The 71272-nt window shown below is 47.0% G+C and overlaps 2 protein-coding genes across 2 annotated transcripts; both read left to right on the top strand.

Moving 5' to 3' along the window:
- The first annotated feature begins 35390 nt into the window (after window positions 1-35390).
- On the top strand, window positions 35391-41694 carry LOC136658978 (apoptosis-enhancing nuclease-like). The gene is made up of 4 exons (XM_066635972.1): window positions 35391-35454; window positions 37169-37898; window positions 39253-39453; window positions 40846-41694. The coding sequence occupies exons 2-4, from the start codon at window positions 37170-37172 to the stop codon at window positions 41029-41031; spliced, it is 1116 nt and encodes a 371-aa protein (XP_066492069.1). The 5' UTR covers window positions 35391-35454; window position 37169; the 3' UTR covers window positions 41032-41694.
- Window positions 41695-50732: 9038 nt separating this feature from the next.
- Window positions 50733-64154, top strand: LOC136659010 (interferon-stimulated gene 20 kDa protein-like). Its single transcript, XM_066636015.1, has 4 exons — window positions 50733-50818; window positions 53778-54029; window positions 54881-55081; window positions 62733-64154. Exons 2-4 carry the CDS (start codon window positions 53799-53801, stop codon window positions 62823-62825), a joined length of 525 nt encoding a protein of 174 aa, XP_066492112.1. The 5' UTR covers window positions 50733-50818; window positions 53778-53798; the 3' UTR covers window positions 62826-64154.
- Window positions 64155-71272: the final 7118 nt, after the last annotated feature.

Below are 71272 nucleotides of genomic sequence, written 5' to 3'. Positions count from 1 at the left end.
CAGAGACCTGCAAAGACTAGTTGCAAAGACCCGTGTGCACATGCTTCTAGTTTGCAAAGACCTGTGGGTAAGATGTGGTAGAACAACTAGGCTTCTCAAATATAGGTTCAGTCAATATATAATCGTGTGTAACTTCAGGAAGTTATCCTTGATATGAGAATTTGGGTGTTATAAGTAGTGCTGCTATGAGATGCCCCCACCCCCATTTTAGCTAGGCCACAAAAATGAAGGTAGTATTTTGGTGGTTTTGGGTGGTGGGGGCAAAGCTCGCTACGAGTGGAACCCCTTCCAGTGAGCAGGTGGACACTGTTATTTTCCTTCCCGAAACCCTGAGTAACTGTGGATAGGATTTCAGCTCTAGTGAACTGAAAGTTGACTGCTCTGGAAGAGAGGCACTCTGAGGGATTCTTGCAAATGGTTGCAGAAATTCAGTGAACATGACATCTGATGCCTGCTGGGAGAGCTGGAAAACAGACCCACTTGGCTGGCTGCTTTGGGAGCTGGTGCGTGCGGAAGCAGCTGACTGCAGGACTGATGGGAAGACGGAGAAACGGCTGGGAGATTATATCACGAGGTGGTTTCTGACGGTTGCACCCCATGCCTTCCCAAATGACTTGAAAACTGGCTTTGCCTGCAGTGTTAAGGCCTCGTTCTTGCGGAAGTAGCAAAACTATGTCAGGGCTGTAGAACTGCAGGCCCAAACCGTAAGCAGTGTTAGTTACATCACTCCAAGCCAGGTCTATTTTCTTTTGCAAATAGGGTCTCCGTTTTGGACCGTGGTGGAAAATGTATCCTTCTTTGAATGCCAGATGCAAGGAAGTGGCAACAAGATAGGGGTATCCTGTTGTCTTGTGTGCTAAAAGAACAACCCCACTGGATCAGGCCATAATCCCATCTAGTCCAGCTTCCTGTATCTCACAGCGGCCCACCAAGTGCCCCAGTGAGCACACCAGACAATAAGAAGACCTGCAAGGCCTCCTGGGAATTGTAGTTAAGAACATAAGAACAGCCCCACTGGATCAGGCCATAATCCCATCTAGTCCAGCTTCCTGTATCTCACAGCAGCCCACCAAATGCCCCAGGGAGCACCAAACGCCTCTCTGGGGCATCAGATGAGTTACTGTGAGATACAGGATGCTGGACTAGGTGGAATTGGAGCACTGTGGGTCCAATTCAGTTTGGGGATCTCTATGTGGGTGCAATTTACCAAAGAAATAAAATTTCCATTCGGGCTTGGGAGGGAGTTCACAGGACCAAACGCTCTACCTCCAAATGGGCAAAAAAAAAAATAATCCTGAATATAAAAAAACTAGAGTAAAGGGGTATGAGCTTAACCTTCTCCCTGACTTGCTAGTCTTCTCTGTGCAAGCAACTTTGTTTTTTTGTGGACAAGCAATCCACCTTCAGCCCCCACTTGTAGACTGAAGTGTTATGATCCAGACATGGCTTTAGCATCCCAGTGCAATTTTTGGTTGAAAAATGACGTGAAGGGAAAGGGTTAACCTTCCTTTCCCCATGCATTGTGGTCCCATCATCAGTTTGGTTCTTAGTCACTGACAGAACACCTTCTCTTCCATCTCCTTTTGCTTCCTTAGCCTCCTTCTGAGTGCGTTTGTTTCTTCTGTACCCAGCTATTTCTCTCTTACATACTGTAACTCAGTGGTAGAGCATATGCTTCACCTGTAGAAGGTCCTCAGGTCAGTCCCCTGCATCTCTAGGTAGTGATGAGAAAAGACCCCTGTCTGAAAACCTGGAGGGATGCTGCTGTTCAGTGAAGTAGACAGTACTGAGTTCTAAATCAGACCCCTGGTCCGTTGTATAAGACACATTATATATTCCCCATTTCGCTCCTTTGGGCTAACAGCCCTGGCTCCAGGCTAATCGATTCATCAGCCGTGCATCTAATTAACCTGCAGGATAAGTGCTAATTTGTGCAAAGTTGTTGTGGTTATTCAACTATAGCCAGACAAACTGTGAGCAAATGGCACCAGTGTGACAACTGTGAATACTCTGGCCATGCCCAGGCATCTGTTGCATGCTCTGAAGTGCTCCCAATTTTGTACAGCTGGTTCCAGTGGCTGCCTCCATCTGGCACCTTCATGGGCAGTGCAAAGCAAGCACTAGCCTTTGGTATGCAGGTTATCTCTTCTGCTTAATTACTGTTTTATTGTTATGTCCCAGTACTAGCAGCAAGCCTTTATTATCTAATAATCTGAATTCTGTTGCTGGCTGCACCATTTTTTTTCTGTGTTAGGATGTATTTTTCCACCCTAAAGTGATCCCAACCAATCAGGGATCATGAAATGAATGGGATGACATTATAACTAGAGATGCCAGCAAATCTCCATAGATTTAGATCTAAATACAAGGTCTGAGGGCTCATACTGCTTGTCTCCAAGAAAAGGCACCCCCAAGGCAAGCATCATGAAACCTCCACCCCCGAGTCTTCTCTACTTGGAATTAAAATCTGAACTGGATAAAAATGTTTAGCTCTTGCCCCATCCATTCCCTTCCCTCCTTCCATTTAAACCATATTGAACAGCAGCCAGAACACCAGGGGAGATGCTAGGGGGTAGATGCATTTCCTCTCTGGTACCCTGATGTACTCATTCAGCATTCCAAAACACTAAAGAGCAAGGGAGATAGACCTCACTCATTTCCTCTCCTGCTGCTGACCTGTGTAGTTGGGATGTGGGAATGGGTCAGATTGGCTCAGAAAATAAGCTGAACTTTTTTCAAACTTTAGATGCTGGTTTTCAGAGCAAGCACAAGCTCATGGGAGATCTCACATTTCCAGTCACAAAGCTGCACAGCTAATCAGATTTGGTTGTGTAACTGATAGCAAACAAAGTCAATTCAGAGTTAGGGCAGGGCTTCCTGAGGCAGTCCTTATCCTCTCAAAACAAATTGTTGAAAAAATCTCTGTGTTCCCATCCTTTTTTATATATCTTTTTTGGTAGGTTGTCTGTTAGTATGGTAGGTTTCCATCTATTCTACTTTTTGAACAATATTTAGCTATATTTTAACTAGTGGCATCACTGGGGGGGGTACGGGCCACACCGGGTGACACGCATGAGGGGGTGACACAAAAAAAATTAAAAAAATTTTTAAGTCTTGGTATTTTCAAATAACACCATCATGTTATGTAACATTCGATGCGTAATTTCATGCAGAATGCAGTGATACAAACCATGTTGAAATATCTCTATTCTATCAAACATTATAGCCAAGACACTGGTGGGGGTGGCAAAATGATGCTTCACCTTGCGCCACCTGTGGCATTGCGCGGCCCACTGCTTGGGAGGAGGTCCATCATGAGGGTGTCACGCTGGGCTCCCACACCGTGACACAAGCCCTAGTGACACCACTAGGTGTCCCACACCGTGACACAAGCCCTAGTGACACCACTAGGTGTCCCACACCGTGACACAAGCCCTAGTGACACCACTGATTTTAACTACGTGTGAGCCAAGATGTTGTCCTCCCCCCCCCCCCACCACCTTTCGCTTTCCGTTTCACATGGAGCAAATGGATATCATTTTGGGTCCCCACGTGCCAAGACCACGTCAATGTGTAGTACCACGGTGAGAGAAATTCTGGGTAAATAAAATGGGAGCTGTCAGCAGGGGTGTCGTTGGGAGCTGAACCTCTGTGAATAAGGTGGTGGCAAAGAAGGTGAATTTGGGAGTAAGCCGGCAGGACATTTTGTGCATACCCTCCTTTATCCATAAACGTTGAGCCAAAAGTTCTTTTGAGAACACATTTGGCTCCCAGCCCCCGATTTTTCAGCTCTTAATAAGTCATAAATGAATAAAGTGGGAGTGCTTTTCAGCACTGATGAAAATGGTTGCAAACATCACCCCCTCACCCAGTCTCTTTTTTGGCTGAGTTCTCTCTGTTGCATTTTTGGCATGTGGTTTTTTTTTCAATTTGGAACCAATTTTTTCTCCCCGCTCCTCATTCCTCGCACAGCTCTTTCCACCATTTCAGGACCCCCATGCCTTTTGTTTTCTGGCAGCACCTACCCCGCTTGCTAGGTAAACTCCCTCCAATGCCAGCCCCTTGTAAATTTGTATTGCCACGCATGTCATCGACTGATGTGTAATTAGAACTCCTGAAGCCTGTCTCTGCTTTAATTGCCCTGACAGGGGCCACAGCATATCCGCTTGTTAATTAGTAAACCACAATCTCCCAGGGGCTCATTGAGAGCTGCCTTAATTGTATTTCAGCTGGAACTGAGGGATAATTACCCTTCACGACGGCAACTGCTTTTTAATCCTTTTTAAAAAGAGAGAGAGATGGCTTGCCTCGCTTTAAAAAAAAATTGGCTTCTCTTCCTCTTGTCACCTCCTCTATTCTTTCTTCAGCCAACAAAGCAACAAGCTGCTGATTTTTATTTTATTTTATTTTTTAGTAACGGGAAACAGAAATCCGGGGGAAGACTGTTTGTGGAAACAGCTTAAGCATGCCCTGGAAGAAGATCCAAAATATGTGTTGAAAGGTCCAGGGGATGCCAAATGTGGTCCAATCGGATTTGGCTCCTTGGTGGTGTCAATAAGTGCAGATGAAGCTTATGCAGAGTGAAGGCTTTAAGGGAAGTTTGTGTGTGTGTGGGGGGGGGGGGGGTTGCCACTGAAAATAACAGCCACAGGGAAGGGTGATCAGAATTGGGATCATAGCCGGTGGGTTTTAATTTTTTTTTATCACTGAGTCATACTCCTGAACTAACTCACTCACTCACTCACTCACTCACTCACTCACTCACAAGTCAAACAATATCATTTAACATAACATAATGTAAAGAATGAACAAATCCTGCTCTACAGAGAGGGAGCATTTAGGATCCCTCTCACATGATGTACTTCAGGTCTGGCTTTGATCCTCTCCAAGAACAGAGCAATTCTGCTTTACTGAAAAAGGGGGGAACCCCAAAACTAATTACAGGCATGCCCCCTTTTCTGCGGGGGGTTCCATTCCAGAAGCCCCCCCCCCCCGCAAATAGCTAAAACCATGGATATTGACAAATATGCTCCCCACGGTCCAGGGAACACCCCCAGAGGCTAGGGGAGCTTAGAAGGCAAAAGGAACCCTTCCTGGGCTTCCCCAGGCCTCCCAATACTTTATAAGGCATTGAAAATGTCACTTCCGGTTTCTCTGTGATCTGAGGATGTTGACTTGACACCCAAGCCAACCCTTCCAAAATGCAATAATTTCTTTAGCTGCATTGTGTGTTCTGTTGTCTGACAGGCCCCATGAAACTGTGGGAACGATCATTCTTGTGATGGGGCTAGAGATCCCTAGCGAAGTTCCTCTCACCAAACAACAGTCCTCAGGGTTCTTGCTTGAAAGTCATTATTTCTCAACCAGTTTCAAGCTGATTTTTAGGAAACATGAGATGCATCTGCTGGGAATCAGCAATCGCAGAATGATAACTGAGAGAGATTCATTGCCGAGAACAATTGCCTGTGACTGGGCCTTTGTTGGTTTAGTTTAGCATTCAGGATGGTCTAAAACACAGTTGTGCATGTGTGTTTTTTCTGAGGTATGTAAGAAGAGAGATTATTTTTGCTGCTGTTCCTGCTTCACTGAGACTTTAGATAAGTGGCAGAAGAACCGTTTCATTTAATTGAAACCATGGCACAATGTCGAGGCCGTCCCTTTGCTCCAGCTGAGCTCCAGCAAATGCAATTTGCAAAGAGCTCGCAGAAGAGCAGCTGTGTGGCTCGCAAAGCATCTGGCGTCTCAGGCAAGGAAGGGATCCAGCATGCAGCACTCTCCTCTGTGTCGCCAGGCTCTTTTAAGCACCATTTACGTGGCTAATTTATTCAGCATTGCACAGAAACCCCATTAGTAGGACCGGGTGCACCTGCAGGATAAACAAAACAAAATCCCCCACATTCTGTGGACGGTTGCCCAGGTGTGAGCAGGTCGGCAGGGATGGCTGTCTGCTCAGCAACTGTCCATTGGCCTCGTGCCTCCTCTGCCCTGTGCCTCCTCGGCCACCACTAGCACCCAGGGATGGGCACTCGACTTGGGTTGACTTGGCTCAAGTCTCACTGAGCGGCTGTTTTTGATGACTCGAGTTGTGGACGTCACTGAGCCCGACTTGACTCACAACTCAGGGCCAGTGACTCAAAAAAAAGAGCCTGGACTCAAAATGACTTTAGTCCCTATCTCTTTACCGTGTGTGTGTTCTTGCTTATTTACACACCCCACCACCACCTTCCTTTTTTCTGTGCGCATTTGCTCGAAGACCTGTGACTCGTGACTCAAAATGACTCAGGCTCGCAACTTGAGGGACTTGAAATTTTTTCAAGTCAAGTTGCAGTGGGTGCACTCTATGACTCACGAGTCAAGTTGCGGGGTGGGTGACTCGTGACTCGACTCACGACTTGAGCTTTAGTGACTTGGGTACATCCCTGCTAGTGCCTGAAAGTCAGAATTTTTGGGAATTCTCTGGTCACCTTGGTAACTGTGCAATAACCAGCAGAAGTTTTGTCCACCAGCCACCACTGAGGTGCATTATGGCAGGCTGGAAAGGATGTGGCCCAGAGGGCCAGGAAGGCAATGGGTCAGGAGGAACTGTGTCTGCCTTTTGTACTGCTGCAGCAGGCAATTTAAAAGCATGTGCTTGTCCAAAAACACGCAGTTAAATAGAATTTTTTTTGGGGGGGTGGGGGAGGCGGGTGTGGGTTTCCCCAGCATTGGACTTGGTAATTCTTAAAGAAAGTCCGACTGCACATGCTCAGAGGCACTTTCATACTACTTCTCTCAATAGTTCCCTGGTCTGTTCTGCCAACGGCTGGAGGATTGGTGTGGTTGCTATATGACTTGTGGAGCAGGCCGTTGTTTTTGCTGTGTGAGTGCACTCAACACCTTTGCACAAATAGGCAGACCTGCCCTCTTCAACTGCCTTCTTTAGCACTGTTTGTATACTGTATGGAATTGTGGAACTCAATACCACAAGATGCATGGGTGGCCGAAGACAAAGGGCCTAATCCCACCCAATTTTCCTGTGCCAATGTGCAGTGCAGTCACAGAGGCCTCCTCAAGGTATGGGAACATTTGTTCCCTTACTTTGAGGCTGTATTGCAGCTGCACCAGTGCTGGAAATTTGGATAGGATTGGGCCCCAAGTCATGAAGAAGTTAAAGAGTCTTTCATTGTGCCACCTATACGAGTTGCATTGCAAGGCAGGTCCTGTCCCTGCGGTGCACAATCTATTTACAGCTATTAGCCTCTTTCTTCAGAGGTGAACAATACTGGAAGGCTGTTGCCTTCATGCCCTGCCTGTGGGATGCAAGGAAGCATCTGACTGACCACTGTTGGAAGCAGAACTTGTGATCTGGCAAGAACTTATGCTCACTTCAGTGCCTCTCCACCCCACCTATTTAGAATCTCAAACCAAGTTTCTTACATGTGTAAGAAAGGATTCAATTCCAGATCGACAGTTCTGCCTCTTGCTTAGCCTAAGCAGTTCTTCAGTGTGCAGGCAGACTTCAAACTTGCAGGTTCTGCTTTCTTTTCTTGCAAGAACCCCAAAGCCTGCCAACCAAGACAGGTGCAGAATCAGAGTTTAGAGGAGGAGCCAAGTGCAAAATCTCAGCTCAAGGGCGGAGCAAATTACTTTCTGCCCCTTATGTGAGCCATACATTGAGATGACCTGTGCGTACAAGTTCAGGTCTGCCTCTGAGTTGCGACTGATCAGGGATTCAAACGCAACATTCCAGAAGCTGGCCAGCGCAAAGACCTAGTCAAAGGCAGCCAAGGAATAATTTTATTTTACAGGCAGGAAGCACTGAGGCTGAGAGAAAAGTGATTACTACAAGGCCAGCCACAACAGAGACGTTTCTTGGAACTTTTATTATTATTATTATTATTATTATTATTATTATTATTATTATTATTATTATTATTATTAAACAATTGGAAGTCAGAAACCTTTGCTGATCTACTGCACATCCCCCAGAGCAGATCCCAATCTCTCTTCTGCCTAACGCTGCCTTAGAGTGCTCTGGTCCAACAGAAAGTGACAGGGAAGGAAAAGGGAAGGGTGATTCTGCTAAATGTCACCTTTAATAGCCATCTGGAGCAGGCACCTCCACCCCACTATGGCACAGACATCCAGTTAGGAATAGAAAGCCCCTGCTGCTGCTGGAGGAACATAGTGCTTTTATTTTATATTTCTTTTCTTCCCGCTAACCTGCATGACTCATTCTTCTAATGGATGTGCAGGTGAAAAACAGCTTTCACGGGCAGGCTGTTACGTTCTCGAACAGAAATGGATTGGCCCCATAAACACATCTCCAAACCCGCTGCTGCAGGTTTTGATGTTGAATATCTGCTAAGTATTTAGTATCCAATACCTGCCGTCAGTACGTGACAATGTTTTAGGTTTGGCAGCCAATGACATTTAGTATGTTCCTTTCCGTATTAGCCATTTCTGCCCAACGTTGCATACACGCAACAAATGTGTACACCTGTGGACTGGGTAGAAATGGGTTAATAGTCTGTGTTTTATAACCACTGATATTCTAGTTCAAAAAATCTGTTTGCAAAAGCTATCTTTCAGTGATATGGAATTATAAAAAGAAATTGCCCAGGTCCTCTGGCTTTGGAGGTACGTAATTGGGACCACACGTATGGCACATGAGGGCATGTACCCTCCAGTAGATGAAAATAGGGAGATACAGAATCAGCTCATTGATTATGTGGGTGATTTTCAACCAGTGTGCTGCCGTACACTGGTGCACCACGAAAAGGTCCACAGGTGTGCCACCGAAGTTTGGAGCATAGCAGTTGACAGTTGTTGAGAAACCCTTGCAGGTTCTGCAGCTCAGTTTGTTGGGCAACTGTCTCTGGTGATGAACGGTTCCTCTTTGGAAGAGGGACAAACAGTTCATTGCTATGGACAGTTGCCCTAGAATCAGCCACAGAACCTGGAAGAGTCTCCCAGAAGCTGGAAGTGACCTCACAAGAGGCGAAGAATGTAGAGAAGACCACAGAGGTCAGTGTACTGTGAGAAGCAAAATGTTGAAAATCACCAGATTATGGCAACTGAGGCAGCAGATTTGGCAGCACCTGCCTCTGCCCACCCACTCCCTCCTGCTCCCTGGATTCAGAAAGGAAGAAGGGGACAGGATGGAGCGAGTGTGGAGGAGAGAAGTGGTGGACGAGAGTAGCATTCATGCTTGTAATGCCTTGATGCTCACACTAAGGATTACCCTTAAACGCTGTTCCAGGCTTTTTGGCTACCAGCTGAATGTTGAATTTACTGACTCTGCAGCAGCCTGTCTTCTCCTGATTTCAAAGCCAAGAGGATGTCTGTTCTTTGGGTTAAAAGATATACAAGAGAAAACATAAATGTTCTGCAATCTGTTGTTAGCAGTTCAAAATAAACCTCACCGGCTGTAGCGCACAAATGGCAAGCTGTGGATTGCACTCCCATTAGTGCTCATGCACAGAGATTGATGTGCATGGACACCAGAGAAAAGGTGTAACCATTGCTCACTCCCATTGCGCTAGATACCTGGAGAAGGAGGCTGAAGCCTAAGGAATGGCAACACCAGCCATTCATGCCAACAAGAATTTAATAAGGCAACCTCTAAAGGAAAGGAAGGGACAACACAGGGACAGTGATCTGTTAGGGGCAGATTCCAGAAAAACAGGGAACTTCTCTGATAAATAGCGACACTTGAGAGCATATGCTGGAGACCAGAACTGGCTATTGGAAGAGACTTCAAGTTGCCTCGAAGTACAGTGGGTTATAAACTCAGTAGTTGTAGCAATGCCTGTATGTTTTTTGTCCTGTGGGCCAGGACACAAACTTTTGGGGAGGAATTTAGATTTAGAAAATAGCAGAGGGGGGCACTGGCATTCCTGGAGGGGGGGCTTTGCTTTTGCAGTCGCAGCTGACTCTGAAGGCGAGGGGGGGCCACTTTACACCAGAGGTCAGGCACCTAAAGAAATTCAGTGTTTTGCGCCCCCTCCAGGAACACCAGTGCGGGGCGAAGGGAAGGGTTAAAGTGTCAGTCCACCAGATCCACTTTCAGCAATGGGTGTGCAGAATCCCTTGGGAAAGAATTTTGACTGCTGTTGAAAATTCTTTGCCTTAGAAGGAGTCCTGAAATTTGCTGTGAATGTCACAATGGGTCACCCAGCATCTCATCTAGTTTGGCCCAAAGTGTGTCTTGTGGCAGAACACACATGCACACCAGTCATGCAAACTTTTGCATTCCAAAAGAGTTATTTTCTAGAGTGTAAGAACTGCTCACTAGATGTGTATAAAAAACAGCTTTGCATCCACTTCGCTCCACAACAACATTGCATTGTAGGCCATGTGGGGAGGGGGAGGAAAATGTCTACCACAAGGAGGTGGTCAGATGGGGGCACTCCAGCTGGCAGCTCTTGGCTCCCAGGAAACAGGAAAGAGCCAAAGCTCAGTATTAGAATACCTGCTTTGTGTGCTGCTGTTCCCAGATTCGCCCCCTGGTGGCATTCCCAGGTAGGGCCAGGAACGGTCCCTGAGCTTGAAAGCTGGGAAGACGTTGCCAGAAAATATTGACCTTACTCAGGAGTTGGCAACTTCCAAGGTTCGTAACATGACCTATTTTTTCATAATGGCATGGAATGAATGGGGATCCTGAAAATGGACCTCCCTTCACTGTCATTCACTCCATGGGGCATTCACTACCAAACCAATGGGAAATGGAGTCCGTTGGATCCATCCGTTCATTTCAGAATGAAGGCAGGTGCTTGTTGCTTGCTCTCAGGTGAGCTCACCGCAGTGGTTCAGTATTGTTGCTAGGAACTTGCCTCTTAATTGGAAGGAGGCAACCCCAGACCCATGATGCATGAGTCAGCAGGCAGCCCCTTATGGGGACAGGTAATTCTGCTGTGTGTCAATCAAGGGATTGATTGACATCAAAGGATTCATTCCCGCCCATTGCAGAGTTGGGGTCTGACTGCTTGTCTGTGGTGGAAGGGGCGATCTAGAGGAGGGAATGCAAGAGCTGGCAGTTATTCAGAGACACTCTGCGGGCAAACTCCTTCTTTAGGCTTCTGTTATTTAATTATTTCATTTCTTAGGGCACATTAGTAGGTCTCTCACCCCTCCAGTGTGCAATTGGGGGGTTATCAGCTTAGAGAGGGTGAGAGTTGAATTTTCTTGCCACGAGCTGAAGAAGGACAAGTGACCCAGACTCTGTCCTTTGACCACTTCTGATGCAAACGCTCACCACGGGATCCTGGTGGGCAGCCCCCTCCCCTTCCTTCTTCATTTAGGCATATCAGAATAAATCTCATTAGCCAATGCAATTAACATGAGCTTGGCCTTCCTCTCCCCCTCTTCTCCTACCCTAGACAGAGACATACATAAAAAATATTTATTGAACAGCGGGTGCACCCCGGCTTATCACCACAGACAGGAAATTACAGCTCGGAGTTGCATGTTTTGCTTATAATAACTTTGGCAATAAAAGGGTCTCGTCAAAAGCGTCCAAGCTGGAGCGATAATGAAGCTCCTGAAAGGCCCGTAATTGCAATTCACTCTTCCAAGGTTGAGCCGGTTAAAGGTGTGAGTGGAGGATAGTCATGTGGCCGTTGGTCTTTCAAAGGAAGGGGCAGAAGGGCCACTTTTGGCCATTCCTGGATTCTCCTATTTCCAAATCACTGCAGACAAATCTATGTTGTATTGGGCTTGTAACAGTAAATCCTTTAACACTGAACCAGCTAACCAGCTGGGGGGAGATGGAGGGGAGAGCTGCCTCAAAACATTTGCAGTCCAATTTCTGTAAGGGATAGAACAATTGTCAGCCCGGCTGAGATGGAAATGTCGCATTGGCCCCTGGGACCATAGATTTGTGGGAGGCTGATGGCTGGGATCTTCTCAAAAAGGAAATAGTTGAATTTGAAAAGGACAACCCAAATGATTAGGGGACTAAAAGTGCATTCTCTACAAGGAAGGGCTGCAACATTTAGGCTTTCTAGTTTAGAAGCAAAGAGATAAGGGGCATGATAGAGGTTTATAAAATGGTGCATGGTGGGGAGAACTTTTTCTGCCTCTCTCATACTACTAGAACTTGGGTCAGCAGCGAATTTAGGACAGTCAAAAAAAAGCTGTTGTCCACACAGTGCAGGAGTAATTTGTGGATTTCACTACCACAAGGCGTTGTGAGTGATGGTTTGGAGCTCAAATGGCTTTAAAGGGGGATTTAACAAGTTTGTGAAGAATATATCTACCAATGGCTACTGGACTTGGTGGCTAAATGGAACCTCCAGGTTCAGGGGCAGACCTACCACTGAGTACCGCTGTCTGTGTGGGAAGGCTGTGAGTTCACCTTGCCAGGCTGGTGGTGTTCCCAGAGGCTCACTATGAGAAACAGGGTGCTAAGCATCCTGAGCCCTTAATCGACATAGAGGGACCTTTCTTGTGTCAAGGACATAAAGAGAGAAGAGAATCTGCAAGACTGGGAGTCCCAGGTCAGGCCTGGGAGAGCGGGGTGAAGGGGATAATTTGCACCCAGGCCCAGGGTCGGAAAGGGGGCCCAGGAGCCAGAGGAGGGGGCCCTGAAAGCTCCTGGGACTTGACATTTTCTTATCTCACCTGAGCTCACTACCAGTGCATAATGCTGGGGCACAACCATGTGCATGCAGTGTTGACTGCTGCTGCAAGCCATGCACACTAGGGCCAGGAAATAATAATAATAATACAGGTATTTATATACCACCTTTCTTGGTCCTTGTTCAAGACTTTATTCAAGGCGGTTTACATAGGCAGGCTATTTAAATCCCCATAGGGATTTTTACAATTGAAAGAAGGTTCCATCTTTCAAGAACCACTACATTCAAGGTGTTTCGTTCCGATCTGGCTTCACATGCTGGCCTCCATCCTCCCGCGCTCAGAGCAGATGGAATAACTTGGCTCAGCTTGTCAGTCGCACGGTGGCCTCGAACCGGCGACCTGCGGATGTTATCTTCAGGCAAAAGGAGGCTCAACCCTCTAGACCAGACCTCCCCCTTTCATGAAGGAAAGCATCCATGACCCTTCTTTACACAGTGTCAAAACTGGGGGGAAACTCGCCTGCTGCAGTAGCTCTTTGGCTTGTGGATCCCATAACCATGAAAGCGTGTATAGAAGCTCAGGGACCCAGCTGTGGGGCTTCAGCTGCGGTGGAAGTTCATTTTGATCCATTCTAGTGTGAGCCTAAATATGATGACGCTAATTTTCTGCAATCAATTTTCTATATTTCAAAAATTTCAGAGAGACTTAGGAGTGTGTTTGGTTTTCCGTATGACTTTATCTAGCTGCCAGTGTTGCATGGTTGGGTAGACCTGGGCTCTGCATCAAGAAGCCTAGTAGACCTGATCTCCAAAGACTATTGTGGCTGTCAGCACCCTCCGCCACCCTATTTTGTCCCCTGTTTTGCCTGCCCCCATTGCCCCCCTTCCCCTTTGGGAAGGGGCCCAGAAGAAACTTTGTTCCCCTTGCTAAAATTCCTCTCATAGGCCCTGTCCCAGATGACTAGTGTAAGGGTACAGACTAGATCAGGGGTGTCAAATTCGTTTCAGATCGTGGACCACATAGCATCCATGGCACCTCCTGAGAGCCAGAAGTGATGTTAAGCAGGAAGTGATGTTATTAGGCAGAGGATGGCCAGAAATCAGCACTTTCTTCTCACATAGAAACTCATTAGCTACAAATGAGAAAATATGCAAATCTTGTTTGTAATTTCAAGATATGGGAGAGTCCAACTATCATGCTGGGAGAGCACAGGTATAATGAGGGGTCAGATAAATTGCTTCTGGGGGCCACATCCGGCCTGTTTGACTCCTCTGGACTGGATAATGAAGAGTCCTAAGGAAAAAGGCAAAGGAGATGGAGCATTAAGCCAAAGTGTAGGAAGACCATTAGACTGAGATTCTCTGGACAATGGCAGGTACACCACAATCACAAGAACAAGTAACAGAGACATTTTGCTGCGGCTGATGAAGACCACAGTAGCGGGAGAGGGACAGCTATCTAATACACTAAGGAGCACCATCTCCGGTGGACTCTGCAGGCTAACACGACTGGCTTCCAGATAATCACTTCTCAAGGAGAGGAAACGAGATGGAGATGCATCCAGGCTGGGGCTGAGAAATGAGGCATTTTGGAGTCACGTCAGGAAGATGCTGGCATCGCCGGAGACCTCTGCCGGCCACGTAACTCCCCAGGCAGGCAGGCAGCATTGTTATTCTGCATTAGAACTCCTGGGGCCTCTACCTGGAATGACTGATCCACATTCATAAACATGATTCTGCTAATTGTCTTCCAGAGCCTCAACCTCCACCATCCCCCCTCCCAGCCTTGGGGTGTTGCCCACATTCATCTCCCCACTCCAAATGTGGAGAGGTCTTTATGGTGCATCTGGCTTTGATTAAACAGGAGAGGAGAACGCTGGGAATCCAAGAGAGCGATCGATCGCAGGAGAGGCTGCAGGGGGTTGGACTAGAGGGACCAGAAATAAGGTTTTGCACAACACAAGGCTCATGGGTCACTTACAACCCCCTTTCCGTCTATTTGTAGTCTTCTGGGAGAATCCAAAGTATCCATTGCTGGTGAGCCATTCCGAGTCCGACACCTCTCCGAAAATATCTAACAGCCCAATCCTATGCCAGACTGGATTGCCAGCCGTAGCGCTTTGCAACAGCAGAACTGAGTCTGGTGGGGAGGGTGCAGGAGGGGGTGGATCCAGAAGCGACGTCACATGCCAGATCCTATCCTCCCTTTCGGCAGCCTCCCTGCCCCCTTTCTATCCTCAAACTTGCACTATCACCAAGCTGGCACAGATCTGAAGAGACCCATTGCAAAACTGGAGGTTTATGGGGGGGGGGGGTAAGGGAATTTAAATTCCTTTTGCTTCTGAAACATCCCAATTTGCACACCCCAACTGCACCTTTTTGGCACAGCTGAACCAGTGTGTGTGTGGGGGGGGGGGATAGGACTGAGCTCTAACGCTTGCTGCAAGATGGGATCAGAACATATGGCCTTGTGAGGCTGCCTTCTGCTGAGCCAGACCACTGTTCTGTCTAGCTCAATACTGTATATATACACAGACTGACAGCATCCCTCCCAGGTTTCAGATGGTGATCTTTTCCCAGCACTACCTGCAGATGCTGCCAGGGATTGAAGCTGCCAGAGGTGCTTTTGAGAGTGAGCACAGTTTTTCCCCCCAGTCTCTTCTGGCCAGCCAGCCGTGAGCTACCTGCATCCAGGAGTCTTTGACTGGTCTCAAGTTGCTTGGAGACAGAAAACTTCTGTGCACTGTTGTCATTGAAATGGGCAAGGTGTGTGGGTGGGTCAGAAATGTATCAAAAATAGAGGCTGAAGGAATAAAGTTGCGGAGAGCCCTGTGGAGCTGGGAAAGAGACAAAGAGAGTGTGGGGACACAGGTGAGGTGTGGAGAGACATTTAGTGGTGGAAGGGAGAGCACTGTGGCAAAGGGGAAAATAGGGGAGTGTCTGGGAGTAACTGAGCAGTGAAACCTGGTGTAGCTAGAGGAGGTGCAAAGCACTAAGTTTTGCAGGGAGCTTCATCATGGCGTGCAAGCGGCCCCTTCCCCTTCCCTTTGTAGCCATTCTGGTTGGTGGGAGCAAAATGGGGGCATTTGCCTCCAGGGGGAGGGGCTGCTTGCACGCTGTGGTGAGGCTCCCTGCAAAACTCAGTGCTTTGCAGCTCCTCTGGCTACACCACTGCCGTGAAGTGTCAGTGATGCCTCTAGAGTGGGGAGAAAGAAGAGGGGATAGCTGAGAGATGGGATGCAGATCTCTATGTGGGGTGGGAATGCAGGAAAGGGCGGTAACAGAGATGACCTGTGATGGTGCAGAGGGAGGGGTGCGCTGGGGAGTACAATGAGGACAGTAGCTGGAAAATGTAGTTGCCGCGCCTTGATGGTACAGAGAGTGTGAGAGCATTCAGGTTGCAGCCAGGGGAGAACAGCACCGAGTTGAGAGGTAGGTGGCAGAAAGGTGAACAGAGAAGGGGGTCAGGGAGACCTGCCGCGTGCAGAAGGCAAAGACGGAGCACATAATGGAGCGCAGAGAAAAACGGGGAGCGGTTACAGGACAATGGATGAGAAAAGGAACTCAGAATTAACCTTGCAACTGAAACGCTTTGCAGGCAATGGAGCCTCTCCAGTTACTGCAATGATAAAAGTGGCTATCAAAGTAATTTTAGGTGCGTATCGCTGAACAAAGCTCTTATTGTTCATTGATGTATTTTTGTCTTCTACTTCCCGCTCTTCCTTGGAAAGTTCAGAGTGAGTTAGCAGAGAGTCCCACTGATCTTCCTACCAGATGGTGCTGGTAAGGTTTACGCCCGCTTGGCTTCAGCTAGGATTCTCCCTCAACCCTAGCCATTTGTACCATTAGTTTAATGACAGAGCGTGTTGGGAATACGATTGGGGGCACTTTTCAAACGATCAAAGCCCTTCACGTTTATCTTCTTGTAACCCTTTAACAAGGATGGGTGACTCGACTTGTAAGACTCAGACTTGAGTCACCAAACGTGCTTTCTCAGACTCGTGAAGACTCAAGTCGTGTGTGTTTTGAAATCGGAAGTGACTCGGGGCCTGGGAGCTTTTCTCGGGAACAAGTGGAGACTCAGAAACTCGACTGCTGCTTCTGTCCCCTCGCTCGTGCTGCCCGTCCCCTCCCACCTTGCCAAGCTAGGATGCCTCCTCCTTCCCTGTACGTCCGTTCGTGGCGCTCTTGAGGACAGAATTGGAGGTTGTGATGTGAATGGGGGTGGGTGGGAGTCCATCCAAAATCTACTATCCTCGTAGCTCCAGGTGCAAAGGATCGAACCCAAGATTTTTTGAATGCAAGACGTGTGTTCTGCCACTGAATTGTAGTCCCTTCCCTCTTGCAAGTGAAATAGCTTTAATGGACTTGAAAAGCAGTGTTTCTAGGATTGGAGGCTTTCCTGCATTCCACGCAGCGTGTGTGTCTGTGTGCCCATTTCTGCATGTGTGGGTATTGCTTACACACCAATAACTGAGCCTGAAAAGAGCCACAAGCAAAGCATGTTACTGAACTACATTCTTGCCCAGTTGCTCTATCTTGTTCTCCTCCACTCCTGACATCTTGAACATGCCAGGGTACCAGGTGCTGAGGACCCTGGAAAATGCAGGGTTTTTCTGGTGCATGTTGCTTTATGGGTACCAGGTGCCTCCCTCCAATCTGGTTCCTAGGGAACCTCCATCGCTCCCAAGTTTTGTTTTTGAGTTGTTTTTTTTTAATCCACACCTCCCTGAAAACCTTTGAGCACTTGTGCTCTAATCCAACCCTTAGAAAGTCGGGCCTCAAGTGAAACTGGTACTTAATGGGAAGTCTTGATATGAACAGAGCTGCAGGATCAGGACCACAAATGGATGGAGCATGTGTGACTACATTTTGCATTATTCAAGTTCTGATTTAGCTACAGACAGATGGCCAGGCAGCTGCTAGAGCTTCCTGCTTTGAAGTGGGTGGGGGATTTCAGGGCCCTTATAAAACTGGGCATGAATTGATCATCAATACCATGTGGTTGAAAAATTGTTTGGAGCAATTCTTTATATGAAAATACTATCAGAAATCCAGAATGACAGGAGAGGCTGGTTTTTTTTGTTTTTTAAAGGGGGGGGGGGAAACCCACCAGAACTGGCTGCATTAAAATGTTCACATTTAAAGCAATTTGGAACAATTTATAATTTTGCTTTGCTTTTGAAGTGGTGAGTGGGAAGGTAAGCCGGTAGAGGTGGGAAAATGTGTCTCCAGGGCTCTGTTTCATTTGAAGCAACAGATACAGACTCAGGAAATCAGAATTCCACACCCAGTATGACTGCAAGCAGGTGACTGTCAGCCCAATCTTGTGCGCATCCCCTGCTGGTGGTCTGCCTCCTGTACTGGCACTGCCTGCCATAAAGCAGTCAGCACCAGTCGTAAAAGGTGCTCCAACAGTGCGTCACTTGGTGCGCTGCTGGGAGCACCAGCAGGAAGGCCTGCCCATGTCAAAACTTTCCCCTGCCTCTCATCAGAGCAGGTTAGGGCTGCAATCCTATCCACACTTACCTGGGAGTAAGCCCCATTGACTCTAATGTGACTTGCTTCTGAGTAGACATGCATGGGATTGGGCTCTAAGTCAGCATGGGGGTGGAAGGGGGAGGGCAGAACAGGGGTGATGAAGGGGCAAACGGGGTGAGGAGGCGGTGGGGATGGGCAGATCACGCCCAGGGAGGGGAATGGGATTGGCACTGCCGATATATTATCCCCTTTCCTGGAATTAATCCTTCAGCAGGTCCACGCGAATCTGCACCAGCTATGTAGCTAGCACAGGTGTGAGTGGTGTCCCTGAGCCACATAGGCTTACTCCCAGGTAAGGGAACAATTGTTTCTCTTACCCAGAGGAGGCCTCCACAACTCCCCCCCCCCCCACTGCTGAATTGGAGGGGGACGCAGGGAAATGGACAGGTTGGGACTGAGTGTCAGTAATCTGACCACAGGGGTAGTGAGGCTGTCCATAAAGGTGCTGGGTCGAACCTGGACTTCCCAGTCCTTACGATGCTGCTTTGCATGAGTCAGCCGTTGTTCCACCTAGCGCAGTATTGACTGGCAACAGCTCAGAGAGGCTCACCTGGAAATGCCAGGACTGACTCTGAGAACCGCTGCACGCAAAGGAGGTGCGCTATCATGGAAGTGCGCTATAGGAGTCACATCCTGTCCCCACACTCTACTTTTGTACACCTGCAATGTTTACATCTGCATAATTATTTTGCATTTTGATATGGGGAAGAGCAAGGTGCATACAGGGTGCACCTCCTTAAGCACTGGAAATATGGCTCTAACCATCTGGCTGGCTTTTAGAGTCCAGCAAGTATCAACCGGACACTTTCAAGCATTTGGCTACATCCATAAGGACTAGAAACTTATTTTTTAAAGAAAACTGAAAAGTTGCATTCAGCTCCCAATTCTGCAGCATTTTGTGCGATGTCCCACATAATCCCAGCATAAGCTCAGAAGAACCTCCCTGTGGCGCACATTGTGGCACTTGCATTGCTGTGTTAATACCACCCTTTTTTAAAAAAGGTCCATTTGACACCATCAACAGCAGCTGGTCTTCCAAAGACTGATCTCTGAAAGAAGAGACTCATCTTTCTTGCCCGAGGAACTCTCTCAGGTACATTAGTTATGCTTTCCAGGTCACTGCGGAGGCTCCAGCCGCACAATGAAAAGGTCAGAAAATGCTACCAATCTGATGGCTGCGTGCAGACGGGAACCAAAAGCAGGAAGGAGGGCAGGGAACACAAGTGAGGGAGAGGAACCAGCTCTTGAAATCTTTTAACCCTTAAAGAGCTTGTTAATGCAGCAGAACTTCCACCTCCTGCAAAAAAACAATAACACATCACTATGTCGCATTCCTGTTCCCCTTGATGTGCCGCATGTCTCCACTGCAATGCAGCTGTATATCTGTGGGACCTGTGGCATCGGTTGTGGCCCTGGGGCACAGCTCAAGGTGGTGGGAGAGTGGGCAAGCTTCTTACTGGCTCAGGTGTGATCCAGAGTCACACTGTGTTGCCCATATGGCCTCAGTGGATGGAGGGGAGGAGAACTGGGTGATATGTTCTCCTCCAAACTGGTTGGGGGTCCTGGAGCTTGCCCTCTGCACCCTTGCCAGTGCTACTTGTCAAGGGCTACTAGGCTCATTCTCTCTGCTTCCAGTCCTGCCACCTAACCCGTATGGGTTTTTCATATTCTAGCACAGCAACTTTCAGCCAGTGTGCTGTGGCACATTGGTGTGCTGCAAAAGGTCCAAAGGTGTGCCACTCAGATTTGAAATAGCTGAAAAACTCTTCCAGGTTCTGCAGCTCCGCTTCTAGGGCACTTTCCTATAGTAACACATTGCCTCTGCCAGCTGAGGAAGAGGGACAGACAATTTGTTACTATGGACAGTTACCCTAGAAACAGAGCCATGGAACTTGGAAGAGTATCCTGGAAGCCAGAAGTGACATCACAAGAGGCAACGACCATAGAGAAGGCCATAGAGCTCTGTGCTACAAAAAGAAAAGTACTGAAAATGGGTGTTCTACCTCTAGCAACACGAGCAAGTTGCTCCATCTCTCTTTATCCCCAGTTGTTGGCATCCTTCAGTCTTGGAAGACTCTGGTATCACGCTCTGAATAGTGGTTCTGGAACAGTGTCCTCTCCAGTGCACAAAGCCTGGGTAAGGTAGATAGACTGTTACCCTTGCAGCAAATCCCGCCTCTCCACGTCGCTGAAATGGTCCAATGGAAAGGCAGAGGCCAATACAGTTGGTTCCAGCGGCGTCGCAGGAGTTGCCAGAACGTGACTGTGTTCAGCCATGAACTGCCTCAGGGACTCCGGCTCCGGATTTTGCCTCGAGGTTGACTCCTGAAGCCTTTTCCATAACTGGATGTAGCCACAAGGCAGTGGAGGTTTGGGATCAGAGTTTTCCTTCTCTCAGATGAGCTGCCTTCCCAGGCTAAGGAGTCCCATCTACCCGGTGGCTGTTTAGTCGCCTCTTATGACAAGCCACCCACCCCCCACATATTTGGATGTGGTATCGCAGCTATTATGGTGACAGACATGCCTCCCTTGTTATCCCATGCTATTTCTGACTCTAGGCTGCTGTTAAAAATGCAATAAGAGCAGGCAGCAAATCTACGATGTTAGACGCATGCTATATCTGTTCATCAAATAACCACAGTTCATTACAAAAATGCCCCTCCGCAAGCTCACCTCCAGCTGCCCCCCCCATCTTGCACCACACCAGTGATTTTTGAACTATGTTCCAGGGAGCCCTTGGGAGCTTATTGGGGGACCTCACAAATCAGTGAATAATGAATGTGCTCCCTTCACACCACTATCAATCTCTTCCTGCCATACCAAACCATTATTTCTTAGAAACTGAGCAAGTCCACCATAAATAATAGTAGTTTCCTATCTTTTTTAAAAACTTCCAACAGGAGGGCTAATAGGTGCCCATTATTTGGGGTTGCGCTTGAGGTGTAATATACCACCATGTCATTACCTTCAAACACTTTTCCCTTAAATTGGTGCATAGCAAAGGACTGGTTCTGTATTTTCGTTCATTTTCCCCACTGGTGAACACCCTGGGTCTTAGCAACCTACTGATCCTGCTTTTTCATGCATGCTCAGTTTTACAATGATATTATAAGAACGTTTTAAAGATTATTGATGCAAAGGTTGCAGTCTGTTCTAAACTTAGCACCTAAATTAATCCCCTTGGTTTCAGCATGGGCTTAAACTCTCCGGCTTGGAAATTAAAAGTGCTCACCTCTGGCTGGACAGGGCCTGGGTTATTCTTATGGCCAGATATTGTTGTCTTTTCAAAGAACCGTTTCAGCCAAGAATGTCGTTCTTGCAATCCCCTTACAGGCCATGTGATCAAAGAAGTGCAGTCATTGATCGTCCACCTTCTCTTTAGCCTTCCTCAAGGATATTTGGTGAATCATTTAGTTATCCTAGAGCCATTTATCTGTCTGGATAGTATTATTATTGTACTTTCCATAAATTTATTGCTTCTAAGTGTCTGCTAGACTTGGAACCCGGATCATCAGTTACTGTCACCATTGGTGACTTGTTGCTCCTTATGGCTGAACTAGATGTGACAGGGAGACGCTCTACCCGTCTTCTCGTATCAAGCAAGCGGAAGGAGTCTGTTCTTTACCTGCAAAGAAGTGTGAAGGAGAGGCAGCTACAGCTGCTCTTCATGCACATTACCTGGCTACATTCTGCTACTTTCTCAGCCAAGCTCTAATAGTGGAACTGAACTGGAAGGAAATTCATGGAAACCACGAAACAGTGAAGCAAAGCACGGAAGGGCTGTTTTATGGTCCCCTCCCTAGGCACTGCCTACATGAGACACCTGAGATCTTCTGATAAGGCTCTGCTCCAGACTTCATCTTATAGGAAGGCTATTAGCGGGAGGGCCTTTTCTATAGCAACCCCTAAAGAGAACCAGGATGGTGTAGTGGTTAGGGAACCGGGAGCCCAATCCTGATGTCTGCTGCATGGCTCCGTGCCACAGACCTCAGTCGCAAATGTGCCATAAGGCACGTTTGCAGGGCTCACCGCCGGGCTCCCATAGAGCTCAGGATTGGACTCAGGATTGGGCTGCCCGCTTAGACCTGGAAGATCTAGGTTCAAATCCTGGTTCAGCCATGGAGTTTCCTGGGTGACCTTAAGCCAATCTCTCTCCCTCTCTCTCTCTCTTCCTGCCTCACCTACCTTACAGGGTTGTTGTGAGGACAAAAGGAGGGGAGAAACCATGTGCACTACCCTGAGCTTCTTGGAAGACGGACAGTATAAAAATGTCAAAAATAAATAAATAGAACCCTCTCCTAAAAGAAGCCCGTATTGGCTCTTCCCTGCTAGCTTTCTAAAGGCAGGGAAAAAATAGTTTTGTTTCATTTGACCTTCAAAAATTGGTGGTAGCATTCCTCAATTTACTTTTTTTTAATTTTTATTTTTTTGCTGGGCTGTTGTGGCTTGTTTTGTTGAATTATCAGGTATTGTATATGTTGTTTGATAGTTAATGTCTGGACTTATGCAAACCACTGTGGTCTATTCACAAAAAGTGAATTTATCTGACGTATTCTCGGCATCACCTGGCAGGACAAAGTTCCAAACAACACAGTCCTGGAACGAGCTGGAATCCCTAACATGTATGCACTGCTGAAACAGAGACGCCTGCATTGGCTCGGTCATGTCGTGAGAATGGATGATGGCCGGATATCAAAGGATCTCCTCTATGGAGAACTCGTGCAAGGAAAGCGCCCTACAGGTAGACCACAGCTGCGATACAAGGACATCTGCAAGAGGGATCTGAAGGCCTTAGGAGTGGTAGGAAACCCTGGCCTCTGAGCGGCCCGCTTGGAGGCAGGCTGTGCAGCATGGCCTTTCCCAGTTTGAAGAGACACTTGGCCAACAGTCTGAGGCTAAGAAGCAAAGAAGGAAGGCCCATAGTCAGGGAGACAGGCCAGGGACAGACTGCACTTGCTCCTGGAATGGAAGGGATTGTCACTCCCGAATTGGCCTTTTCAGCCACACTAGACGCTGTTCCAGAACCACCTTTCAGAGCGCGATACCACAGTCTTTCGAGACTGAAGGTTGCCAACACATATCTGTGAACATGTTCTGGTTCAAAAATTGGTTGGGTTGTGTGGGCTCAGTGCAGGCCAAAACCACTTTCAAAGCTTACTATTTGTCTTGCTGTTGATAGTGAGGCTTTCCCAGGAGTAAGCTCCATTGGACGCAATGGGTCTTACTTCTGAGAAGACATGCATAGGATGTCAGTCTTCCAGTTGCCACTTTTTCCCCAGGGAGCCCTAGAACAAAACTGCATCATGACATAGCAAAGGACCAAGACAGTGTCTAAGGCAAAATCACAGCTAAAAGTGAGGATTCCCATTTTTTCCCCCAGAACTACCCTTGAACAGTGCGACATTATGATGCAGCATTGTTCAGAAAGGGATGGGGGGGCAATGGAGGCTGCTGGCCACTGGAAGGAGCCTTGCTGTCACTGCTACAATTGTTTTGTGCCCCCTCAATTTTACATACACCCCTAAAAATTGCTAAATGCTCCCCTTCCCCATTTCTCTGCCTGCAAATTTGCCCTGCTTCACAGCATCTGTTGTTCTCAGGGCGGGAAATATCACCCACATCTATAAAGTGATTTCATGCATTGTTCAGTGAATTTTAATGTTAATGTTATGAACAGTTAAGACTGACAAAGGACATCCATGCCAAGTTCCTTTACCTAAATGGAGTAGATTAGAGGTCTGATGATTAACTACAATTTTTGCTTCAGGAATTTTGTATTTGACATTTATCCAAGCTTAAAAAAAAATCTCTTCTTTGAAAGCTTTCCATTTTTTTTTTTTTAAGTGGGATACAAGCCATTTGCAAAAACTTCTGAAGCAAAAATTGAAGCTAATGGTCAAACCTTTAATCTACCTCACTTAGGAATAGATTAGGAAAGCCATTCATTGTAATCAAAAGTCTTTTTGGGCCTCTGGAAAGATTAATAGGAGTTCTGAATTAGCATTTTTTGCATGACTCATAGAACTGCTTTTTCACATATATTCTCTTTCAATTGTCTGTAGCACAAGATCCTTGCTTGGACAAAATACAAATACTTGTGAAGCTATTTTGTTACCTGGGAGTTGCTTAGACGAGGGGTGTCCAAAGTTTTTGGCAGGAGGGCCACATCGTCTCTCTGACACTGTGTCGGGGGCCGGGGGGGGGGGAGAAAGAATTAATTTACATTTCAAATTTGAATAAATTTACATAAGTTTACATAAATGAATATATTAAAGATGAACTTATATGAATGAATGAAGGTCTTGCAATAGCTCAAGGCCTATAAAAAGGCCTTGCACAAAGCAAGGCTGGCCTTTCCTTTACTGCCGCTACTGCATCACAGACGTGAAACAGCAAGCAGTGGAGCGAGCCCTCATCCCACAGCACACTCGAGAGGTCAAACAGTCGCCCTCACGCTGAGAGCAGTTGCGTCGGGCCAGTGCGGGCTCCAACAAATCTCCAGAGGGCCAGAGGTTCATTGGAGACTGGGGTCTCCCTGAGAGCCACATTGAGAGGCCTCGAGGGCTGCAAGTGGCCCCAGGGCTGGGGTTTGGGCACCCCTGGCTTAGAATGTATGAGGTCCCTAAAATGAGAATTAGATTTGCAAAGCATTGTATGGTAGTAACCAGACCAACAAGATCGTAATAGCTTGAGAATTGGCAAAATGTACCACCTACAAAAAATGAGGTAATAGTTTTATGAAAACTTGCAAAACCTGAGACCTGGATACAGCGTTTCAGGTGTTTTGAATAGTATATCAGCAGTAACAGCAATGATGAGTCTTGGTTTTCTTTGGAACCTTCAGGGTTGCGTCACAGACAAGGTGGAGCCCAGAGCCAGGAGACAGTGGTCTGACAGTGGTCAGAGCCTGGCAAAGTCTGAGCCCACTCATTGCAACAGGGTCACTAGGGGGTGCGGGGTGCACCAGGTGACACGCATGGGGGGGTGACACCACTAATGGGCAAAAATTTTTAAATCTTGGTATTTTCGAATAATATCATCATGTTATATATCAATCAATGTGTGATGTCATGCAGAATGCAATGAAACAAACTATGTTTAAATATCTCCATTCTATCAAAAGTTATAGCAAAACAAAACACCAAAAAACAGCATTCTGCCTGCAAGGGAGGGACTCCACCATTGAGCAATGACCCTTCAGCAGCCTGGCATGGCAGCCTCCTGAGGCACGGAAATGATGTCATACATCATCCAGAGTTCCAGGAACCCAGAGCTATGCAGAGTTCAGACTTACAGGGCTTCGAGCTGTATGGCCCCCTAGCTGCATAGCTTTAAGGGAACAGTGCTAGCAGCAAGTGCCTGGCATAGACTGTTGAGGAAAGAAGGAATGGGTGGGCAGATTGGCAACATAAAAGGACAAAGACTGATGCCCTCTGCAAAGATTTGCTCTTACTGAGGAACTGTAGCAGTTTTGGGAGCTTTATAGAAGAGAGTTGCATGGGATTGGCTGCATGGGATTCTTGGGGCCATGAGGATTCTGGGTTATGATGCCAGTGCCCTGACATAGGCTGCATTCTTTATTTAGATAGGGGCATTGGTGGAAGTGATGTTTCAAGCATGCTACTAGCATGCTTCCAGTGCAGTCAATTTAAAAACAACCAAATGGTGTCCCCTCATTGAAATCTATTGTACGGAGGTTACCATGTTGGAACCCTACTGGGCATACACTATGGAGGCTGCCATGTTCCTGACAGGTTCCTCCATTTGTTTTAATAGAAAATAGGCAGAAGTGCTGTAAGCACGGTGGTGGCCATCTTTTCTACTCCGAGCGTGATCAGAGAAATTCTAGAGTGCCCAGCACCCCAAAAATACTGCTGTCTAATGCTCCTAGAGAAGCTTGAGACTTCTAGCAGAGCCTCAAACTGCCTGCAGTTCTCTCTTCCAACCAGCAGTTTTTGCTGTGCAGAGATCAGGAAACTTGTACCTGGCCTGTAGAACTCCTGGTGATACCTAATCTGTTTTACAGCCCAATCCTAAACTTCCCTAGTGCCCAGGGATGCATCAGCTCCGAAGTGGTGACTGCTGCATCCAATGGGGCCAGGGAAGCACTGCCAGATCTCCTTGAGGCAAGGGAACTGACATTCCCTTATCCTGTGTGGCGGCCAGGCAGCCCCAGTGGGTCTCCTTGGATCTGCACCCGTTTTTGAGCAGGCACAGAATTGAGGACACCTGTGTTGGGTTTCCCAGCCCAGGAGGGGGGTTATGGCAGCAGAGCCTGCTGCCATTTCCAGCCCCCTCCCACTCCTCCCCCCGCCCAGTTCTGCCCCCTTCCTGCCCTCCCCTGCCCTGAAATGCCCTACCAATGGCCAGTGGTACAACTTACCACCAGGGGCCCTCACCACACGTCCTTTGGCGCTGTGGCCCCATCCCAACAGCCACAGGGCCAGGCGCTGGAGCTACACCTTACGGCACTTTTTTACAACAGTCGGGCCAGCAGTGCCAGCAGACCACAGGCGCCAGGCCTGATGGGATCAGGCCCTTAGTGCACTCAACGCATGTCTCCCATCGATTATCCTTTCATTTCCCTTGTGTCCAAATCCACTGTTTCTTAGCCGGCATGGTCCTTGCCAGATTTCTCCTTCCAAGTAACAATTTGGCAGAACAAGCCTAGGCTTAAGATCCCCAAAGAACAGAAGAAGGATAATTACCTCCTGCCATACCGTACCCCATGGTTTCCCCATGCACAATAAACAAGATTAGAGATTGCCTCCAAAACCAAATGACCTTTGGTGACCTCCTAGGATGTTATTGTAAAACGTTTTAAAGGCTTGGTCATTAGAGGAATATTAATTAGCTTAGCAGCTGGGGGTGAAAGAAAAGAAAAAAGTGTAGATTGGAGAGAATGAAAGAGAAAGAGATTGAGGGAAGAGGTTCTATAGCCATGAAGGAGTTGAAAAGGGGAGAGAAAGTAAAATTATGGCTTGAGAACAATTGCAACCTTTCTCGTTTCTTACAGAAAAAAAGATCATGCCCTCAGGTGGCTGAAAAGGAAAAGCAACAACGCTTAGAACTGGTCGGCCTACGTGTTTCCGAAAAGGCGGACATAAATGGCTACTGGAATGTGGAGAAGGCTGCATTAAACTGGGGAAAAGCAGAGAAGGTACATGAAAAATGTCAGTCTATAAAATGGGCTGGGAGGGTGAGGGGAGAGAAGAGAGACCCAGGTTTGCTGGTGGATCTCTGGGTGGTTTGCAGGAGGCATGAAACGTCCTCTGTCCTTAGTGGAAGAGGTTATGTAGATGGTGACTTGCAAGAGGGATGGGGCCATATATTGCAATAAATCCTGTTTCAAATACTGGACAGCTGCTGCAGATGTAGACTCAATTCCAGTGGCAATGCTAGGGGGGTGCAGGTCGCACCAGGTGACACACACAGGGCACTACTACTTGCCAAAATTTTTAAAATCTTGGTATTTTTGAATGATACCATCATGTTACATATCAATCAGTGCGTAATTCCATGTAGAATGCAAGGAAAGAAACGGCATTGAAATATCTCCATTGTCTGAAACATTATAGCCAAAAAGCCAGTGGGGCAGGGCAATGGTACATCACCACACCCAAAGCCCGGCGCATTGCCCCGCCGATCGCATGGAAGGAGGTTCGTCATGGGGGTGATGTGCTGGCCTCCTTCACCAGGCGATGCAAACCCTAGTAATGCCACTGCTCAGTTCACACCTTCTATTTGAACTCAGATACTGAGAGCAGGAACAACGAAGGTGGTCCTTATTTCTTGCCAGCATGCAATTGCTGAATAAGTGAAAAGGTCTTAGATCTCTTGGGATGTTTGAAATGTATGGAGAAACAGGGACAAGGGTTTTGCTAGGTCCAAAAATTGTAGGACCAATTTTCCTTTCAGAAGAATGACGGTAAAGTTGTCTCTGGTCTGCAACAGCTTAGGCGGCAGGCAAATCTGTGAATGTTCTCTGCAAAAGTAAAAAAAATCACATCAGGGACAAGGTTAGACTGAAAATCTCTCTCCATCTTTCTACTTTTAAACCTGCATGGAGTTTTAAGTATTCAAACATACCATTCCTTTTGCACATCTGCAGCCTGAAGTGATATAATTCAAGCACATCTTTACCACTTGATTTTTCCAGATGTATAAAGTGACTATAGGTATTTGAAAAATCTCCCAGTCATGATCAATTTTAGTATTGGCCTTCCGGAGAGTCAGCATTCAACATTTTGCTATTCTAAGTCAAATAGTGAAATTGTATCATCTCTCTCTCTCTCTCTCTCTCTCTCTCTCTCCCCCCCCCCCCCCACTTCCCACTTTCTGTATTGCTGGATCCTTGTTCCTCTCACCCATCACGCTGCTTACAGGCCAAGAAGGAAGACAGTATTCATGATATTCCAGGTGGGTGCAGTTCAAGCTCAGTCCTTCATGGGATGAATCAAGCATTTGATTGCCCACCTTCATCTCTGTTGACCAGTTTGTCCCAAGAACCTGAAGAAACCAACACTGAGCAGAACACACTCCCCATTCTGCCCTGCTCTTTATGGAAGACTAGTGATTTTGTTGTTCTGTAGCTCATCTCATGACAACAAGTCACAGTCTGCCTTATGGAGCCTGGCCTTTGCATCAGTGATGTCTTGGAAGGCTTGCGTGTCCCTTTACAGTCACAGTCGTTTGTCTGTTGCTGTCGGCTCACAGGCACTTCACACTTCACATCTGGGTGCTGGACAGCACCCTCCATCCTGCCGCTGTTTCTGATCACCTCAATTGTTGCTTTTGTGAACGTTGCCGAGGAAAGCAATGAGAGGTCAGGTCTGAAATGTATGATCCCATCGGTCAAAAGAAGACATGGTCACATCTACCTGCAGTCCAGGATGGTTCCTTGAGATTAAGTGAGTTAGAGCAGTGTTTCTCAAACTGTGGGTTGGGACCACTAGGTGGGTTGCAAGTCAATTTCAGGTGGGTCCTCATTCGTTTCAATATTTTATTTTTAATATATTAGGCTTGATGCTACCATGGTACGTGACTGCATTTGGGAAAATGTTATAGAACTGTACTTTTGACAAACTACTAGGTATATGCTTTAAACAGTCGATGGACTTACTCCTGGGTAAGTGTGGGTAGGATTGCAGCCTAGGATTGTGAAACATTTTCCTGCTTGATGATGTCACTTCCAGTCATCATCACTTCTGGTGGGTTGCACCAAGATTCTGACAAATTCTGACAGAAGAACCCTGACAGATTCTCATTCTAAAAAAGTGGGTCCCAGTGTTAACTGTGTGAGAACCACTGAGTTAGAGGCTAAACAGTAGCCTGTTAACAAATATCAAGGTGGGGGGGATGTATGTTTACCCTCATGCCCCTACCCCCAAAATAAAATTAGAGCAGCATCACAGAGGTTCTATGCGGTATTCCTGACTCAAAAGATGGTTATTTATGCATTCAAATCTCATCCCAGTCATAAACTCAATGGCTTGTCTTAGACACATCACCATAGTGTTCTCTCCAGTCCCCCTCCCCATTTATACAAACAATATCAGCCTACCTCACAGGGTTGTTGTAACACCTGTGCACTGCTTGGAACACTAAGGAAAAGTAGTAATTAATACTAAAGGCTCTTCTTAACCTGGTGTATGTTGTATAAGAGGCTGAATGAAGGTAAACAGGTCGCAGAATGAGGTGATAGAATGAACTGCATTGCTGGAGATTGGGGAAATCATATTTTTGAGTGCTCCTCTATGGGGAAAAAAAAAGATTTCTTGGAAATAAAAAATTAGCAGAGAGGGAGATTGCCAAGAAATTTTTTTCCCTGGTGTGCTAGGTCTCTTTCTACATGCAAACATTAAAAAAGAATGACTTCAGAAGGGCATTTTCCCCCTGGAATCTGAAGTGCCACAGTCCATTTGACTACCTGAAGATTCCTCAGTCTCAGTCTGCTACCAGCGTAGATGTAGCCTTTGAGAGACAGGATGATAATTGTGCCGTGCTGGGGAAGTGTCCAGGTGCCTCTTTCCCAGACGCGTCTCCAAACACTTGGAGCTGCTGTCACATCTGTGTGTGAGTGTCTCTTGCCAGACTGGCAGGTGAATCCCCTGCACACCTGCTGTTTCATCTGCTCTTCCATCTCCTTCTCCTTCATGCCTTTACCTTCCTTTTCGAGCCTGGATCGGCTGGTGAAGAAGAGCCAACGGGAACTGCTCCTGTGGCGACAAGGCTTTGATTCATTTCAATGCATTCACATCACTGCGTTTCTGAAACAGACGTCCCCTGCAAATGGCCAAGAGGCCCACCAGGCAGCACGCAAGAACAGAAGATCTTAAAACAACACAAGAACTAAGTGTCATTAAACACCGGCATGAAAGTGGCAGCTTTAATAACCGCTTTTGTGCTCGTTCTGATGTTTAACAAGGAAGGGGGTTAACAAGGAATATTTAACAAGGAAGGATGGTGTAGTGGTTGGGCAGTTAGACCTGGAAGATCCTGGTTGAAATCCCTGCTCAGTCATGAAGCTTCCTGGGTGACACTGGGCCAGTTTCTCTCTCTCAGCCTCACCTACCTCACGGGGTTGCTGTGAGGACAAAAAGAGAGGAGGAACTGTAAACCACCCTTGGAGGAAGGGCGGTATAAAAATGGAATAAATAATATCTGAAGAACCTCAGCCTGCAGGTATGCCCACCCACCAGATTTTTTTAAAAAGACATTTCCAGCCAGTAAAATGGGGACAGTGATTTGCCAAAAGCAGGGTGCCACCGAAAGGGACTTGCTTCTTGTAAACAAGGATATTCGGCACAAGTAGAGATTTTGCTGGAATTGCCATCCTGTTGGCACCATTGCAGCGGTGAATCTGAGGGCCAAACTATGACATTAGTAATGTTATTAGCTAGGCCATGCTTGCTTTTCCTTGTACAAGTAGTGTGGAGGGGCTATGATCCAAATCGGGACAGCGGCAGAAGGTTGGGGGGGGGGCTTTAATGCTTCCCCAGCCATGATCCCAATCCAAATCGCACATTCCCTGCAAGTGCTATTTACATAAAACAAAAGTTTTCATGAGTGACTCCAGAGAGAGTTTTTGAGCTGGGGCCTCCTCTCCCTCCTCTGTACTTCCCCCCCACTTCATTTGCGTGGAGGGAAGAGGCCAATCTGCTATTGTTTCATGCAGTCTCTCGCAACCGCCCTGCCTCCTGTGGTCCAATTGCCAATGAAAGCAGCAGGTGTCTGTCCCTATTAGAAATCTTATTTGCACAAAAGGAGAGTGCAAATTACCATCTCTCTCCTCCATGCTGGACTTCCAGTGGGGTTGGAGGCTGGAGGGAGGATACAACTTGAGAATTTGGGCATGCTGGGAAGCAACCAAAATTAATGAGTGACAAGGTGGGAGGGGAAGAAATCATTGACAGCACAAAGATGCACAAATGGTCAGGCTAAGAGCTCTTTTGTACATCACCTTTGCCAGCTTTCTTGGGTAACAACAGTGATCAGCAACAATAATAGTGGCAATGGTGACATTGTGCCAGCAATATGGTGGTACTTTTGTATATTGGCAACCTTCAGTCTCGAAAGACTATGGTACTTTATGAATATCTTTTCATGAACAAAAAGACAGACACTCACCCAAGGTGCTTACAATACACATGGAAAAGACTGGGGAGGTTGCAAGATCATCTCTATGTTCATCTGTATAATAGTGACTGCCCCCCTCCCAGTCACCAGGCTTTCTGCTTTGGACATGCAGATCTAAGACATAAGTCCTTTTCATGGTCTGCAGCAGTGGCGTAGCTAGAGGGGGTGCAAAGCCACCAAGTTTTATAGGGAACCTCAGCGTGGTGTGCAAGAGACCCTTCCCCTTTGCCTTCGGAGCCATTCCAGGTGGTAGGCACAGAACGGAGGTGTATGCCTCCATTTTGTACCCACTGCCCACAATGACTCTGAAGGGAGGGAGAGGGTTCACTTGAATGCCACAATGAGGCTTCCTGCAAAATTTGGTGCTCTGCACCCCGTCTAGCTATGCCGCTGGTTTGCAGTAGTGACTCAGTATACAGTAACACCAAGGTGTCTGAAAATTTGGGCACACCTGAAGAACAATCAAACATGGTCTGAAAATATAGTGGGAACAATGCCCACTCACCCAGCTTCCCCAAATGCCCCTCCCGCCTTAGCCTGGAGCTACAAGTGACTACCCTAAATGGTGCTATCAAGATAGACGGGATGATCCCATTTTCTGCTATATAGCAAGATTCCAGCACATGGAAAGAGAGCTGTTCCAATGCTATTTCAATCACAAGTCCCTTTTCAAATGTATCTCCCAGGACTAGGGTTGCCACTTATTTTTATTGCCCCTGTTTGTGTGTATTTAAGTGCCAGCTTGGCATGCGGAAGTGAACCAGGGAAAGGTGTCCTCCGCATGGAGACGAAGTGATGGGAAGAGCAGAACATGCATGCTTGCTTGCTGCCTGTCAGGTGCATAGGGCCAGGGTCAGTACAAAAAGATGGCAACCATACCTAGGATTTCACACACCCAAAGAACCTCGGCTGCGGTTAGTCATCAAGATGGTGGCTCGAACCTTTAACAGGATCTGTGTTTTGCTCAAACTCCAGAAGACACGAACTCGGCTCTCGCAGCACGCTGTCCTGCGCTGGAAGGACTTTTCATTAGCAGCTCTGCCTGTGTCGGCTGGGTTGGAAATTGGCTGTGGCTGCGTGCAAGGCCTTCCTTCCTGCCTTCTTCTCGTCCCTCCACAGAGGGCTGCTTTGTGTCTATTGGCCATGCGCAGTGGCTTTTGCATTGAGGCCGGCCTGCCTGCCCTTCACTGGAATAGCAGGCAACTGAGACAGAGCATGCTGGTGTCTGCCAGAGGCACTGGCAGGACAGTCTGATGGAAGCTCCCTGGCCGTGTTTCAAAAGGAAAAACCCCAACAAATTAGTCTGATGGCCTGCTGTCATCGCCTACCAAGCCCTGCAGAGGAGCTGTCTGTCTCCGTGCAAAGAGGATCCATCTTTCTAGTTAGACAGTGGCTTCCTGCATGGTTGTTTCTCCAGCAACAGCCCCTGAGCCAACCACCACTGAATACATTCAATCGGGGGCAAGGGGAGTATTTAATTTGTGATACATCCATTCCTGCACCTGAGGGGACCTTGGAAAACTCATTTCATCATACAGATTTCTTGCCCAGTATCTTAGGGAGAATGGATTCTGACATCCTCTTCTCTTAATCATTTTTTAAAACATTTTCTCCTATGTGAATTAGGGCACACCATGCACATATCTTTGTATGTTCTGCAGTGCCAAAAAGTTCCTTCCTACTCCCAGAATGAACTGAGGTAGATTCAGGCATTAGCCACGCAATCCCATGCGTGATTACTCAGAAGTAAGCACCGCTACGTTCAGTGGGGCTCAGTCCCAGGAAAGTGCTCATCAGATTGCAGCCTAACTCTCTCATCCAAGCAACTTTCACATATGCTCTTCAACACACATTTGTGCCTGAGTTGCACGCTGCCAGCGGCGCCACTAGGTTTTGCGTCACCCAGTGCAGGAGGCCAGTGATCCCCCCAGGATGGACCTCCTCTCATGCAGTGGGTGGGGCAATGCCCTGGGCGGTGGGTGAGGTGATGGACCATCGCCCTGCCCCCGCTGGTTTTTCGGCTATAATTTTTGATACAATAGAGATATTTCAACACGGTTTCTTTCATTGCATTCTGCATGAAATTACACATCGTTTGATATATTACATGATGGTATTATTTGAAAATAGCAAGATTTCAAAAACTTTTGGCCGGTAGTGGTGTTATTCCCTTGTGTGCATCACCCCCTTGCGGTCCGCACCCCCCTAGCAATGCTACTGCACCGTGTCTGTATGCACATTGTTCTGCACCAAAACATACCACCAGAAATGGACCCTGTCTGTGTTTGCCTGTTAATGGTACCCAATGATATGTAATGCCTAGAGGTGCGATTTTTCAGTGATAACAGAATAACTCTGGCTGAATCTGCTGTCCCTATACCACCAAGATCACCTACCTAGTACACTTTTGAAGCTATTATAATTTACAGTTTTAATTTATAAAAATGCACCCTTGGAATAAAAACACAAAGTGCCACTTTTTGCACTTTTCCTTCTTGGGGGAAAAAGTGAAATCTGCAAAAAAGATAAAAATGTTTCACACCTCTAGCACTGCAGTAGTAGTGCACCTCTAGCAACACATCAGTGCTCAGTGTGGATGAAAGCAGCCTGGTCAGGATAAGTCATTATACTCTCTGCATCTCTCCTTCCAGCATGTAATCGGCGTGTTCCTCTGCAAGGCTGGGACTTGTTGCAAAAAGGGATGAGATTCAGGTCTATTTGCCCAGCAAAATCTTGGCCACAGAAGCCAGTTAAACCAGGAGCCCAGGTCTAACTGCCCGGAAGAGGCAGTTCCAGAGGGCAGTCCGAATGGGAGCCTATGTCTTCTCAGGTTGATCTGGGCTCCAAGTCTGAGTGATACCCCAGGTCTAGGGTAGGTAGGTCCCCTGTGCATGCACCGAGTCATTACTGAGCCTTGGCGTGATGCTGCTTCTGTGACGTTTTCACGGCAGACTATAGAATGGGGTGGTTCGCCACTGCCTTCCCCAGTCATACCCAGTCACAAGCTGGGTATTCATTTTACCAACCTTGGAAGGGTGGAAGGCTGAGTCGACCTTGAGCCAGCTACCTGAGATCCCAGCTTCTGCTGGGAACAAACTCAGGTCGTGGGGAGAATTCTTGGTTGCAATACTGCAACCTACCATTCTACCCCACACAAGGCTCAGGTCTACCCACGCAGTAAATCTCAGCCACTCAGCCCAGAAGTTCAACAGGGGATCCAGGTCTACCCGCCTGGAAGAGGCGGCTCCAGAGGGTACAGTCAGAATGGGAAGACCTGGGCTCCAAGTCTGGGTGGGACCCCCAGATCTACCTGCCTGGTCGACCTGGGCTCTGGAGTTAAAGCAGTGCTCGTGCCCCCCGCCCCCCCCCCCCACAGAGGATCTGCCCCTGGGTCAGCAGAAGATGCTCCTCTATCCGCTTGGGAGAGGAAGACGAGCCCATCCTGGTTCTATCCCTCCGCAGACCCAGACAGGGTTGCAAGCCCATTGCACTCAATGGGGGTCCCTGCATAGCCAGCAGCAACCCAACTCCAGCAACACGAAACGCAACAATGAGTCAGCCACGAAGCCACGCCCATTTGTGCAAATCTACCCGCAAAGGGAGCCAATGAGCGCCAGCGGGAGGGGCTGGAAAGCCGAACTTGCCCGGGCATGTGGGCTTTAGTGCAGGAGCTTTTGCTTCCGGGAGTGCCACGTGGGGAGACCGGTTTGCTTAGGTAAGGAGGCAGTGGGGAGCTGGTGAAAAGGGGGGGGGGGTGATCTGGGGGCCTGGGGCTGAATGCAAGTAGGGGGTGAAGTGGGCTGCTAGAAAATCTTGGGACTGCTGAGCAAAGCCCGGAGAGAGCAGTGGGGTGGGAAAATCAAAGGGAGAGAGATGGGGGGTGGCAGTCACAGCCTCACATTGGCCCCATGTTCAAGGTGAAGCCTGACTTCTGGGGAGGTCTGTAATGGGGAAGGGAGAGGGGGGGTTAGAGATCACTTTCTTAGTCCTCATGGGGTGGTTGGTTCCACCTCCCCCCTGCTCTAACCTGTTTTATTTAAGTAGGGTGGCCAGCTGTACAGATGGACAAGGCTCCTCTGCTCTGGATAGTTGCACAGAAGGTGTGTGCCAGGGCAGGTGAAAGTATGCCGGGGGTGGGAGGAAATACTTTGCCTGTGATCAGTCCAAACTCCCCCTCGGGTGCATGGAGCCTTGTTCAGGCCTTCAACCCCGGATATGAAAGCAGACAGACCACACTGATAAATGGCACTGTCACAAAAACTTGGTGGTAGACTAGATTTTCACTTGGAACAACCCATATCGGCAAGTACAAGACCTTTGGGAAATGGCTAGCCTTGCCACCTGTTGCTCAATGGCAGCTAAGATGAGAGCCTCCTGGCAAGGAGTTCCAGAAGGGGGCTAGGAAGGGAAGGACTCGCTGGAAAGGACTAGCCTTGGTTGTTGCCTGTCTGGAGCTTCACTGCTGGGAGTGGCAGAACAGCCTTGGATGATTGTGGGTCATGGGGGGGTGGGCGGCACAGCATGGTTGAAGTTGTGGGAAAGTTCCTTTTGCTGCATGATAAGGAAACATGCCCTTGTGGGATGTCAATAAAAATATGTAGATAATAAACTCCTGAATTTACCCACACACCCACCAAATAAGACGCCAGACTGGAGCTTCTGGAGTTAACTGGACCACTTTACTGATTTTAATCTGCAGCAGGGAAAATGGGGTACAGCATATAATTAACCCAACCTCCAAATGTGCAGGGAACTATGAAGGGGGGAAATCCTGGTCGCCTCCCTCACCCCAGATTTCCCAAGGGCAAACCACCCAACTCTTCAGTTGTCAAGCTGAGACGGCCAGTCAACATTCCCCCCCCCCAAGGGTCCAACCGGGGGCTAGCCAGCCTGCCCCTTCAAGCTGGTCAGGCATCCTGTGAGCAGTACTGGCTAACCTCCAGACCTTTGGATGGACACTGAGATGTACCTACCTACCTGTACGCTGCACGCTTCACTCCAAGTGACTGGGGAACCACATCTAATTATAACAAAGGACACCACCTCAAACCAAACATCAGTCTGGGGCTGGCAAAAAAGCTGTCAACCATAGCTAATCAGGATGACAGCAAAAAATTCCTACCCAGCCGAGAAACGTGACCAGCTAATCTCAGACTGTGCAAAGGGTAGGAGGGAGGGCAGCCATTGCTCCCAGATTAAGCTTGGTCAGGGGAAAGTGAGCTTGACTGAGCTCAGTCCCACCCTCACAATGGGAGGGTCAGTGAGCCCAGCTTGGCTGCACAAGGTGGGGTGTGGCAGTCGGCCAATAGCGCAGAGAACGCTAATGGCTTTTTTCCTCCCTATCATACTTTAGTCCCCTTTAGCTTCTTTTGAGTCAGCAGTTCTTTCTCATTGGTATCACTACCTGTACTGTGTCTTTTCTTTGACAGGATGCCATCCAGCATGAAGCCCGCTTCCGGAAGGGCAACGCCAGCAAAAATTGATCACAGGGATACCTTAGAGATGGATGACCAAATTCACAAATGCCCCTGCTTCGAATGGGATCCAGGTCCTTTTCTCAATAAGGCTCACCCGGGAGCCAAAGCTTGCAGTCCAAATAAAAAGAAGAGCCGGAGGCATCAGCGGTTCATGGCACGCAGGGTGCTGGAGCAAAGGGTGCAGACGAAATCAGGAGAAAAGGCACTGCAGGTGACAAGTGGCCCCTCTCTGAAATGTACCGTACAAGACTCTGTGTGCTGGAAAGCCAGTGGATGTCTCCGGTTGTCGGAGGAGGAGGAGGTGGGGAAGGCCCGTGAGGATCTTAGCATATTCAGGCCAAGTCCAACAGTTGGCACAGAGAGGCAGCCTTCATTTTCTAAAGATCATCACACCGAGGTCCCCATGCCCAGCAGTTCTTCAACGCGCTCAAATTCCTTATCCTGTCTGACGCTGAGCAAGCCGAGGAAGTGTGTGGCAATAGACTGTGAAATGGTGGGCACAGGGCCTTTTGGGAAAACGAGTGAGCTGGCCCGGTGTACGGTAGTGTACTATGATGGGGATATCATCTATGACAAATACATCCGGCCGGTGCTTCCCATTTTAGACTATAGGACCCGGTGGAGTGGGATCACCCGGCAGCACATGGCACGGGCAACTCCTTTTAAGGTTGCACAGGGTGAGGTAAGCAAAAGCAGTAAGCGGGTTGCGGTGTGAATCAGCACCATCTGATAGCTTGGTTTCCTGTTGTAGACATCATTATAATTCCAGCTGCAATGTGTAATTAATTGTTTGGCTGAATTGATCAAGTAGCTTTTGACAGACTAAAACCACGCAGTCAAACAATCCAAACAATCAGCTGTGGGTCGGAAGCCACTTTCAGGTGGGTCCCCAATCATTTCAATGTGTATTTTATTTTTAATGCATTAGACTTGGTGCAGCCATGGTATGTGACTGGATTTGGGGAATGTTACAGATCTGTACTTTGAACAGGCTACTATGTATATTCCTTTATCAGTGGGGCTTCCTTCCTAATAAGTATGGATAGGATTGCAGCCTTTGGGATGTTTAGGGATTTTTATTAACAAATCAGCAGCTGCTTGGTTAAGAGGGTTCTTCTTTATTTTAAATAAAGTTTTAAACTTACACTTATTGTAAACTTTTAATTTACTTAACTGATTTGATTTTCTTGTATGGGTGTGTTAGATGCATTTTCCCATAGATGCATGGGAAAATGCATCTAGCATTTTCCTGCTAGATGGTGTCACTTTTGGCCATCGCTTCCAGGTTAATGGCATCACTTCTGGTGGGTCTCAACAGATTGTCATTCTAAAAAGTGGGTCCTGGCACTAAAAAGTTTGTGAACCACTGAAATAATAAGTGAGGCAGATTATTTAGAACTGCTTTAGAACTGTTGTATTTACTTATATGGAAATCTAAGGCTGCAGTCCTATCCACACCTACCTGGGAGTAAGTTCCATTGACTACAGTGGGACTTACTTCTGAGTAGACACATAGGAGTGGGTTCTAGAAACATATAATTTGATGTCTCACAGCCCAATCCTATGCATGTCTACTCAGAAGTCAGTCCCATTTGAGTCAATGGAACTTACTCCCAGGAACATGTGGATAGGATTGGACTGTCCGTTGTTGACTTATTTAACTAGGTGACAGCCCCAATCAGACATTTTCAGAAAGTGCCTAAATTCTCTAGGAGATGTGAAAATGTATTTTAAAAATGCACCCATCTTCTATCCTGCCCACAGGTTTGCAATTTGATTTGACTTTAGGCTCAATCCTATTCAACTTTCCAGCGTGTATGTAGTCCTGAGGTAAGGGAACAAAAGTTTTCTTAGCTTGTGGAGTCCTCTCTGACTGCTTCCCCACTGCAGTGCATGCCCTGTTGGCACAGCTGCATCAGCACTGGAAAGTTGGATAGGATTGTGCCCTAAGTCAGATCAAGAGAGTCTTGTTTTCAGAAGGCCTGCAGGGTCTAACTGTGTTTGGGATGTAACTTGCAGATCCTTACCTCTTGCAGATCCTACAAATACTGAGAGACAAAATAGTAGTGGGACACGCCATTCACAATGACTTCCGGGCCCTGAAATATTTTCATCCTCGAGAGTTGACGAGGGACACCAGCAACAGCCCTCTGCTGAAAGAGAAGGTGGGGCTCCCCGTGAAGGCCAGTGTCTCTCTAAAGAACTTGGCAAGGGAGCTACTGCACAGAGAGATCCAGGTAATAGAAGTGATTTCATTCTTTTCAGCTTCTTAAGTTTTTGTGTGAACCTTGGACTGATTCACACATGCACTGATTCACACAGGTTTACCACTTGATGGTTGCCGGTTTCAGTGTGGACTTGAATGTGTGGCCTGAGATGCAGCACCCTCAGACAGAACATTTACAATGTGTCTTTAGTTACACTGTTGATCAGGGAGTCACTTCACACATTCAGCAGCCAGCCATCACATGTTGCAAAATCACCAGTGTGGGGGCAGATAGCTCAGTGGCAGATCATAAGGTGCTTGCATGCTGGAAGTTGCAGGTTTAGTCTGTCTTGCTTTCAAGTAGGACTAGGAAAGACCCTTGTCTGAACTCCTGGAGAGCTGCTGCATGTTGGTAGTCAGTACTGAGTTAGATGGACCATTGGCATGGCTTAGTAGAAGACCACTTCATGTGATCAGCTGAAAGAAGGCTATTGGAGATAACTCTGTAAACATTATGAAGTGCTTTGTCCCTGAAAGCTGCTGCTGGTCTAATCATGTACAAGTACGTAAAGGTTTTCCTGCTGGATTAAAGGCCAGTCTTCTCCAGGATTCTCTTCCAAAGAGTGGTTTCCCATGTGCTTCTGGGAAGTTTAAAAGGGTGGCATTATAAGTATCATTGGCATCCTTCAGTCTTGGAAGACTATGGTATTGAGCTCTGAAAAGTGGTTCTGGAACAGAGTGTCCTCTCCAGTGCGCAAAGCCTGGGTAAAGTAGGTATGGAGGATAGGCTGTTACCCATGCAGCAAATCCCCCCTCTCCACGTCACTGAAATGGTCCAATGGAAAGGCAGAGGCCAATACGGTTGGTTCCAGCGGCGTCGCAGGAGTTGCCAGAACATGACTGTGTTCAGCCATGAACTGCCTCAGGGACTCCGGCTCTGGATTTTGCCTCGAGGTTGACTCCTGAAGCCTTTTCCATAACTGGATGTAGCCACAAGGCAGTGGAGGTTTGGGATCAGAGTTTTCCTTCTCTCAGATGAGCTGCCTTCCCAGGCTGATGAGTCCCATCTACCCGGTGGCTGTTTAGTCACCTCTTATGACAAGTACAGCCAAACTGAGGGCCTATTCTTATCCCCCAGCCCCCAGGGGATTACATTATAAGTAATAGCCCTCTTTATTTGTCTTCAGCATTTGGCACTCTGTTCAGGTGTATTTATATTGGTCGTGAGCCACAGTAAATATAAGGCATTCAGGAGATCAGCTGAGAATATAATCAAAATAAAACTAAAATTAAATATTTTATAACCTTTAAGAAGTTATCTATTAGGATGAACATGCTTACCTAGATATCATGAAACTCATGCAATTGATAGTGGTTCACATTACTTTAAGGTCACTTATGGCTTTAACTTCCCTTCTGTTAGGTTAGCAAAAATGGACACTGCTCAGTGGAAGATGCTCGGACATCTATGGAGCTTTACAGGCTGGTGGAGGTCCAGTGGGAACAGGATTTGGCCAGTAGCCTCCCCTCCAGTCCTCCTGACAGTAGCACAGAGATTGACCACTACATGGATGACCAGTATTGGCCAAAGGACCTTGATGAAGGCTAAGGCTAACAAATGCTTGGAACAGGTATTTGGAGGGAACAAGCATCCTTCAAGATTCACCTCAATAAACCTAGTGCCACTGTTGTGATTTCACTTGAATAAAAGACTTGTCGGATTGCTCAGCCCAAAGAAAGGTTAAAGCCAATGATAAAAAAAGAATTTCTGTACTTTGTCTGAAAAGAAGCACTAGAGGACATGTCTTAAAATAAATGAGAAATTGTTCCGTAAAAAGAAGTAGTCTAATCCAGCATCCTATGCTGGTCCCCTACCCTACTTTGGCCCTAGAGCAGAGGTGGGCAACATTCAACCTCGTAGATCACACCTGCCCGCCAAGACCCTTTTCTCCTGCAAACCATTCCCTCTCTAATACCTGCCTTTCTCCAAGAACAAGTGGCCTCGAGGTGAATTGACAGGGGATCATGGGGCAACACAAGCCAGTGAAAGACTCTTGGTGGACTAGCTGTGATTCTCGGGTCACACGTTGCCTGTTTCTGCCCTAGAAGCCTAACCTGGGGTTTACTCTCTAATTACAATGAATACAAGCCCGGAAGCCTTGAAGTGCCCTAACTTATTGCTGCAGAAATGTGGGAACTCTGATATTTTTCTGTATTTAAATAAATAAGACTGGCAGTTAGTTTGCACAATATTCTTTTACGTGAAAGCATCATAGCTTGTCCTGTTAATCACTATGGGAACTATTGTCAGGTTCTTTGTGTTGCACCTGTTTGCTAGGATTCTTAGGAGAAGCTTTTTAACAGTCCTGATGGTGGGGGGGGGAGGGGGGGCCTCTTGCTTTCCTGTAGCTCCTGGCTCCACTCTAAGACCATCTGTTAAAAAAAAAGTCTCTTCTCTTCCTTGAGCCTCTGGGACATCCAGATACTGGAAGACCAGCTGCTTTCTGTGCACAACCCCTCTGCTATCCATTGCAGCAGCCCATGGCAGAGCTATGGCACAAACGGTTAACTGGGCCATCTGAATGAAATGCAGACAGTGCCTGGCTTTGATGCTGTTTCCAACTGGCTACACTTAACAGGAAGCACACCTGGCTTGCCATCCCATTGCCAGCTGGCAGAGGAGTTGGCCAGCTTCTACTTGTGTAGTAGCCTCCTGAGACTTGTTTGTGTGGTGAGTGATGTCTCGACGCACAAAGAGGTTATGAAGATCCTGGCCATGTCTAAGCGCTGCATCTGGAAGGCAAGCAAATACTCTGCGTCGCATTGTTTTGAGGCATCTCCCATCTCGGTTCTTATCTGAGTCTGTGCCCCTTTCCCAGAGTGTATCCTAGGCCTTGTTCTTTGTAGGAGGATTGACTCTAGGATAAGAAAGCTCTGGATAATGAGTGGAGCCGACTTTTATTTAGAGCTCCTGAAGTATCTTGTGAATCCTGATCTCCTGCTTCCATTTGAGTACAACTCACTGTGCAGCTCTTGGTTGAGCCTCGCCCTTGTCCAGCCTGCCCAGCTTATACTCTGAATCACGAGTGGATTCTCCCTCGCAGGAAGTCTTCAGTGGGTGCCTGTCAAGCCTCCCTGTGATGATGCTGTAGGAATATGTCCTGCTAAGGGGGTTGAATAGATGACCTTGTGGATCCCTCCCATAGTAGTTGGGTCACATTTCCCATTATGCTTTCTCCTTCTCGTTGTTGGGCAGGGCTTTCCTTCGTAGGCAGTGTTTTGATATCATACCTGATCATCCTGCATTGCTCCTAAACATCAGCAGACACACAAGGACGTGGATTGGTGGTCCTGGCCAAGATCTGTTGCAGGGTCCATAACCAGGTCATCCAAATGAGAGTGCATTTCAGGAATACCTCTGAACGGGGACTGGCTGCATTGCAGACAGAATGGCTCTCTTGGGCAAAGTTGGACCTCCCACCATGTAGGACTGCCCCAGTTTCTCCTACCCAGTGCACTTTGGGATTATCTTCTTACCTTTTTTTAGCAGGGGGAGAGTAACTGGCCCACCTCACCCCAGCAGTGTCTGTTCTAGTGGCTGTCTGCTGGTATTCCTTGGCATCTTTTTAGATTGTGAGCCCTTTTGGGACAGGGAGCCATTTAGTTATTTGATTTTTCTCTGTAAACCGCTTTGTGAACTTCTAGTTGAAAAGCGGTATATAAATACTGTTAATAATAATAATAGTGCATATCCCACTCCCCTCTATCTCACATCAGCTGTTCGTCTTCTTTCCTGTGACTGTTGAGGGCCTCCTACTGGCCTAGGTAAAGATATCCCAAAATCCTTCCCCCCCCCCCAGCTGGAATTGATCTTATTACTGTTAAGATTAAAAAATAAAACCCACCTGGGTTTCTCTGCACAGATTCTTGCAAGAAAAGAGGCTGCTGTGGAACATGTCTATGAGATGCTCATGGAAAGGGTGCTGGTTCTGTGTTGCTCTTCCCTTATTATGTTGTGAGGACAAAAGGAAGGAACTCTTTATATCACCCTGAGCTCCTTGGAAGAAGGGAGGTCTAAAAAATGTGAACAATTGCCCCACAGCAGATTCAAATAATTTAATAGCCCATTGGTGTGTTAGTGTGCCTTTAAATTAAATTATACTGAGACTACTTTTGCTGTGTCTGTGTATTCATTGTGTATGTATCTGTGTCCAGTGTTACTGCAGTTAAAATACACCACTGCACAAAATGAACTAACCCCCAGGTCATTATCTACACACCCCAGTCAGTGTTTTCCTTACTGCTTCTGGTTGTGGGCTCTTCAGTAGCTCAATGGGAGAGAATGTTGCAATGGCAAGTTGTTAGTATTAAATGCATTTATATACAACCCTTCTAAGTTAGGGGCAAAACAAGTTGTCCCTGTCCCCCTCTTGTAGTAGGTGGAATGGAAGGTTTCCAAGTTAAGGGCACAGACTGTGCCATAGTTGGCCTGACACAGTCAAGGCCAAAGAGCAGTTATCTAAGAGAACTCTTAAGGTCTGAACCAAATTGGCAGAATGGATGCTGCAACTGCAAGGCAGTTCTCAGAATAAGGTGATGATCAAGGAAGGGAAAGTGGAAGCGGGATAATCCCTTCAATTTGATAACCATTGGAACTGGGTAAAGAGTCTGGGAGGGATGGGGAAAGCAGTGGTGGCTGATGGAAAGTCCCTGAGATTTGGGGAGTAAGCAAGTCAACTATTAAACCCAAGGTCGGTTGTGGTTTGTAACTGATTTTTTTTTTCTCTGCACGCCAGTCATTCTCTTGGCTGTTAAGAGGAGGTTGTGGCTGTAAATTATAGTGTCAGCTGTGTTCATGGTACTGCACAATGAGTGAAAAAACAGGCAGTGTGGTGTAGTGGTTAGAACTGAGTAGACCAAGGCTCAAATCTCTGTAACTCACATGGACAAGTTTCTCTCTCTCTCTCTCTCTCTCTCTCTCACACACACACACACACACACACACACACACACACACACACAAGGCTGCTCTGAGGACAAAATTAAGTAGGGATGAACCTTGCATGCTCTGTGGAGGAACAACAGACTAAAAACAGAACAGAAATGCAACCAATAACATGTGCACTGACAGGTACTGCTTAACAGGGGTCTCATACTGACTTCTAACACATCAGATGTTGACATCAATTGCATGGTGCCAGATCCTGTTGAACACTGAGTGCTACTGCATGACAGGTGTGTATGTATGACACACCTCTTATGCAGGGTAATTTTTTCCTGCCTTTCTACAGAAACCACACAATTATGACATAAAATGATAAAAACTCAACTGTGTTAAAAAGATAGCAGCAGTTTAAAATGCTATAAAAGAGGTTCTATCCATTCAAAGCATGCTGGAATTTCACAACCAACATTCTGGTTTTTGCCAATTAGCAAAATACTGATTACCATTGAACCATTTAGTTTGACCTGAGTTTGAAAAGCCATCTTCTGTATAAGACAAGACAAGAAACCTTTATTGGCATGTTTAAAATACAAACAGTGTAAAGCACAAAATTGGCTGGAGGGTAACATAAATCAAACAGTTCACCTTCAACCAGGCCTTGCAGCATCAATTCAGCCATTTGGGACCAACATAGTAATACGTCTCTTAATAATCATTTTTTTTATATATTTGGCCACCCCCCCCCACCCCGAAAGCTCTTCATTAACCCCACTGAGTATGTATGTAATTGTGTTCTGGTCATCCCAACCCCAGATAGTGGCCAAGATTGGTGCTAAGTAGCATATACGAAGATCTTGGTATAGTGTGCAATGTAAAAACATGGGAAAGAGTTTCTAAATTTCCCATCCTACATGGGCAAACTCCATCTGCAGCTGGAATGCCACTATATCTGCCAAATAACTGCTTGGATGGGATATTGCATCGCGCTCGGGTAAATGCCCTCCGTTCTTGGGGGCATTCCAAGAAGTCAAAATATTTAGGCCTCCTTCCAGGTAGAATAGTAAGATGGAGATGTACTGGAGAGCAGGTTTTGTGGGCATTGGTGTAAAGGTCCTGTTGCTCAATGTCAAGGAGCCTTTGTTTCAGGTTTCTGTAGGCCTTCTTTGCGTCTAGAGTGCCTAGCAAGTCTAAGCAGAGCCCCATAGAACAGATTTTCTTACTCAAAAGACCTAAGCCTGGAAAGAGAGGAGAATCGGGTAAGAGGCCCCAAATCAGGCTACCTTGATCTGACAGGTGATACACTCTGAGCCAATATCTAAAAGTCCTAAGCCATGCCAGGGTATCCACTCTGTGTTGGCCAGCTTCCAAACAAAGAGTTGCATAGGCTACACAAGGTGGCACCCCTAGTATCTTACGTAAGAATATCGCCTGCACTCCCTCAATTGTGCAGTTGAAGGCCGATGACCAGACGGGGCTTCCATATTAGAGCTGGGGGATAGTTTTTGTGTTAAAGGCCAACAGTGCAGCAGGAATGTAGGAGTTACCCCTGGTGAAATGGAAACGCAAGATCGCTTGGGTTGAAACTTTGGCTAGATTTACTGCCATTTTACGATGCATCACCCAAGAATGCTTGTGATGGAAATGGATCCCTAAATATTTAAACTCTCTTACCTGTTCGATTACCTTCCCTTTGAAAGACCAATAGAGAAGTTTCCGAGATTTGCCAAATACTACTATCTTAGATTTATTTAGAAATAGCTCATTTTTCTTTAGGTAGTCAATACAGCCAGTTATCAAAAGTTTCAGACCTAGCCTCGAAGTTGACAGTAAAACCATATTGTCAGCATATAATAAGAGCAGGATATGATTGGGGCCTAATTTAGGGCTGTGAGCATTGATCTCTTTAAGATGAGTATTGAGGTCATTTAGAAATAAGTTGAACAAGGTTGGAGCAAGAATGCAACCCTGCTTCACTCCCTTGTTAACAGGGATTGGCTCAGAGGTTGCCTCTAAAGGAGACTCTAACCTGGCAGCTATTATCTGTATATAGCTTCCTAATTAGGATGAGGAGTCGTCTGTCCATCCCCATATGTGAAAGTTTGCGCCACAGAATGTCTCTAACCACTGTGTCAAGCGCGCCCTTTAGGTCCAAAAAGGCAACAAAGAGCTGTCCATTAGCCCGGGCTAGCTGTTTGTTAATGAGATGAGAAAGGACCATACAGTGATCTAAAATGGATTTACCCTTTCTGAAACCTACCTGTTCCAGGCCCAGAATATTGTTCACCTCAATCCAATCCAATAATCTTGATAATAAATGTTTTGCGTACATTTTACCGATAATTGAGAGCAAACTAACTAGCCTGTAACTTCCTGGTGTTCTTGTATTCCCCTTTTTATAAATCAGTACTATAATAGCTTTGGACCAGGCCGTAGGTATTTGGGCTGTTTTATCCACCATGGTGAAGAGTTGGGCAAGAAGAGGAGTCCACAAATCCGGCTGGGCTTTTATCAGGTCAGGGGGTAGTACATCGGGCCAGGTGCCTTACACGGATTAAGGGTGCCTACCCTTACACGGGTAGATTGTCAAGGGCAAGCCCATCCAGATAGCTGGGTACCCTAGGGCTCTCATAAAAGACTGCAAGAAAGTGCTGTTGCCAGGTCTGATGGGGAATCACTGATGGACCATGCACTTCTTTTCCTGAAACCCCCCCCTCCCGCCACCACCTTCCAGAATTGTTTGCTATTGTTTGATTGAATGGCCTGCAAAAGACAATTCCATTGATCTTGAACAAAAGTCCTTCTTTTATCTCTAATAGCTGTGATTAAATGTTGTTTCAATGTAAAGTACTGGGCAGGCATCACTGCTTGCTCCGAGTCCCTGAATTCCCTGTAAAGTTTCCTACAATTAGCCTTTAGGGCAAGGTATTCTTTGCCAAGCATGATTTGAAGAATGCCCAGGCTCCTGCTGCTTTGGTGCCTGTCCCAAGGACGTCACTGTGTCCTCAATAAGTTCCTCAAACAGTGCAATCTTTCCACCAGGCTCAACTGAGTCTGATAAAATAGATCCCACAGTGCCCGCTAATTCTGTCTTGAAGCCATCTCCTGTATAACTTTTATCCTCTGCATAGCTTGCTCAGGATTTAGACCCTGACTGTTAAAACTTGTCATCAGATAGCTTTGCTCCAGGTAAAACCACCACAAGTTGGGCCCCTGTATTGGAATCGTGGAAGATCTGGCGAGGAGGTAGATGTGGTATCAGCGGTGGCCCCTTTAAGGGTAAGGCCTGGGCATCCAGCAGAGTGTGCTGCACAGCTGCAGCCACTTGAAGGCAATAGGGCCCTCAGGGATATAAGGAGATCCTGAGGAAGGGGGAGTTTGGTGTGGGTAGCAAAAGGAGGAAAACTTGAGGAAGGACAGACTGGATTGATGTGTGAATGGGCTTTGGAAGCTGCTGGAGCAGAAACTACTGGAGACACTAAGACTGGTGTTTGGCTGCTGTGCCCAAGACCTGCTGAGGACCAAGAGGCTGCTGTAGTGGCAGGATGCTGCTGGCAGGAAGGAGGACCTCTGTAGGTTAAACAGGTGAGCTACCCTAGCGGTGGGGTCCAGCAGTACTGCAGGGCAGAACCAGGGTCATTTTTGAGAAAAGAAGGGGAGCTAATTGGCTAAAAAAGGGCATAATTCTCCTGGTGGAGCTTGGACTGGGAATCTGGCAGAACAGCCCCCTTTTTTTATTCAGTGGTTCTCAAATTTTTTAGTAATAGGACCCACTTTTTAGAATGACAATCTGTTGGACCCACTGGATGTGATGTCATTGACCTGGAAGTGATGTCATGGCTGGAAGTGACATCATCAATGTAGGTTTCAAACCTAAGCCGCAATCAGGTCCCATTACACAGTGCACTCATCGTGTTATTTTGCATAGTTCATAAGTCAAAGCAGAATGCTAACTGGAGTCTTTCTCCAGCCCTCCCCCATTTCCAGCATCCCATCTATTCAGGGCAAAGCACAATGCTTCTCTCCCACCGGAAGCCTACCCTGCCCAGCAGCTCTGTACCCTGGCTTGTGACCTCGTGGATCCTGACCCACAGTTTGAGAAACACTGAAGTAAGAGATGGCTCTCAAGGTTGATATTTTTGTCTCAGGATTTGTGCTGTTGCCACATTATTTTGTAGACTTTGCTAAGTATGCCATTTTCTATCATCTCTCCCCTTGTCAGATTTTGGGCTGACCGTGACTGGCCCCCCTTTTTTTCTCTGCCTTCTGAGCACTTAAAAAATGCTTTAGATTTTATGTTCTGGGTCAGACTTTATGCCCTCAGGTGAACTCAGTCCAAGTGGTCAATAAACGAGCAATTTTCACTCTCAGCCTTGCTTAATTTCTCCCACCGGCTCATGATTGCTGCCAGAAGGACAGTGTGGATGATAGATAAGCCAATCCACGATGTGAATGCAAGTGTTTGGTAGCGTCTCAGCCAACAGCCTAGTTTTTAACATTATGGCTGTGTGTACTGAGGGAAAGATACAGCCTTATAATTTGGGTCTTATAATTTACTACATTGTGTAAACTGATAACCAGGCCCCTAAAGAGTGCAGCAGACACCTTTTAAATTGCATTTTAAAGAGGGAAATAACTTAGTTTTGTGGCAGAAACATCAACTTCAGAGGCCTTGGAATTACTGGGCTCGCAGTACAATACTTTTGCAAGGCAGTGATGTCTAGGGTTACCAGATACACAGGTGGAGAGAGTGCCTCTACCATTAATCATTGTATAGAAGAGGGAATTTTGGCAGGTGCAGCTCAACATGGGGCACAATCCTAACTTTCTAGCACTGACATAAGGGCAATGCAGCTCTGAGATAAGGGAACAAACATTCCCTTACTTTGAGGAGGTCTCTATGACTGCCCCCCAACTGCAGGGTGCAGCACACGCCCCACTGGCACAGCTATCCCAGTGCTGGAAAGTTGGTTAGGATTTGGACCATGGAAGGGTTTTAAAAGCTGTGCCTGCCAGAATTCCCTCTTCTATACAAATGTGAAAGGTATAGGCACTCTGTTCCCCCTTGTATCTGTTAACCTTAGCAATGTCTCTAGAATGGATTACCATAGTAAATCAGGGGTCCACTGTAGTTACTTTCAAATGTTCTGGGCTGTTGCATGTCTGCTGCCAGATCCTGTTAGATGTTGACACCTACTGAAAAATCATTGGATATCAAACATCTGCTAAATAGTCACAACATCCAGAGAACGCCTGCTGTCAAAATTTGGAAAGGATAATTTGAGGCATGTATATTTGTGCAAATGTACTTTGACTCTCACTTCTGTACCTTTAACAGATGTATAGAAGAAGACGAAGGTTTTCTTCAGTGGTCAGAAGCGAACTTCCAGGAATACTACAAGCAGGGCACAAGAGCAGTTGTATTCCGCCACTAACTGCCCTTCAACAACTACTATTCAGTGACATCCTGGCTCAGAATGTGGAGGCTTCATGTAGTCATGAATAGCCCAATAGCAAGTGATAGCCAATCTCATGGAGGATAAGTTTCATTTCTTTTTAAGTCCTTGTGCTTCACCACATCCTGTGACAGTAAATGCCAAAAGTTATGCTGCATCTTATGAAAGGTTACTCTCTTTTGTCCATCCTGAACTTAACTGCCAATTTTATTGGGTGGTCCTGATTACTTTTATTATGGGAGATGGCACAAAACCTTTGTCCACACTGTGTATAAACATCAGTTGCATTCAGGGCTGGTTCATCAATGAGGCCAACTGAGCCAGTGGTCTCAGGCAGATTAAGGGAGGCACTGATCTCTGCCTGCCCACTTGCCTATATCTGCTGCTCCCCACTCCCTGGATTGAAGAAGGGAGAGGAAGGCTTTCAGGTCTGAAACCTTTTCCAATCCAGGGGGTGGGGGCAGAAGTTGTCACATTGCCAGACTGGGGAGGGGGGCTGCAGCCTCAAGCACCGTGAGGGCTTGGCTTGGCTCTTGTTGTTAGCTCCCTTAGCCACAAGGTCCAAACGTGTGTGTGTGTGTGTGTGTGTGTGTGTGTGTGTGTTTTGAACAGGTCCGTATTCATACTCGTAGAAACCTGGGGCTTGGCCAGGACTTCGTATTTATCACTCTTTGAAAAAATGAAAGCTATATTGTCCATCATGCTTGAGGATGTTTATGCAAACCCATTTCCTCCCATTAATATGTATCTGTGTCTGAAAGATGAGGGAGGGAGTTTCCTTGCCACCCAGTTAGTCAATATCAGCTCAGGAATTAGAAACTACAATTTGATTTTGAGTTTGGGGAAAGAGAAACTAAACGTACTGCCTTCTGATTGGTCCAAATGGTTAAGAATTACTTTAGGCTGCAAGGTTCTGTGTGTGAGACAGAGAGAGTACACAGACCAGATCAGAAGTAAAACCAACCAGGAGGGAGTGTCGTGGATACTGCAGGAGAGAGGCAAGTGGTATAACAAAGGGAGCACATTTGAGTTTAAAGAAATGGCTTTGGTTTAGAACTGGCTGGGCATCTGTCTACTAGGTAGGCTAGCCAATTTTTCCCCCATTTTTCTCTTTCTAGTTTTTATTCCCTACTTGCTCTTAAAGGCTTTTGCAAAAGGTGATGCTTTTAGTACTTATTTTTTGACAGTCTAACCACTCCTCCACGTTGGTATGTCAGGCAGCCATAAACATAAGGGTGTTTAAACAAAAGGATCTAAAGATTCTTCATCCTTTCCCCAGTTTTTCAAAACAGATGAGGGATGGGACTGTGGACATCCTTTTTACAACTTTGTATTGGAATGGACAAAGTGGGCACTGCTTAGTTATTGTGGTCAAACAGACTTCACCTCTCATGGAATGAGGGGTGAGGGAGAAAAAAGGTTCTTTTTCTGATCACTTTTTGGTTGCACTCTGTTCATGCTCTGGGGTTATTTTCTCCATCAGTCAAGTTTTAGAAAGAGGACTCTCATTCAAGTGACATCAACCTTGTCAGGAACCCAGTCAGGAGGGATATTGATTATGTTAATACAGTGGCCTTTGTGTTTCCTTGAGCTGCCTATCAGGTAGCTAATGGTGAATTTCTGCCAGGTTTTCCAGAGTAAAAAGAGGTGGCGTCAAGAGAGGCGTAGAAGGGAGCTTTTGGTTTCTCCAGCCTCACTCCCTTCCCATGAGATGCAGATGATTTAATAAAAGGAACTTTGTATGTGAGGGAATAGGGGCTCACTACTGGAAGCAACCATATATGTAATGGTTTAAGAAAAACAAATGGGAAAACGGCTTCTGTCAAGCTGCAGAAACACATAGTTTCTGCAGAAACACACATATATAGCTGATATATATATCGGCTAATGTGAAAAAAATTTCAAGGCTAATTCTAAGCTCCATGACCTTTCAGAGCAAACAAAAGCTTCCAGGCAGTTGCTCAAGACATGGATTACAACCATTCCCCCAAAGAGTTAGGGTTAATTATTGTCAGAGGGGCAGCCTCCAAGGGCGGTGCCTCCTAGATGACCATGGTCTTTCAGAAATAAGCAGCAAAGGAAGCTCAGAAGCAGGAACATTCTTTTAGGTGTGGGGTTTCATTTCCCTTTTTGTCAGGAAACCCAGGAAGATGAGTGTGAAATGCTGTTAGCAGTTTCTACTATAATCACTGCCACAGTCCCTCCTCCTAAACCAGTGGAGTTTGCCTTTTGGAGGCTAGATGATACTCAGGGATATCTTCATTCATTTTGCCAGCATCCTGCCAAGAATGAACACAGGAAGCTGGCCTTCCACTGAGTCAGACCATTGATTCATCTCACTGTCTGTGTGAATTGGCAGCAGGTTTCCAGAGAAAGAGTGTTCCCAGCTGTAACCCAGAGATGCCAGAGCTTGAACTTTAGATCTTCTGCAGACTGAGCCATGGGTCTTTCTCCTGTGAAGCTGCCTTCTGTTGACTGAGACCATTGGCCCACCACAGTCTATCGCCTGCACTGACACACAGCATCTCAGTCAGGGTTTTCAGAGGCCTTTCTTGGAGAAGCCAGGGAACATGTGTCAGTGGGCTGCTCTCCTGACCCCAGGAAGGGTCCTGACGCTTGAAAACATGGGTGGCCACCCTGTAGCTCTGGGTGCCACATTTTTACATTGGATCATTTGCAGTTAGGCAGAGCTGAGGGTGGAGTGATGGGAACCTCGTTCTAAGGGTAGAGCTAAGGGGTGACACCTGGTGACACCCAGCATTTGCTGGGTTGGGATGGCGCAGGTATTTTCAACCAGTGTGCTGTGGCACGTTGGTGTGCCGTGAATGGTTCACAGGTGTGCTGCGGAAAATTGCGGGGGTGTCATTTATTAGTAGGGCCATTGGAGATACGAGTCCTCAGCTGGCAGTACAGTGTGCCTTGTCTGTTTTAGCACTTTGTCAGCGTGCTGTGAAATATAAAAGGCTGAAAATTGCTGATCTGAAATATACCATTTTAAGAAAATATGTGACTGAGAATGGCCTGTTTTTTGCTCTTGGCAGCTAGAAGGTTATTGCCTTTGTCACATGTTTGTGGACTATCCAGAAGCTTCTGGTGGGCTACTGTGGAATGAGATGCTGGAAAAGATGGACCCCCTGTGGCCTGATCCAGCAGGGTACTTCTTATGTTTTAATGAGGAAAAAACCCAGTCAGAGTGTCTTTTTTCTGGTCAGTCGATAACACCTCTAAGCAGAGGGAGTCTGGCTTACCTGCTCAATAGGAGCAGAAGAGACCTGGCTACAAGAGAGTCTTGTGCGGAGAAAGCCTATCTCACAAGCATTGCACTGTGCTCAGCTCCATAGACTAGAGGTGCCAATACCAAGGCATGGGGAAAGAGGTGGTGTTGCCAACTGATCAGAGAGGGCCAACCCAACTTGCTCTTGTGCCTTTAATGGTAACATGATGTGAAGAAAATAGCAGGTGAAGCTTTTCATGGCGTAGAGATGAGCATAAGAACATAAGAAGAGCCTTGCTGGATCAGGCCAAAGGCCCATCTAGTCCAGTTTCCTGTATCTCACAGTGGCCCACCAGATGCCTCAGTGCATACACAATAAGATACCTGCATCCTGTTGCCACCCTCTTGCTCCTGGCATTCTGAGATAGCCTATGTCTAAACCAAGAGGTTGCACAAACCCAAAATGACTTGTAACCTGTGATGGACTTCCCCCCTAAAAATCTATCCAATCCCCTTTAAAAGGCATCTAGGCCAGACACCATCACCACATCCTTTGGCAAGGAGTTCCACAGACTCTAACATAGTTCTATGGTTGTGGACACAAGCTGCTGTCAAAGGCACAGCAACAGGGAGTGGTTCAAAAATCTGCAGCCCTATAGCAGGAAGCATCTGTCCAACAGCCATCTGTAAAAACTGCCCTTGTACGTTATTCACTTTTGACACCTTTGGATTGATTTATTTAGCGTCTCCAATTTTCTCGAAAGATGACAAATCCATCTGACGTTGTGGCATTGGACTGTGAGATGGTGGGTGTTGGCGTGTTCGGTGAAAGGGATGCCTTGGCCCGGTGCAGCATTGTCAGTTATGATGGCACCGTGATCTATGACAAGTTTGTTAAGCCCAAAGGGGTGGTGAAAGACTACCGGACTGCTGTGAGTGGAATTCGTGCATCGGATGTGGAAAGAGCAACGCCTTTTGAAACCGCCAGGAACGAGGTAAATGCAAAGATGCGATTTGGATTGCATGCACGCTTGCCTAAGAGTAACACAGTGGGGCTTAATTCCAAGTAAACATGTACAGTGGGTCCTCCTTATTTGCGGGATTGGAATCTGCGCATATCCACAGATGCCAAGCCCACGGCTGCAGGGTCTCAGAGGACCTCCAGGAGCAACAGGAAGTGCCTTCCAGTCATCAAGGAGGCCTTTTAAGGAGGCCAGGAGCCGTGTGCAACCTCCGGAGGGATAGGCGCCAGTGGCATTGCTAGGGGTGTGTGTGTGGGGGGGATGCAGAACACACTGGGTAACTCACTCGGAGGGTGACACCACCAATGGCCAAAATTATGGAAATCCTGGTATTTTTTCAAATAATACCATCCTGTTATATATCATTTAATGGGGAATTTAATGCACAGTGCAGTGAAACTAGCTGTGTTAAAATATCTGTATTCTATCTAAAGATATAGTGAAACAACCAGAAACTGATAGTAACAACTGCCTTGAGCAACAAAAAGTGGATTTCCTTGGCTCAGAACCAACCAATGAGACTGCTTGTTCCAAGACCCAATGAGATGTTCTTATGACACTTTAGGGAACCAATAAGGTGTTAGAGTGAGTCTGCTCTCATTTCCAAGTATCCATGGAGCTAAAATCAGAACTCTTATTCAGTTGTGTGAGTGCCATTAAGTTGACCACTGGTTTTTGGCTGGTTACTGATTTGTAAGGAAGCCCTTTTCTGTGCTGTGTCTCATAGCAGAGGTATCTAGAGAAGGGCTCTGAAGATGAACTTGACAAATGCACCTGTGCAGTCTAAAATAAATAATTTAAAAGAATTCCTCTTTTTTATGCAGATTCTGAATATCTTGAGGGGCAAGCTGGTGGTTGGCCATGATTTACGGCATGATTTTGATGTGCTGAATGAAGTCAAGTGGCGTTACAGAATCTACGACACAAGTGAATCCCGGTTGCTGAGGAATGAAGGCGGGTTGCAGGGGTGCCGGAGGGTCTCCCTCAGGTTGCTGTGTGAAAGGATTCTGGGGAAAAGCATACAGGTAAGCTACTGAAAGTGGCTTGTAGTAAGAATATTAAAACAGATCATTAAAAAAGTTACAAAATACAACCACTTTAAAAATTGGTATATAGTACTCCCCCCCCATATCCTTGGGGATATGTTCTCACTACTACCTCAGATATCCAAAACTGTGGACAGTAGTAAGCACAACTTACTGTTGTGCAGGAAGCAGACAGTGAGACCTCTATGTTGTTCCCCCAACTCTATGTTGTTAGCAAGAATTTAGTAGCAAAGCCTTCTGGGGCGCAAACTCAGCTGCTGCAAGGCATTCTGGAGGTGCCAATACTTCACTGGCTGTGTGTAACTTCAGGATAGCTTCTGAAAGGCCGCCACAAATTCAAAATGGTTACCACAAATTCAGAAAATAGCTTGCCATAAGAAATGTTTGTCAGTTGAATGTACAACCCCGGGATAGGAGGGCAAGCAAAACAAAAACAGTGAGTCATGAGCACAACAGGGAGGGATTTGTGAACTGCGGATAAGTGAGACTGTGGACATTGAAGCCTTGGATACGGGTCTATCTACTGTATAAAAATATACAGTATCTACTGCATAAAAATATTCTTAACTCACACAGTAGAGAGTAAGCAACAAACCACACATAGCCCATGAACTAAAATCCAAAATGGTAACAGCCAAGAGGGCAAACAGTACTAAATGCCCTTCCGAAGAGTGGTGAGGCTGTGTTCTGCCTCCAGAGAGAGGGTTTGGTGGTGAACCAGTGCCACCACCAAAAAGACCCATCTTCCAGTGAATGCTTTCTGAGAGGAAGACTGGGCACCTGAAGCATGTCTTAGATCAGGGCAGTCCAACTTTCAGAAGCCAGGGGTGGGCCGTATGACCCTTGGAGAAGCTGGAACGGTGCAACAGGGAAGACCAAAAAGCTTCTGAAGTGGGTGGAGATGGGGGGCTGCACCTGGACTTTTGAGGGGTGCCAAAAAGGGCCTCGCAGGCCGCATGAGGCCATGGGCCTCATGTTGGACCACTGTATCTTAGATCAGGGATATCCAAACATTTCAGCCCCAGGGCCAAATCATATATATTAACATAGTGTCCAGGGCCTGATGTGGCCCGCGATCCGGGGTTTGGAGACCTCTGTCTTAGATGATGACTACAGCACATGTATTCAGGCTGTGTGCTTTTCCAACAAGTGCAGAGCACAACAGAGAATGATCCTCCAGTACAAGCTGTATGTTGCAATCTGAATAATTTATGCAAATTAAGAACACTGAGATAATTTCTGCTGTACGGTACAATTATGCAACATTGGCCATATTGCACAATGCATTCTGCTTGCTAGTTCAAAGGTACAAGTTGCTATCCAAAGTGCTGAATTCCTCTGGCTTCAGAGATGTCTTCAACTGCTACCCACATATTTTCAAGCCTACTTGTGGAATCCTAAGGGCTAGTCACTAGAAATTCTACATTCTGGAATTGACAAGCCAGCATGCTGAAGTGGTTAAGGGTGTGAAGCTCTGCCTGGGGAGACCAGGATCAAGTACCTGCTCAGCAGTGGAGCTCATGGGGTGGACTTGGGCCAATCTCTCTCCAAGCCTAACCAACTTCATAGGGTCGTTTGTGAAGATAAAACACAGGGAAGACCCATGTATACTGCCATTAGCTTCTTTGTGGAAGGGTGGGGTATAAATGCAATAAATAATAACTGACCCTCAAAAGGTTACAACAAATAAAATCAGGCAATATTCACGCGAGCTCTTTGGAGCTTGAGTGGGGTAAAAATGTCATATGTGCATGGTATCTTAGAGTACACACAGTGAAGAGAGAGGATTTTTTCCTCCCTTTTATAATTCTGGAACTCAATGCCTTCTCATAAAATTGATTGGCCAGAAATCCAGGATAAGCAAAAGGGAGCCCTTCACCCAACCTGTATTCCATGCATGGAATTTTCTGATACAAATTACAACGATGCAGTGGCAGAACTAGGGTTTGTGTCACTTGATGTGGGAGGCCAGCACATCACCACCATGGTGGACCTCCTGCTATACAGTGGGCATGGCAACACCCCAGGTGGTGGGCATGTTGATGAACCCTCACCCTGCTCCTGCTGGTCTTTTTGGCTATACCGTTTGATAGAACAGAGATATTTCAACATGGTTTGTTTCATTGCATTCATCATGAAATTACACATCGAATGATATATAACATGATGGTATTATTTGAAAATAACAAAGATTTAAAAAATCTTGGCCAATAGTGGTGTCATCCCCCTGTGCGCATACCCAGTGCAGCCCACACACACACACACAAACATCCCCAGCAACACCACTGTATCCATATTTACTGGCTGAGATGATTTTAAAAGGGGGTGAGACAGGTTCAGAGTCTTGTATCGTGTCATGTACACTAATGAGATCAACCCCAAAAATCATGGGTTTGACAAATTTGGAGGTGTTGGGAGAGACAATCCTTAGTACATTGAAGTAAATTAAAATAAATGTTACACCCACCCTCCCCAATGGCCATATGAACTTCCAGGGCCTTATAAAACATTGAGGGCATAGAGATAAATACTTGAGCAAAGCCTTAATGTCTGGAGAGAAGGATCTCTTGCTAGAGGACATGCTGATGCTTCTCTGTCTAGATTTCCTTTCTGCATGTGCCTGCTGGGAAAACAGAGTGCAAGGAAGAGACCCTAAATGCTTGCAGTAAACATTGGGAGAGATTCAGTTGAAAGCATGCACGAAGTTTAAAAAGTCCCCATCCTGGTCCATACTAGGAGGTTTCAGTTAGAAGGAAAGGGGGAAAGGATACATCCCTCACCTATGTAAAAAGTGCTCAGGTTTTGAACTGGCAACCAGCTTTTATTTCTTGTTGCCTCTTGCTGTGATGCAAACACTCCATCTGCTAGCTAGCAGTCTCCATTTTTTTTTTTTACTCTCTGTTCTTTTTGGACTGATAACTACATCATCATGTTGCATGTTCTCCAGGGGAAATGTCAATAGCCGTCAGCCAGCAGGCGTGTTTGCCCCTCCCCAGTTAAACTCCAATTCCTCTTTCCAAAAATGGCCCTTCTAATTTTACCACCTGCAAATGGGACAGTGAAGTGGGGGGGGGGCCCTTTGGCTGAACCTTAGAAGCAACTTGCCCAGAGGGGAGAGATCATTTGGCAATGGCCAAAATGACCTTTTCTTCCAATGATGAGACACCGATCCATTGCATTTTCTAAGAACATTTTTGGCTTAAAAGGGGAGAATATTGCCACCTCTGCACTCCACCGCCAGCCAAGACCTGACCTGCTTCTGGGTGCTAACACACCAGGCATAGACCAATGTCTATGCTGATTGTCCTCGCTGATTGTCTGGACAGATCTGTATCTACAAACCACAAAATAGCTTGTGTTTGACCACAAAAGCAGAACAGCACCAGTCTAATTTATTGTTTTCTGCTCAGTATCCGGTCTTTTCCTTGACTGGCTGACTGCAACTCATTGGCATGAATATTCATTGATTTCATGCAAATGTCGCTGCTCTTCAGCTTTACGTCTAGCAGGTGCCTGCCTTGATATTCATTAATAATGAATTGAAACAAAAGGGAGAGACGGAGGGGTTTTTATCATTGGGAAATATTGTCGCAGCTGCAGGGGCTGATAACTGGCGGTGATGTCACAGAAATGACTCTTCCCCTCCACCGCCAATGGGAGAAGGCTGGGCGGCACGCGTTCTTCACTCTGTCTAGCAACAGGCTTTCTGCGAGCGACGTGCGACAATTCTCGAGTCGTTGCGACCGCCCAAATCTCTTTGCGATCTCGTCTCACAATAAAGGGAGACTTTTGCAAAAAGAACCTGCATGCCGCTGACAATGCCTTGAACTTAAAAACACCTTTTGCAGCCGCTTCCGCAGCTCCGATTTCCTTCGGAGCGAAAGGTAATAGCAGAAGCCTAACAGTGTCCTATTATCTCTGGCTTCGGTTCTGCAAAGCAATTTGCAATCGTTATCACATTTGTTCCCAGAACTGCTCTGCAAAGAAGGTTCTTGTTTTGTTGAAGTCTCCAGGGTCTCCTCCACCACCCCACCACACTCCTTTCTTGGCAGGAATCCCAAGGGGCTCGTGAAGATAGCAAACAATGATTTGAGAATCCCACACAATACACTGACTTTAGCTCTGTGTGCCCCCACCCAAGTACTTTTAAAAGCGTACAATATACACACAGCATAAGGAGTTGGCATTGCTGGGCATTTGTCAAGGACGCAGCTTCCTCAGAAGGGCCCGTGCCAATTTGCAACAAGAGCTCTGTGCCCATAGCCTTTGGGGAGTGGTTTTGGAGCATCTCTGTGAGCCAAGAGAGTTACTCCGTTATCACCTCGTCCCTTCCCCTTCCACCCACTCAAGTGAGCCTGATAACAAAACTTAGGAGCCCAGGTAGGAGGAAGCCCAGGGAACACAGTGTGTTGACAGCCCCCCACAAATAAACTCTCTATGTTGTTGTTTTCAATGGTTACCTCGATGTTCTGTGGTTCCTGGTGGACCGAGCATCCAGAGTCCTCAGATTAATAACAGCTGGGTAAAGAAATATTTTCTTTTTTCTGTTCTCCCGACACTCCATGTTAGTGGATGTCCTCTGGTTCTGGTGTTGTGTGAGAGGGAAATGAACATCCCCTCTATCCATCCCCTGCATAATTTTGTCCATTTCAGTCATGTCCCCCCTTAAGCTCCTTTTGTCTAGAGCAGGGGTGCCCAAACCCCGGCCCTGGGGCCACTTGCGGCCCTTGAGGCCTCTCAGTGCGGCCCTCAGGGAGCCCCCAGTCTCCAATGAGCCTCTGGCCCTCCAGAGATTTGCTGGAGCCCGCACTGGCCCGATGCAACTGCTCTTAGCGTGAGGGCAACTGTTTGACCTCTCGCATGAGCTGTTGGATGAGGGCTTCCTCCACTGCTTGCTGTTTCACATCTATGATGCAGTAGCAGCAGCAAAGGAAAGGCCAGCCTTGCTTTGTGCAAGGCCTTTTATAGGCCTTGAACTATTGCAAGACCTTCATTCATTCATATAATTTCATCTTTAATATATTCATTTATGTAAACTTATGTAAATTTATTCAAATTTGAAATGTAAATTAATTCTTTTTTTCCCTGGCCCCCGACACAATGTCAGAGAGATGATGTGGCCCTCCTGCCAAAAACTTTGGACACCCCTGGTCTAGAGCCCCAAACACTGTAGCCTTTTCTCATAAGGAAGGTGTCCCAGCCCAGTAATCATTTTGGCTACTCTCTTCAGCACCTTTTCCAGTTCCACTATATGCTTTTTGAGATGTGGTGACTAGAACTAGATGCAATACTCCATATGCATCCTTGCCATCAATTTGTACAATGGCATTACGATATTGGCTGTTTTTTTCTCAATTCCCTTTTTAATGATCCCGAGCCTGGAATTGGCCTTCTTCTCTGCTACCACACACTGGGTCAACACTTTCATCAGGTTGTCCACCTGCACCCCAAGATCTCTCTCCTGTTATGTCACAGACAGCTCAGAACCCATTAGCCTATATGTGAAGTTTTGTTTTTTTAATGCATCAATGTGCATTGCTTTACATTTACTTACTTACATGGAAGCACATCTGTCATTTTGCTGCCTGTTCTCCCGGTTTGGAGAGATCCTTTTGGAGCTCTTTGCAATCAACTGACACTGAGCTCTAGGAAAACTGCTGTCAGTCAGCTATGGCAGCAGTGGTGTTGCTGGGGGGGGTGCAGACCGCACCAGGTGACCCGCATGGGGGGGGGTAGTGACACCGCTATTGACCAAAATTTTTTAAATTTTGGTATTTTCAAATAATACCATCATGTTATATATCATTCAATGTGTAATTTCATGCAGGATGCAATGAAACAAGCCACATTGAAATATTTCTATTCCTTCAAAAGTTATAGTCTTTTGACTATAGAGGGAGGATGGGAGGAGGTCCATCATGGGGGTGACGTGCTGGCCTCCCCCACTGGGTGACACAAACCCTCTGGTTGGCAGTTCTAAGCTGGCTGCATCAATGGCCTGGTTCAGTATGATAGCTTCCCGCATTCAGAAATAGGTTTGCTAAACACTTGCCTCCAATCGAACGAGCCCTCTGGATTATGCTCTTAGAAACTTATATGTTGAAAAAAAACAAGATGGGTCTTTCTCAGCCCTACCTGTTGATTGAACCTGGGATTTTCTGCATGCAAGGAGGTGCTTTGCCAATGTGTGGGATCAGGGAGCTGTTCAGACACTTCGGATTTGTTTTTAAACCATGCAAAATCACAGCCCATTCCTTCTGCTTGCCTGTCTCTGTGTAAATGATCCCTACTGAAATGGATAAAAATGTTTTATTTTGTCATAAATTGTACGTTCTTTCCAAGAATGCGTTCAGCACACAAAACAGTGTTGGAACCAGTTACAAGAGGCTATTAGTCATTCAACGAAACGCTGAATGCCTATTGAAATGCACACGTATGTGTTTTGAGCATGTATGGGCATTCACACATGCACATGTTTTTAGATGACACCAAACCAGTTGCCTGAATCAGTTTTTGTGTTTGAGTTCAGGTTTGATGTGGCCCCCCCCCCCGGCACAGATGTGAAGCTGCAGAGTGGTGTACTATTTGCAAGGCCATTTCCCTCTTGCAAGTTGAAGCAGAAAATAGTGTAAAATAGGGAACTGTTTCTCCCCCTTATGCACACACTGTGCACGCCTGCCAACCCAGCTGAATGCTCAAATCAGGAGTTGTATGAATGTGCTTGTACACCTGGGGCAGAGAGGTGACAGATTCTTTGCAAACTCCAGGTGAACAGGTGAGTTGCCTGTTGCTCTTGGTGCACATCCGGGCAGCCACATGAACAAGCAATGGAGCGAACATGGCTGACTCCTGATTGGCTCAAAATAAATCCCCGCATCCAATGAAAGACACCAGTGTGTCCTAGCAACGACATTTCCCTAATGATCGCAAGGCGTTATGACTGTCTCTAGAACATGCGGGGAGGGGCACAGTGGTGTAGCTAGAGGGGGTGCAAAGCACTAAGTTTTGCAGGGAGCCTCACCACAGTATACAGCCCCTCCCTTTGGAGTGATTAAAGCGGTGGGAGTAAAACAGAGGTGAACATGGTGCAAAAGCAGCGACCTCTCCTGGGTGGTTTCTTATTAGCCTGGGGACTTGTTCAGATATTAGCTGTCTCTCCCTTAAACAAAATAACAAAATAAGACAGATATTAATCAGCAATCAAAAACAGAAAAAATAATTAACAAACCATTCACCAAAATTGAGTACAATAGAATCCTTTCTGATTGAGAAGGCTTCTATTCTGTTCTGGTGTTTACACTTTGGAGAGGGGAGAAAGGAAATTGGGCAGCAAGAAAATTATCTGAGGTCTCAGGATTTAGTTGTGTCCACTGGCCAAGTATCTCTTGGTTGTCTTCATAGTTTGGGCTGCTAAAAACAAACTAGAAAGCAAAAATCTTATCTGCAGTTGTTGCACTCTTCCAAGATGTGCTAATGAACCAGTGTTGGACCCTTGGGTGCTTTGGATTGCAGTAGGTTTCCACATTTTGGTGAGCTTCATTGGTCCAGCACTTTGTGCCTGTGGACATTTCCACATATCTGATGATACACAAACTCCTTTGACTTTCCCTGTTTCTGTTTTGCTTTTCAGAATGGCAAACACGGCCACTCCTCCGTAGAAGATGCCAGGGCAGCCATGGAACTGTACAAATTTGCCCGATCAAAGGGCGATGCCCATACGTAAAGCCAGTTTGCATACTTTGCATATGCTTTGTCTCAGCTACCTGCCTGTCTGCCAGTTACCTAACTGCCTTCCCAAGAGAACCATATGGAGAGTTTCACTTATGCTTCTTTCATATATTGTGCTATGCTGATAAAAATGGATTCTCCTTCTTTTGTTCCTGATTTGAGAGATGGAGAAAAGAATTATTTTAAGATAGTGGGAAAACCCTGTTGTGATGGGAGTGGGGAGGGCTGCTTGAGAAACATGAAGGTGAAGCTGCCTTTTCCTGAGTCACTTGCGGCTTTGGTTCCTTTCACCCTTATCTCTTCCAGCTGGGACCAGCCCTCCACTCTCTCGAGCAACTGTCCTTCCCAGTTTGGGACCTTCTGTATGCAAGTCATGTCCTGGTCCAAATGGCAATCATTCATTAGCATATCATTCACTTGCAGATATTAGATTGATCTTTCTGCATGCTTCTATCTCAGCAATTACAAGTCTACTCTCAGTCAGTTGCCAGAGGGGCCCGACTCCACACTGAGACTTCCTGTCTCGAAGTTCCCAGCCTTTCCCAGTTGCTTTCCCCTCTGGATCACCTTGCTATATGATACTATTGCTTGTGATACAGGCTTGTATCTAGGTTGGGGCAGGTGGGGACATCTATCCTGGGCACCATTTGAAGGGAGGCGCCAGGTGGCAGACATACTCATATTCTACCCATGGGGCATTTCTACACCCCTGCCAGTGATGCAGTTTCCAGTTTCAGGGAACCTGCAAAAAGAGATAAAGGCCTACAGAAAAAAAAAATCAAGGTGTTTCCATATACTTGAAACAGAGGCATTGCAAATGTGCAGCGCTAGTAAGAAAGAGAATCATTCCAGGGTGATGATATAGAGTTCCTTATCTAAATCATAGTTAGAAGCTGACCTCATCCAAGAAAATCTATTAAAACAAAACACCATGGTTTTACTGAGCTTACAGACACTTGTGGGACAAGGCTGGCTTCCTACCTGCTGATCTCCCCTCTCTATGTAGCCTGCTGAATAAATTCACTTGGTGGGATGGACAGGACTGGCTTCCCACCCCATGATCTCTCCTTCTCTGTTTGGTCAGGGGTACAGTTTCAGCCCTTGCCATGGGTAATATTTTCCCTGGATACGCCACTGCTGGTGACAGACGTAAGAGACCTCCAGAAGTTTGCACAATCTTTGCTTCATGATTAGTGGGTGAAAATGAACCATCACAGAACCAACTCTACGCAAAGCAAACTTTTGTATCCTCTCCCATACAACGCTTTTTTTATTGAGCCGATTCACAAAATCAGTGGCTTATTAAAGGCTGACAATCACTTGATTTGTCTATTCTCGGTTCCTGCCAGCTGAAGACATGAATGGCCTCAACAGTTGAGCATCACATTCAAGGGGATGCAAACATTACATTGGTGCTGGTGCAGTTATGATATTGTATTAATAAATGCAAATGTCCATTGGATGCTGCCAATGTGAAAGGTACAGGTGTGAGTCAGCCCCAGGTATACAATAATATATGATGCCACGCCTACAGATGTATATAATCTGCCTTGCCAGATGCAAGGGAGGGCACCAGGATGAGGTCTCTTGTTATCTGGTGTGCTCCCTGGGGCATTTGGTGGGCCGCTGTGAGATACAGGAAGCTGGACTAGATGGGCCTATGGCCTGATCCAGTGGGGCTGTTCTTATGTTCTTAAACTACAATTCCCAGGAAGCCTTGCAGGTCTCTTGTTATCTGGTGTGCTCCCTGGGGCATTTGGTGGGCCGCTGTGAGATACAGGAAGCTGGACTAGATGGGCCTATGGCCTGATCCAGTGGGGCTGTTCTTATGTTCGTATAATGGTGTGGACATACTCCGGGAGTAGCATGAGTGAGATGTGTATGGGGGCTTCATTGTCTTAAATGTTCAGTCAAGGAGGTGCTACATTTCTTGATGGCTACACCCAAAGAAATTTGCTGTGTGTGCCTCTTATTGGCCATGTGGGTGCCTGGGTGGTGAAGGATAGTTTCCTTCCCTGTTTAGCTGATACAAGTTTTGTGGTTGCATTTCCACGATTGACCATGAGGTGGCACCCCTGGGTTGCTGACTTCAGTCTGCACTAAGACAGGTTGGCTTCTGTGAGGGGCGTTCATTATGAAATGTTCGTTATTTATTTATTTTTGATTCTGTTTTATTTTAAACATTTTTATACCGCCCTTCCTCCAAGGAGATCAGGGTGGTGTACACAGCTGCTCCCCCTCCTCTTGTCCTCACAACAACCCTGTGAGGCGACAGAATGCTTGGACTCAGGGCCAGCTTGAAGCCAAGTGGACCAGCTGCTCCCAATGGGGCCCCCGTGTCTACAGGGGCCCTGCACTAGGGCGACGTACTCTAGTCTTGTATGCAATTTTATATTAGAATGTGATCGGACCCATTTGGTCCCTGAAGGGCACAATCCTAACCAACTTTCCAGCACTGACCTAGCTGTGCCAGTGTGGCATGCACTGAGTCTTGCAGTGGGGAGGCAGTCAAGGGGGCCTCCTCCAGGTAAGGGCATGTCTGTTACCTTCCCTTGGGGCTGCGTTGCAGCTAGGCCAGTGCTGGAAAGTTGGTTCGGATTGCGCCCTAACTCACACGCACTTTTTAAGCACACATTTTCATTGCTTTCCACTCTAACACAGGGATAGAAAGTCTGTAATGGGTTTTATTTATATCTCTGCTACAGACCTTGGCTGGGAACCAGGGGGCCCTGCAAAAAAATGTTTCCAGTTGGGCCCCGTAGCTCCTACGGCTGTCCCTGCTCGGGTTCGTGTTTCGCTGTGAACAAGAGCATGAGAAGGGCCCTGCTGGATCAGACCATGGCTCCCACCTAGCTCAGCACCCTGTTTTCCATAGTAGCCGGCCTGTAAGGGATTTGTACTCTTTTGCAGCCCGATACATGGCATTCTGTAGCATACGGGCAGCCCAATCCTGAATGCCACCACACCCAGGGCTGCAGCGATGCCAAAATGGCAACCACTGCATCCTGTGGGTGCCAAGGTCACCGCCGGGGCCTCCTCAGAGTGAGTGTTTGCTCCCTTAACCCAGGTAATGCCATGACAGCCAATGGATCTCCTCGGCGCCGCTCCCACATTTGAGTGGGCGTAAACCAGCAGCTCCTCCTTAAGGTGCCGTGGGCATGCTTGTGATAGCCAGTGCCATCTCTGGAGCTCGGTGCCGGTACTAGGACCATGTAGGATTGGGCCCTGCATTTGTACACAAGGTGCCATATAACCCATGAATAACATGGGAAAGAGTGCCTGGAAGGCTAAAGGTGATAGAACCATGGACCAGCACATTAGGGGCTTCCTCTATGCTCTTTTGCCACTTCAGGGTGTCCTGTTGATTTGGGTGAGGTGGGGAGTGGCCACTTTACATCATGATCTGTTTTTGGATTTGTCTGGAAAAAGCTTTTGTGGTTCGAAGTTGCACTCAACATGCCCACATTTTAGAAAAGGAAGAATCCCAACAAGCTAAAAACAGCACATTCCTTTGCAAAAAAAGGACCCACAAACAGGTCTGAGGCTGGGTCTGTTTACCTGTTGACAGGTTGGTATCCTCAAATAACAGAGGAATGGAAAAGACCAATCTCTGGGTCATGTGCCACAACCTTCTGGGGTCAATTGGGAGGGGGAACATTTGACTATGGTTGAAGCAAAGCGATTCCAGAAATAATCCAAATTCTCCCCCCCCCCACGCACACACACACACACCTGCCTTGTTACTGAATATAGATTTGGTTTTGATCCATGCTTGCTTACGTGCAAGGAGTCCCCTTGTTCCAGAATGCCCAGACTGAGGGTGGCAGTGCAGGCCTCAGTGCTGTCCTGAGATGCACCTTGTCTAGGACAAGAGTCTCATTTTTTTGAAATAATTTGTCTGGAGGGGGCCTGAGGAGGAAGACGATCCGCATGTTTAAATTCGCTACACTCATAAAATGTGCTTTACTAATCAGATATTGGGGTCAAAGAGACACCAATTTAGCCCTTTTGAAACAAAAATAAAACACGCTTATGAGATGTATTTGACAATGACTCCAATTAAATGTAAAAATACATTTGCATTAAGGATGATTGTTTTTCGCACATGGGTTTGGCTGTACGGAGATAGAATATGGTTATGACCCCATGTGCCTCAGTTCTACACCGCCCTGGTTCTCAAAGAGATGAGAGAGGGTGAGTGCTTGACTTTGAACCTGACTGTCAGCTGTGGCTACCAGCAGTTCCCCAAGGTTTCAGGCAGGGGGTCTTTCCAGCCCCATCTGGTGATGTCAGAAATCAAACCCAGGACCCCTCTGCCTGCCAAGCACGCTCTGTCCCTGAACTGCAACTCCACTCTGCCCACCAGACCGAATCGCACCACACCAGAGCTCTGAAATAGGGTGTGTCCTTGTTCTAGCTGTTGTAGCAACGTCAAGTAACTCCCGTGGTGTTAAATGAGACATTGGGCCGCAACGGGGCTGTTTGGACTCCCACAATAACTTGGATGTTCAGTCTTCCATTGTCATGCCATTCGTTTTAATTTGGGACAAAGTGACCCCATTGCCTTTTGGGTGCAACTATCATTTAAAAACAAAGCAAAACAAAAACATGCATACACACATTAGGGGTGTGTGCATTTAGAGATAACAGAACAACTGACCCCTTTATAGTAGGAGAATACAGTGTCACATACATTAAAGCGGGAAACACTGAATGTTTGTTCTAACTCTTTGGGAAGGGGTCAGTTATTTATATTCCACCCTTCCACCAAAGAGCTGAGGGTCAATGCATGTGTCTTCCTCTCTTTTGTCTTCACAACAACCCTGTGAGGTAGGACAGGTTGAAAGATAGTGACGGAGCCAAGGAAAATCTGGACTGGGGGGGGCACAAGTTGTAATTTTTTGAAAGATTATTTCATTCTTCTGATCATTGAAAGTACAACAGCCACATGGATTGCTAGGAACGGGGAGTGGATGTGACCTGCCTGCAGCTAGGATCCTGGTAACGGATGTTTCAAGCTGGGGAATTTATGAAAACGTCTTTCATGAGCTGCACAGAGGGGTGGCTGTTCCCAGGCCCAAGCATTTAATTCTCTCCTGCCTCTTCCGCATGGGCCGCTCAGATGCTTCTGTGCCCAGTTTGCAGTGAACAAGATGACATGGAGCGAGGAATTTATGGCAGCCGGCGGTTCCAAGCTGGCCGGAGAAGCAGCAGCCAAGCGGGATTTTGGAGAGGCCTGGGCCCAGTAGGGAGAGGAGCCTGTCAAGGCCGTTTCTGTCACACGCTGACGCCAACCTCGCTCTGTGGCCAGAGGGCCTTCCAAGCACTGAGCCGAAGCACAGATGTGTCCATTGTACGTGGAGTCCAGGAGCCTTCTCGGAAAGCTGAGAATGCTTCAGCTGGGGTTTTTGAAATGCAAAATGAAAGCATATATGTGTATGGGGGGGGGGGTGTCTTTTCCCCTCCTCTTCTTCCCTTTACCAGTTGTTTACTTCCCAAAGTTTTTTTCAGCTCCCAATTAGGGTTGCTAGCTTTTAATTTCTGAAGTACAGACAGCCCAGGTACCAACATGTAGGGCAGAAGAAACAGTTAGAGTGATGTCCACAAGGGAAGGAACCTGATGGAATCTTTCAGATCGGGGCAGAGCCAGAGTGGAACATGGCCACTTATGGATCCAGCATGGCACGATCTAAGGTTTGCTGGCCTTAGAGCCAGTAATGTTGATTTCTAGACAGAAGACAGTCCTGCTATTCAGAAGGTCTGCTGTTCTGTTCACAACTCTGCCAATGTCTCACTTGTTGGCAAGAGGATGTTTCCCTGGAGATGGCAGCAGGGCCTCTGAGAGGAATTTTATCCGGGGGTTCAAAGTTTCTTTTGGGCCCCTTCCCTTCTTCACTGAATCATAATTTCATGCAATCATTGGATCATCATTTCTATGAATTGCAATATATACAACTGTGTAGGTTTACACCAAATGTGAATGCTGGTTGGCAACCTTCAGTCTCGAAAGACTATGGTATAAGCCTACAGCACCCGGTATTCCCAGGCGGTCTCCCATCCAAGTACTAACCAGGCCTGACCCCGCTTAGCTTCCGAGATCACGGGATAAGCCTACAGCGCCCTGTATTCCCAGGCGGTCTCCCATCCAAGTACTAACCAGGCCTGACCCTGCTTAGCTTCCGAGATCAAGGTATAAGCCTACAGCACCCGGTATTCCCAGGCGGTCTCCCATCCAAGTACTAACCAGGCCTGACCCTGCTTAGCTTCCGAGATCAAGGTATAAGCCTACAGCACCCAGTATTCCCAGGCGGTCTCCCATCCAAGTACTAACCAGGCCTGACCCTGCTTAGCTTCCGAGATCAGATAAGATCCAGCATGTGCAAGGTATCAGTAATGCTGGTCCTCACACAATATATGCAAACGTATCCTGAGACCCCCAGGAAATTTCCGGCTCCCCTCCTTTGGCTCCTGGGCCCCCTTTCTGACCCCAGGCCCAAGTACAATGCACCCCCTGCACCCCCCCCCCATGGGCCTTGATGAGATTGGAAAATTTAAGATTCCAGGAATTTTTTGGACCCCTCCTTTGGCTCCTGGGCCCACTTTTTGACTTTGGACCTGAGTACAATTTAGCCCCTGCATCCCCCGATCCTGGGCCCTGGATGGCAGTGAAATGGCAATGGCAAATCACCCCACCTTCTTCCCTGGCACTATTAAGAATTCCACGATGTCCCACCCAACACAGCTGAGGAAAGAAGGCCAGGTGGCCTACTGCTGGTGCCGTGCTCCATACTGCCTTGTGGCAAGCCTCTGCATCAGGCCCTGGGTTGATGGAGATGCTTCTTGCAAGGTGATGAGGAGCAGTCCGGCAGCCTCAAACCGCTTCTTCCTGTGCCAGTCTTTTTCAGCTCCCAGATGTGTCTCGTCCACTGTTGCTGCGTCGCTTCCCACCGCCTCCCAGTAAGCCAGCCAGATGCCCAGAACCCAATGACGAGGAGGCTTACTGAGAGGTGTTGGGGAGCAGTGGATGCACAAACTCGTTCACTGGGAGGAGGAAATAGATAGATGGGTGTGCGGGTGCACTCTGACTGATCCCCTCATGTAGACAGCACTCTGCAATCTATAATAAATGCAGATTGCCGAATGTATCACCTCTTCAGTGTAGAAGGCCAAGTGCAGCAGATCAGGGTTGGCTTCCCATAACCGAGCAAGGACAACTTGAGCCTGCCCCCCCATCTAGACATTGCCTCCTGTGCCCTGTGGCTTTTGATAATGCATTCTTTCTCCAGAACACGTGATAGACAAAGCAGAAAGGTGAAGCAAAGCAAGGCTGAGGAAGTCACTTTGGCCAGGAAACATCATCTTAAAATGGAGAAGCGAAAACAGTCCTATTGCCAGAAGCGAAAACAATTGCCAACTCTTGCCAGTTTTATTGTGATGCATGCCAAGCCCCCCACATTTCACCCTTCAGGGGAGGGGCAATTTCAGGAATTTCTTGGGGGGGGGGTCTGAGGAACTCAGAAATGTCCCCACCTTCTGCAGCTGCCATTTTCCCCCCAGAATCCTGTTTTGGCCCGTGGCTCAGCCACGGACCGAGAGTTTGTTTGTTTTGGATTCAGAGGAAGGAATATGCTTAGTCTAGGTCAGGATGCAAAAGGATACAAAGCATATAGAGCAGGGGTCTCCAAACCCCGGCCCGGGGACCAGATGCGGCCTGTGGCGAGCCTCTATCCGGCCCGCGACCAGGGTTGGCTTCATGTTAGGCTTCCAGAGGCTAGTTAATGTTCTGATCCCTGTCCTGAGAGCCTCTGGCCCAGTTCACCAAACACAACCAGAGTTGTGCTTGTGGGGTGGGGGACTGGGGGTCCATTTAAGTGTGTGCTTTATTTCTTGGGCTGTGTTCGTTCTTGTCATACTTGTCGTAAGAGGCGACTAAACAGCCACCGGGTAGATGGGACTCGTCAGCCTGGGAAGGCAGCTCATCTGAGAGAAGGAAAACTCTGATCCCAAACCTCCACTGCCTTGTGGCTACATCCAGTCATGGAAAAGGCTTCAGGAGCCAACCTCGAGGCAAAATCCGGAGCCGGAGTCCCTGAGGCAGTTCATGGCTGAACACAGTCACGTTCTGGCAACTCCTGCGACGCCGCTGGAACCAACCGTATTGGCCTCTGCCTTTCCATTGGACCATTTCAGCGACGTGGAGAGGGGGGATTTACTGCATGGGTAACAGCCTATCCTCCATACCTACTTTACCCAGGCTTCGCGCACTGGAGAGGACACTCTGTTCCAGAACCACCATTCAGAGCGTGACACCATAGTCTTCCGAGACTGAAGGATGCCAACCTAGTTCGTTCTTGGAGAAGTCCTGGACATTTGAGTCCATTCATTTATTCATTCATCTAAGTTCCATCTCTAATGTATTTATTTAAATTTCATATTTAATTT

Source organism: Tiliqua scincoides, chromosome 8 (assembly GCF_035046505.1).
Source record: "Tiliqua scincoides isolate rTilSci1 chromosome 8, rTilSci1.hap2, whole genome shotgun sequence".
Taxonomy (NCBI): domain Eukaryota; kingdom Metazoa; phylum Chordata; class Lepidosauria; order Squamata; family Scincidae; genus Tiliqua; species Tiliqua scincoides.
This window is presented reverse-complemented; position numbering and strand designations above follow the sequence as displayed.

Bases quoted from the DNA above. Each gene is read 5' to 3' on its own strand.
- LOC136658978 (XM_066635972.1), top strand. From the start codon at position 37,170: ATGCCATCCAGCATGAAGCCCGCTTCCGGAAGGGCAACGCCAGCAAAA. The intron at 37,899-39,252 runs GTAAGCAAAAGC...TACCTCTTGCAG, and splicing joins TTAAGGTTGCACAGGGTGAG to ATCCTACAAATACTGAGAGA. The intron at 39,454-40,845 runs GTAATAGAAGTG...CCCTTCTGTTAG, and splicing joins TACTGCACAGAGAGATCCAG to GTTAGCAAAAATGGACACTG.
- LOC136659010 (XM_066636015.1), top strand. From the start codon at position 53,799: ATGACAAATCCATCTGACGTTGTGGCATTGGACTGTGAGATGGTGGGT. The intron at 54,030-54,880 runs GTAAATGCAAAG...TTTTTTATGCAG, and splicing joins TTGAAACCGCCAGGAACGAG to ATTCTGAATATCTTGAGGGG. The intron at 55,082-62,732 runs GTAAGCTACTGA...TTTGCTTTTCAG, and splicing joins TTCTGGGGAAAAGCATACAG to AATGGCAAACACGGCCACTC.